Genomic DNA, 72,089 nt, shown 5'->3' on the forward strand with positions numbered 1-72,089 from the left:
TGTCTTCTTCAGCTAATTGTTTAGCCTAGTTTGTAAATGGCTTTAAGCTGTATCACTGCCATCTATCTAATGGGCACAATAAATGAATGATAAGATTTGGTTTGGTTTAAGACTCTAGCACTGCAGGTGGCGGTAAATCACCGATATTAGCTTGACACTTTTTTCGAAGCATCAAACTGTCAAATGGAGAGAGCCTCAATGGCGTTGCCCATGTTGTCAGATGCCATAATGGCACAGATACAAAGCTGAGATCTCTATACATCTCTATTCCTGTACCAAGATTACTGCGGTCTATAAATGACAGTTCGAGTCCCAGGCAATGTCCAGAAGTCAAACGGAAATAACAGCACTGTTACAGCAGTCATTTAGCAGACACTCTTATCCAGATCGACTTACAGTCACCGCTTTAATAGGAAAGTATGAAGTTGACGTGAAAAGTATTTACATTGTAGCATGAGGTTAGGGCGGGAAGTGTGACATGTTCAACTGCGGTACGGGGGTGTACCTAACTGTTATGAGGGGGTGTGCCTAACTGTTATGAGGGGGTGTGTCTAACTGTTATGAGGGGGTGTGCCTAGCTGTTATGAGGGGGTGTGCCTAGCTGTTATGAGGGGGTGTGTCTAGCTGTTATGAGGGGGTGTGTCTAGCTGTTATGAGGGGGTGTGTCTAGCTGTTATGAGGGGTGGTGTCTAGCAGTTATGAGGGGGTGTGCCTAGCTGTTATGGGGGGTGTGCCTAGCTGTTATGAGGGGTGTGTCTAGCTGTTATGAGGGGTGTGTCTAGCTGTTATGAGGGGGTGTGTCTAGCTGTTATGAGGGGGTGTGCCTAGCTGTTATGATGGGGTGTGTCTAGCTGTTATGAGGGGGTGTGCCTAGCTGTTATGGGGGGGTGTGCCTAGCTGTTATGAGGGGGTGTGTCTAGCTGTTATGAGGGGGTGTGTCTAGCTGTTATGAGGGGGTGTGTCTAGCTGTTATGAGGGGGTGTGCCTAGCTGTTATGATGGGGTGTGTCTAGCTGTTATGATGGGGTGTGTCTAGCTGTCTCAGGCTGCAGTACAGACAAGACCTTACTCAGTATTGCCTGGATCTCGTCTGCAGGCAGGGCAGGCTTGGGTTGGCCCCTCTTGTTGTTGACGATGCCGGAGATGGAGTGAGAGGCCAGGCAGTCCCTCTCATAGAGGCCCCGGAGCAGGTCATTGGTCAGCTTCTGGGCAGTGGTCCCCGTGTTACAGCGGTCAAGCAGCTCCGCAGTGATGAACTGGAGGGCATAAGCCATTAGGTTGCGTCTTTAACATTGTCGTGGCCCATCCCATTTTAGAGATACAGTGGGGTCTGCAATCATTGCACCCTTGATGAGCATAAAAGACAGTATAAATAATACAGATACTGAGCTGTACTGTATGCATTTTTTAAAAATGGAAATGATATTATTTTATACTAATACAACTGCTCAGAGAAAGAGATAGGGGTCAAAAGGATTTTGCTTCCACTGTTCCCGGGGCCCTTGTTATGGTCAACGGCATCGTGAGCTTTACCCGATACCAGGACATTTTAGCCCAAAACCTCGTTGCCTCTGCCAGGAGGCTGACACTTGGCCTGAAGTGGATCTTCCAGCAAGACAATAACCCCAAGCACTAATCAAAAATCCACAAATAAATGATTAATTGATCACATTTTGCAATGGCCATCTCAGTCTCCGGACTTGAACCTCGTTTGAAAACCTGTGGTTTGAAGGATATTAAGAATCTGGAAAGATTCTGTATGGGGGAATGGTCTAAGATCCCTCCCAACGTGTTCTCCAATCTCATAACACATTTTAGAAAAAGGCTCAGTGTCATTATCCTCACAAGGGGGGGATATGCAAGAGCAAGAGCATTGAAAACAGGGGGTGCCAATCATTTTGACACCTATATTTTATTTTATTTCTTGGTAAACAAAATCTCTTTCTCTGAGCAATTGTATTAGTATAAAATAATGACCTTTCCCATTTTTTTTTTGCATACAACACAGCTCAGTATTTGTATAATTTATTTTATACAGTCTTTTTTGCTCATCTTTATCAAGGGTGCCGATCATTATGGACCCCACTGTATACTGACATTCTGCTATAAGACCAAGACCAAAGCCCTATTCAGTTAACTTCAAAGAAAACATATCATTTTGCATATTGCATGACATCAAAAGTGACTTCTAGTACAGCTTTGAACCTCTCCCAAAAACCTTTGCTATATATTTTTGATGTCAAAGACACTTAAAAGTGGTTCATCACCTCCTGATAGAGAGGTGGTCCGCTGATCTGGGAACCCCCCTCGTGAGACCCTGGAGGTTGTCCATTCTGGTGGGGGTGGAGGGGCTCTAGTTTGGCCGCCCAGCACCCGTTCAGCACCCCTGGAGAGGCCAGCAGGGCCGATGTTGTCATGGCACCACTCCTCACCAGGATCTCGGGCATGCTGGGAGATGTAGTTCTCCGGTCCGTGCTGCTCGACCACACCTCCGTCCTCTCGATCAGGGCCTCCAGGTTACGTGCCAACTTTCCACACGCTAGCATACGATAGATTGTATGGCAGTCAATAGCATGAATCCCACAAAAATTCAAGAGATTAAAGCATCCTGGGTTGCTCTTAGGCACAGATGTAGGAACAGCATACCCTCCCTGACTCCTGACCTTAATCATTAGCAGGGGAAATTAAAAACTGAACTTAGATCAGTGTCTAGGGGCAACTTCCTCCTTATTCTCCTGCCTGGCCCTCACCTGTGAGGCATCTGATTTGCTCCCTCAGGTTGTCCATCTCTCGCTGCATGCTCAGCACCATGGCAACCAGGTCAGCCTTTGAACGTGACTGTAGGCCTCCAAGACCCTTTAGAGACATTAAGAAGTCAAAAAGTCATACATAGAAAGTCTAAACCACATGCATGCACTCACACACACCCACACCCACACAGCCATCAGCCAGTGTACCTCTGACATGAAGTCACCCTCCTCGATGCGTTCCACACTGGGGTTGTCTGACACTGGTATCTGTTTTGAGATAAGAAATCAGTCATATACGTTGTCTCACTTGTGTGTAATTGTCACAGTTTAAAAAAAATTATATTATGTACAATCAGCTATGGTCTGCTATGGTGAAAAATCATAGCCAGGTTGAAACAACAGAAAATCCCTGTGATGATGATACCATATTCTTCTTCATAAATGATTTTGTCTTGACAAAAAGTAAATAAAGTTTCATTGTCAAGCTATGATTCAGCATCCTTCCTTTATTTAGGAGTAGCAACAACATGTTACTTGTTGCTGTCTTGGCTTGTCGTTCTTTTCACCACTTCCCCTTGCCAAAGGTTTGTGCTCTCCTCCTCCTCTCCGTCATTGAGATCAATGGCTGCCCTCACCATGCCCCTCTCACAATAAGCGCCATTAGAACAAAACACAGCTGAGAGGTGAATGCTCTCTGTGTCACTACTACTACAGCCTTGTGGTTCCAAGTTGTAACCCCTTAAGTGAGGAGGTGGGGTGCTATTACTAACGTACAAATAGGATTTATGTCGGTCGGTCAACATGCTCATATGATGCCACCACAATGAGCAGACGCGTGCCAACCCCGAAAGATAATAGAGAAAACTTTGTCGCAAAAAAAATATGATATGATAATTGTCGACCCAAACCCTCGTTTTCAACTTCTGGAGAGCGATGTTGCATGGTGGATTCTCTTCTACGTTCTCATTCACCGGGTGTGTGTGCTTTCTTCTCTTCTGCAGTCTGTGCTGTAATAGACAGTCCGGGTAGGGTAATTAGCGACATAAATCGTGAGCGACAAATACTCGCCCCTCACGGAATGGGCAGTTATCGTTACTGTATGAAGACCAGACTACAAATAACCGTTAAACGTTTACGTACACATAGAGGCTGGCTGTGCGATGTCGTGTTGCCAAAGTCTTCGTATTTGGGGTCTTCCTCCTCCTCTTCTTCATATTCGAGGTCGAAAATGCGCTTTGCTATTGTTTTCCTTCTCATCTTTCTCCCATTATCCTTTCCCCCCACTGAAACACTGGCTGCTTCTTGAACATGCTGGTCAATACACTGTGCTCGGCTCCCCGACTTTCGCGTCAATGCTGGGTAGGCACCCGCATCAGCCGTGGTGCGGGGAACAATATTTGTTACGGTTGTCCTACTTTGTGTACTTATTGCATCTCAGTTAGTAGAACTGTGTTCAACACACTTGATTTAAAGCTGTTTTTCGGTGAAATGTACCGTGGCATGACATGGCAAGATTGGACAAAGCCTGCTCAAGATGAAAGCAGCAGTTATAGCTTTGGGCATGATCATGACTTTCAAGTACATTTATTGTTTAATTATTTCACAATTATTTGAATGGGAGGGTTTATTCGAAGGGATAAAGTACACTATGTGAATTTCAATTGCATTACTAGGGTACTAGGGGGTAACTACCCCCCCCCCCAGGGTCTTTTCTGAAAGGGGTCTTTTAATTTTTTTTTAAATAAACAGTTACCCCAGTAGAAGATTTATGGGATAGGGTTTCACGCAAGTGTGTTACAATTATTTAGTAAGTAATACTTAAAAGCTAAGTCTACTTGTCTTATTTTAATTATTTAAATAAAATATGGGGGGAAATGTTGTTGCACATGTCCCAATTAATATACGCACTATGAGCACATTAATTTAGTTTGTTATTTCTTTGTTGTTCCTTTTCAATACAATCCATTATGTACAATTGCACAAAATAAGATTTGAATATTGCAATATGTTTTATCGCAGCTGTCTTTAAAATGACATTCAGGAGCAAAAGGTTTTCAATAGTTGTTTTTAATTCATAAACAAAAATGAATTGGAATATTGGAATGGAACATATCTAATAACATTAAATAACATTAGAATATAAGCATTAATAAGAATAACTCATAACTTAACTGATTAATTCAGTCTAATATTGATGTGGCAACTCTCTTATGCTCTGCTATTGCTCAATTCTAATTTGTACATAGGTCACAAATAAAGCTATCCCCAGTCAAATCTGAGCACAACTCATGAGCCCACCTCCTACACTGCTCACATCTAATTCAGTCCCCACCTGTGACTGAAAACAGGGGGTGAGATGCCAATTGAAAGCTCTCTCTTAAAAACGTAGCTAGCTATTTAGCTATATGACATAAAATGCTGTGTAAAATAGCTAAAAGGCTATAAAGTAACATCAACTGTAAAGCTATCAGTCACTAGTGGAAATGCTTACAACTGCAATTAAGTCACGTTATCTTTTTTAATGTATTTTACCTCAGATGATCTAGTAGTAAGGTCGCTAGTTAGCACTAGCTAGCAGCTCATGCTAACTAACTATTTACTGCTTGTGAAATTGCCAGCTAGCAAGTTAGCATAAACTAATACTAACCAGGGGAGCAATACACTCATCCAACATATTACTTCTTTACTCAAGTACCAGTCAAAATTTGGACCTACTCATTCAAGGGTTTTTCTTTATCTTTACTATTTTCTACATTGTAGAATAATAGTGAAGACATCAAAAACTATGAAATAATTAATGGAATCATATAGTAAACAAAAAAGTGTTAAACAAATCAAAATATATTTTATATCTGAGATTCTTCAAAGTAGCCTTTGCGAACACTTGGCATTCTCTCAACCAGCTTCATGAGGTAGTCACTTGGATTGCACATCTTAACAGGTGTGCCTTGTTAAGTTCATTTGTGGAATTTTTTTCCTTCTTAATGCGTTTCAGCCAATCAGTTGTGTTGTGACAAGGTAGGGTTGGTATACAGAAGATAGCCCTATTTGGTAAAATACCAAGTCCATGTTATGGCAAGAACAGCTCAAATAACCAAAGAGAAACGACAGTCCATCATTACTTTAAGTCAAACTGGAAAATCTCATGAACTTTGGGTCTTCCGTTCCTGTGGCGGTCCTCATGAGAGCCAGTTTCATCATAGCGCTTGATGGTTTTTGTGACTGCACTTGAAGAAACCTTCAGAGTTACCTCTGCTGCAGAGGATAAGTTCATTAGTTACCAGCCTCAGACATTTCAGCACAAATAAATGCTTCACAGAGTTCAAGTCAAAGACACACCCCTCACACAGAGGAGACTGTGTCAATCGGGCCTTCGTGGTCGAATTGCCGCAAAGAAACCACTACCAAAGGACACCAATAAGAAGAAGAGACTTGTTTGGGCCAAAGAAACATGAGCAATGGATATTAGACTGGTGGAAATCTGTCCTGTGAAATTTGTGGATCCAACCGCATTGTCTTTGTGAGATGCAGAGTAGGTGAACAGATGATCTCTGCATGTGTAGTTCGCACCATGAAGCATGGAGGAGGAGGTGTGGGGGTGCTTTGCTGATGACACTGTCATTGATTTATTTAGAATTCAAGGCACACTTAACCAGCATGGCTACCAAAGCATTCTGCAGTGATACACCATCCCATTTGGTTTGCGCTTAGTGGGACAATAATTTGTTTTTCAACAGAACAATGACCCAAAACACACATCCAGGCTGTATGTGGGCTATTTGACCAAGAAGGAGAGTGATGGGGTGCTGCCTCAGATTACCTGGCCTCCACAATCACCCAACCTCAACCCAATTGAGATGGTTTGGGATGAATTGGACCACAGAGTGAAGGAAAAGCAACCAACAAATGCTCAGCATATGTGGAAACTCCTTCAAGACTGTTGGAAAAGCATTCCTCATGAAGCTGTTTGAGAGAATGCCAAGAGTGTGCAAATCTGTCATCAAGGCAAAAGGTGGCTTCCTTGAAGAATCTAAAATATAAACTATATTTGGATTTGTTTAAGACTTTTTTGGTTACTACAGTTGAAGTCAGAAGCTTACATACACTTAGGTTGGAGTCATTAAAACTCGTTTTCAACCACTCAACAAATTTCTTGTTAACAAACTATAGTTTTGGCAAGTTGGTTAGGACATCTACTTTGTGCATGAAACAAGTAATTTTTCCAACAATTGTTTATAGACAGATTATTTCACATATAATTCACTGTGTCACAATTGCAGCGGGTCAGAAGTTTAAACACACTACGTTGACTGTGCCTTTAAACAGCTTGGAAAATTCCAGAAAATTATGTCATGGCTTTAGAAGCTTCTGATAATTTTAGTCAATTGGAGGTGTACCTGTGGATGTATTTCAAGGCCTACCTTCAAACTCAGTGCCTCTTTGTTTGACATGGGAAAATTAAAAGAAATCAGCCAAGACCTCAGAAAAAAAAATCATAGACCTCCACATGTCTGGTTCATCATTGGGAGCAATTTCCAAACACCTGAAGGTAGCACGTTCATCTGTACAAACAGTAGTACGGAAGTATAAACACCATGGGATCTCGCAGTTGTCATACCACTCAGGAAGGAGACGCGTTCTGTCTCCTAGAGATTAACATACTTTGGTGCGAAAAGTGCAAATCAATACCAGAACAACAGCAAAGGACCTTGTGAAGATGCTGGAGGAAACAGGTACAAAAGTACCTATATCCACAGTAAAACGAGTCCTATATCGACATAACCTGAAAAGCCACTCAGCAAGGAAGAAGCTACGGCTCCAAAACCACCATAAAAAAGCCAGACTATGGTTTGCAACTGCACATAGGGACAAAGATCATACTTTTTGGAGAAATGTCCTCTGGTCTGATGAAACAAAAATATAACTGTTTGGCCATTATGACCATCGCTATGTTTGGAGGAAAAAGGGGGAGGCTTGCAAGCCAAAGAACACCATCCCAACTGTGACGCACAGGGGTGGCAACATCATGTTGTGGGGGTGCTTTGCTGCAGGAGGGACTGGTGAACTTCACAAACTAGCTGGCATCATGAGGCAGGAAAATTACGTGGATATATTGAAGCAACATCTCAAGACATCAGACAGGAAGTTAAAGCTTGGTCGCAAATGGGTCTTCCAAATGTCTTAAGGACAACAAAGTCAAGGTATTGGAATGGCCATCACAAAGCCCTGACCTCAATCCTATAGAACATTTGTGGGCAGAACTGAAAACTTGAGAGGCCTACAAACCTGACTCATTTACACCAGTTCTGTCAGGAGGAATGGGACAGAATTCACCCAACTTATTGTGGGAAGCTTGTGGAAGGCTACCCGAAATGTTTGACCCAAGTTAAACAATTTAAAGGCAGTGCTACCAAATCCTAATTGGGTGTATGTAAATTTCTGACCCACTGGGAATGTGATGAAATAAATAAAAGCACAAATAAATAGTTCTCTCTACTGTTATTCTGACATTTCACATTCTTAAAATAAAGTGGTGATCCTAACTGATCTATAACAGGGAATTTATACTAGGATTAAATGTCAGGAATTGAGTTTAAATGTATTTGGCTAAGGTGTATGTAAACTTCCGACTTCAACTGTACATGATTCCATGTGTTGTTTCATAGTTTGATGTCTTCACTATTATTCTACAATTTAGAAAATAGTAAAAATAAAGAAAAACCCTTGAATGAGTAGGTGTATCTCAACTTTTGACTGGTACTGTATATAGATAGATCTAACTTCATCTACAATTTTTACCACATTTGTTGAATTGGAAACAGATCACTATCAGTGGTTCCTCTTCTTAACAAACAAAACACAACGGCACCACAATACTCTGCATCAGAGTTCCCTAATTCGTGATGTGTAGCCAATTCCTGGGTTGTATAACTTGTGACCAGATGCATGTTGTGTGGTTTATCAAGATCGTATCGTGGTGCCAATGTGTTTTCTAGACACTGGGCAAAAACGGGTTGAATCAACATTGTTTCCATGTAATTTCAACAAAGAAATTCAATGTGATGATGTTGAATCAATGTGGAAAACGGACTGGATTTGCAAAATGTCATCAACGTTAAAGAATTGTGTCTTTTTTTCACCCAACGTTTAACCTAAATCCAATGACTTGGTGACATTTTTAAAATTTGATTTCACGTTGAATTCACGTTAGTTGACAAGCCAACTGAATGTACATCCAAAACTAGACGTTGAAATGATGTTTGTGCCCAGTGTGTAGTGACTCCTAATAACCACTGAAGTAAACAATATGACCCACAACTTGTCGCCTGATGTGCATTATGAATCAATAGCCTTTTCATTCATGCCCATTTCATTCCTGATATCCTGATAGTTCCCTTTGTGTCCTTCTAATAAAATGTTTGTAGAACATTGTGACCTAAAATGCCAGGATTTATATAAAGTGTGGCATTGAACTATGACATGAATATTGAATAAGTATATCCAAGAAGTGCACATTTTGACTCTAGCTAGACATAAAGGATTTACATAAATGTAACAGCCCCTTTCCCGTATAGCAATTGTGTCTCACATAGCACAGAGCGGCTCCCCCTGGGAATAACCTATTGATCCACCCACTGCATATGTTTCACACTTAAGTGGGTCTGACACAGGAAAAGCAGGAATATTGATAACACATCGGCATCTACTGTTCTCTCTGAGAAAGATTAGTCTGCAGAGCACCAGCAAGCCATCGAATCTATACTTTGCCTTCTGTCTTTGATGAGAGAGAGAGAGAGAGAGAGAGAGAGAGAGAGAGAGAGAGAGAGCACAAAACACACCAACCCAACCACAGTTATAGCTTGTTTGCTTCACCTCCCTTCTTCCCATGCAATCACACTTATTTTTTAGAAGCCTTTCTCCACCAAGCCAGGTGACTGGCCCCTGCTCAGGGCCCTGACTGCCCCACTCAGGGGTGTCCCTATTGACAGCTGAAGAGCCAAACACAGATTACAGCGATATTAGAGGGGCCAAAGTAGGGGTTCAAAGGAAAAAGTCATGTTTATCAGGCGGCAATAAGGTTACACATTGAACCTTTCCTCCGGAGTGAAATTGAAACTGTGGCCCCATGCCCCTAGAGATAATTGAAAAACGAAGGCTCCATCCAACAGAAGCAGGACTTTTTCCCTCCCTCCCCGGCCTGGCCCACGTTACAGATTGATAGAATGAATGGGGCCATAAAGAGAGAGGCTGGACTTTGGCATTGAGTGGGTTTTGATTGACCAGACGGGGGCGTCAGGGTTGAACTTTGACTCCTTACCCCAGCAGCCCTGGAGGGCTGTAAATTATTTTTGTGCTGATGGCCGAGATAGACACACACAAGCACATTTATACAAACACACACACACACACATATACAAACACATATTCACATGGTATCAGTGACCACTGTTGAGGCCTAGACACTCACACACACACACACACAAGCACACATACAGTGCATTCGGAAAGTATTCAGACCCCTTGACTTTTTCCACATTTTATTAAGTTACAGCCTTATTCTAAAATTGATTCAATTGTTTTTTCCCTCATCAATCTACATACAATACCCCATAATGACAAAGCAAAAACTGGCTTTAAATTTTATTTGCAAATGTATCAAAAATAAAAAACTGAAATATCACATTTATATAGGTATTCAGTCTCTTTACTCAGTACTTTGAAGAAGCACCTTTGGCAACGATAACTGCCTCAAGTCTTCTTATGTATGGCGCTACAAGCTTGGCACACCTGTATTTGGGGAGTTTCTCCCATTCTTCTCTGAAGATCCTCTCAAGCTCTATCAGGTTGGATGGGGAGCGTCGCTGCACAGCTATTTTCAGGTCTCTCCAGAGATGCTCGATCGGGTTGAAGACCGGGCTCTGGCTGGGCCACTCAAGGACATTCAGAGACTTGCCCCAAAGCCACTCCTGCATTGTCTTGGCTGTGTGCTAATGGTCGTTGTCCTGTTGGAAGGTGAACCTTCGCCCCAGTCTGAGGTCCTGGACGCTCTGGAGCAGGTTTTCATCAAGGATCTCGCCGTACTTCCCTCCGTTCATCTTTCCCTCAATCCTGACTAGTCTCCCAGTCCCTGCCTCTGAAAAACATTCCCACAGCATGATGCTGCTACCACCATGCTTCACCGTAGGGATGGTGACAGGTTTCTTCCAGACTTGACGCTTGGCATTTAGGCCAAAGAGTTCAATCTTGGTTTCATCAGACTAGAGAATCTTGGTTCTCATGGTCTGAGAGTCCTTTAGGTGCCTTTTGGCAAACTCCAAGCAGGCTGTTATGTGCCTTTAACTGAGGAGTGGCTTCCATCTAGCCACTTTACCATAAATGCCTGATTGGTGGAGGGCTGCAGAGTCCTTCTGGAAGGTTCTCCCATCGCCACAGAGGAACTCAGGAGCTCTGTGAGAGTGACAATTGGGTTCTTGGTCACCTCCTTGACCAAGGCCCTTCTCCCCCGATTGCTCAGTTTGGCCGGGCGGCCAGCTCTAGGAAGAGTCTTGGTTGGTCCAAACTTCTTCCATTTAAGAATGATAGAGGGACCTTCAATTCTGCAGACATTTGTTAGTATCATTCCCCAGATCTGTGCCTCGACATCCTCCTGTCTCAGAGCTATAGGGCCAATTCCTTCGACCTCGTGGCTTGGTTTTTGCTCTGACATGCACTGTTAACTGTGGGACCTTATATAGACAAGTGTTTGCCTTTCCAAATTACCTCCAATCAATTGAGTTTACCACAGGTGGACTCCAATCAAGTTGTAGATACATCTCAAGGACGGTTATTAAGGGAAACAGGATTCACCTAGGCTCAATATCGAGTCTCATGGCAAATATCTATGTAAATTAGGTGTTACTGTTTTTTATATGTAATACATTTGCTAAAATTTCTAAAAACCTGTTTTTGCATTGTCATTATGGTGTATTGTGTGTAGATTGAAGAGGACATTTTTTCATTTAAGACATTTTAGAATCAGGCTGTAACGTAAACAAAATGTGGGAAAATGCACTGTACATTACACATGAATGTAAAAATTGATGCTTATAGACATAACACAATCCAACATCGATGTATCTAATCATTTTCTACTCTCTTTCTTTTATTTATATGTCGTGTATGATTGTGAATCAAAGAAATATGAGTCTATTTGTTTCATTCTGCTGGGCATATGTGTCTGTGATCGTAGTCTATGTCTGTGTGTGTGCCTGGCTGCCTGTGCTTCTCTGAGTGTAGCATGAGTGAGTTTGTGGCTAACCTGCTGTGCTTCAAGTCCACAAGCCTAGCGTTGATGGACAGGTTGAAAGTCAATGTTCAGAGAACGTTCCACACTCTGTCTCTCAGATCAGACCCCCCCCCCCACCGTGCCGATTCTTCCTCTCCGCTGACACCGTTTTGTTCGCCCCTCATGAATATGCGGCGGCTGATTTGAGGGGATGATAATGTTTTCTGGGAGAAGCATGCCCTGGCCATAACTAAGACTGACACAGGCATGGCCAGGCTTGTGAACAGTGAGCGTCTCTTCCTGAGATAGTAGAGGGAAAGGCCTCAGACATGAGAAACCGTATGGAGAGCAGAAGTTCCAGCTGCTCAGCAACCCTTATAAAGATTAACGCTTTATATTTCTCCAATGGGACTAATGCTGTTTGAAAAATATGGAGGTAGATTGGTTGAAAATGTAGGGATGTGGTTTGGATGTAATTGTAATAGAGGTGGTTTGGTTGTAAATGTATGGAGGTAGTTTGTTTGAAAATGTAGGGATGTGGTTTGGTTGGAAATGTATGGAGGTAGTTTGGTTGAAAATATAGGGATGTGGTTTGGTTGGCCAATGTGCACTATTGTGATAGTTGTGAGCATGGTCATCTAAAAATACTATATGGCAATGTATGGCCTTGGTATAAATCTGAAGAGAATTTAAATTAATCTGCTGAATTGATTGATACTGAGACTGGATTGACCCCAAACGTCCCAGATACAGTACATGACTACAAATGTCATAGAGAAGTTAGCCATTTTGTCTTCAGGTGTCTGACTAGCAGTATAGTTTTGGGTGCTTTAGTTGTCTAGATGCCATTCACCCTGCCAAAACCCTGTCAGCCAGCCTGTCATGTTATATGTCAGCCATCTTAGTCTCTGAGTCAGCCATCTTAGTCTCTGTGTCAGCCATCTTAGTCTCTGTGTCAGCCATCTTAGTCTCTGAGTCAGCCATCTTAGTCTCTGTGTCAGCCATCTTAGTCTCTGTGTCAGCCATCTTAGTCTCTGTGTCAGCCATCTTAGTCTCTGTGGCAGCTATCTTAGTCTCTGTGTCAGCCATCTTAGTCTCTGTGTCAGCCATCTTAGTCTCTGTGTCTGCCATCTTAGTCTCTGTGTCAGCCATCTTAGTCTCCGTGTCAGCCATCTTAGTCTCTGTGTCAGCCATCTTAGCAGATTCCTTTTTTCCTCTCCCCTCAGTGAAGTCACCAATGGGAGTTTCACCCCTGTTATATCATTTGGCGCAGGTCACTGCAGAATCCGGACAGCGGGCTTTTTGCATGTGCTATAATTCACAGTGTGACTTTGATGATAATAGCACTAATAGTGGTGTGACACTGACGGATGGGGCAGAGCGGCTTTAGAGGTCTACAGACTGACCCCTGGTCCAATCAGAGCACTTCCAGGTTAAAAGGCTTCTACTGCCCACAAAAGGCCTTCCTCACTGTGAATGAATGAAAGAGAGAGAGAGAGAGAGCGGGGGGGGGGGGGGGGCTGGTAGGTTCAATCAAGATCCCTTAGTCAGGACTATAGACAATAGACACACACACCAATTCCTTCAAACACCATCCATCCAAACATAAATTATTTTCCTATTCAGCGGATTCCAACCCACCACCATAGCTAACGAAAACGCAAAGGCAAAAACATTCCCTAGGCCCGAACCAAACCACACGTCAAAATCCCTGAGAAAAAAAGATTGTTTTGTTTACCGCTTGCCAAAGCGGTGGTCTACGACACCCGGCTTTTGGTTGGTTCCTCTCTTGATCAGAGAGGGCGCCTCTTCTGGAGCTCTGGTGGGAAAGTTGTGCCGGCCAACCAGGGCCATGTGTTTGACATTAAGCCCAATCAGGCTGGGTCTCGTTTCTGGTGAGTGCCGAGAGATTGAGAGGCAGGCAGATCCAGCGGGTGATAGATGGCTGGGCCTACTTTCCAGTGGGCGGATGGAAATCAAACATCACGACAGAACCATGGGAGCTGTTTGCTTTATTTGCCAGGCCCGTCAAGACCCGGAGATTTATTGCAAGCGCACGCGGGGTCCTGATTAGCAGAAACACGACTCTGCGTCGAGAGAGAAGAAAGACCCGCGGTGGGATGCGTGACCTGTGTCAGTCGTAGAGGTGTATTTTTATTCCTGTATGACATAAACAAGCGTTCCAACCAATGGAGGTTGGATCCTTTACAACGCGTAATGGTTTCATAAGTGGAGAGCTGACGTGGGGGTGAGGGAAGACTAGAGACAGCGCCAGCCTCAAACTGCTGGGTGCAATTTGCATCATTTTGATCATAAATCTCTCTCAGCCCTCCGCCAGTATGGCCACAGACACTGATACTAACGCCTGCTTGCACTTAGACTCAGGCACACACTCTCGGAGGTCCATTGACTTGAGATGTGCCAGTAAGTCGAGCTTTCAATCAAATCTTCCACTGACATCAGCATAGGCTACATAGTATGCACCGATGCCAATAGATTCACTTGACAGTTTGGGCTACTCCGTGACAATCAAGTCAGTCGCTTCATGGCGCGCGTTTACTACCATGAGCACGTCTGACATATGTCAGGAGTTTGCTCCTCCTCGACTCTCACTCAGCCTCACACACTCCTTCATGTAACTGCCTGCCTGTGCTCTCCTCCATGGTTCTCCTCAGAGTTCTCAATGTGTCGACCTGCACTCTAGGGCCTCCTGTCCCATCCCGTCCTGCTCATTGATTCTCATCCCTCATACCTTGTAGCTTCTTGCACATTGGATCCATTCTAATATCATCACAGGAGCCTGCTTCGCGATTAGTTCAATTAGAACCCCCGCCCCCTGCTCCCCTAACGCCCATTAAACACCGGACCGCCCCCTGCTCCCCCAACGCCCATTAAACACCGGACCGCCCCCTGCTCCCCTAACGCCCATTAAACACCGGACCGCCCCCTGCTCCCCCAACGCCCATTAAACACCGGACCGCCCCCTGCTCCCCCAACGCCCATTAAACACCGGACCGTCCTCTGCTCCCCCAACGCCCATTCAACACCGGACCGGCCCCTGCTCCGCCAACACCCATTAAACACCGGACCGGCCCCTGCTCCCCCAACACCCATTAAACACCGGACCGCCCCCTGCTCCGCCAACACCCATTAAACACCGGACCGGCCCCTGCTCCCCAACGCCCATTAAACACCGGGCCGCTCCTGCTCCCCCAACGCCCATTAAACACCGGACCGCCCCCTGCTCCCCCAACGCCCATTAAACACCGGACCGTCCTCTGCTCCCCCAACGCCCATTAAACACCGGGCCGCTCCTGCTCCCCCAACACCCATTAAACACCGGACCGTCCTCTGCTCCTCTGCCACTCCGACCCTCTTCCATTGATCCCCGTCCAGCCTTTCGGATCAGCCTTAATCACCGACCGCTGTCCCCTCGAGCATAAACAGCCACGCTAGACCGCGCCGTGTCAAAACCCTACGGGGGTGGCGGGATTTATCGGATCCTTAAAGGTAGGAGTTTGCACAGGGGAAGTAGAGGTGGCCAGCCGAGTCTGCAACATGGCGGGCGCCCGTCTGAGCTGCCTAGCGTGTCATAGTACAGCCCCAGAGGCCCCGGGACGAAGCGTGGATGGCGGATTGATTTAGTGTCACAGCAGGTCTCGCCCCCTTCATGTGCCTTAATTAAGTGATCCGCGGAGCGTGACAGGTTGACGTTATTGAGGAGCACCCCGCTCACTCGCCCGTCTTTTTCGTTATCCACCAGTGCATTGGTGTCCCCCATTCGTGCAGCATGTGAGCCAATTGAAATATTTCGTATTAAATTCTATCTGTTGTCCTTCAAGTGATTTTCAAATCCTCATGCTACCATATCAAGCTCTATTTTTGTATATATTTGTCTTATATTTAAGTGAACAGTTTAGATAGTCAGTTAGAAGAAAAGGGAAATCAAGAAAGAAAACAGATGAACTCGTCAAAGTCTCAGAGTGGGGAGACCTTTACTGTCTGTGGTGGCTGATTCCTGGTAAATCCTAGCCACTCATGGCGTCTGATTTCCTAGAAGAACAGAGCAGTTCCACCCAGGGTGAATCAGCTGATTCACCAGTTAGCAGAAATAGACAAAGCACACATAGTTGAAAGTGTGTCATCCATTTTTTTATTTTTACACTGAGCATTACCGCACCCTCCGTGCAAAGCCGAGGTAGTTTACGGGCTTGAGCAAAACATGCTCTTTGATGTTAACTCTATCTGGTACGATTGTCCACAGAATGCGTAGAAATATATCTTACTCTGCCTTTACACAGTCTGATAAAGAAGAGGCTATATGTCAAGCACAGTACATGAGAATGAACATCCTTGGGGCTGCTTTGTGTATGTCCAACTTTCTAAGGATCTCTGCGTGTCTGAATGTGGTGTGTCCTGTAATTGCCACAGTGTCTGCTTGTGAACTCTTCTCAAACACTTACAGAGACCATTGTCTTTACAATTTGCAGGACCAATCAAGCATTTGATAACAGTGTCATGCGAAATATTTATGCTTCTCCAGACCAGTGGTTAGTAAACTTACTCTAAGTTCACTATACTCCCAGGGGTGCATCATGGGCCTCTATGTGGCCCTGCAACAATATCCAAAGTTATGTAACAGCTTGAACTACTGTAACCTCTGAATGGCGACTTCTTCATTCAGCAGGTGTGTTTTTAATTTTTTTTTAATTTAACCTTTATTTAACTAGGCAAGTCAGTTAACAAATTCTTATTTTCAATGACGGCCTAGGAACAGTGGGTTAACTGCGTTGTTCAGGGGCAGAACGGCAGATATTTTTACCTTGTCAGCTCGGGGATTCAATCTTGCAACCTTTCGGTTACTAGTCCAACCCTCTAACCACTCGGCTACCTGGGAGTGGAACCTGGGCGCTGTGTTAAACCTCTCTCGCTATCACTTTTGGTTTCCCTCTCAAACCCTTTTCTCCGTCGCTAACATCCCTCTCCCCCCTCTCTCTCTTTCTCTTGCCAAGGCCTGCCACCAATTACGTGTGTGTCTGATAGTCACACCCACCGTCTGACATCACAACACTCAGACAGCCCTCCACCAATTTCTCCGCCCTATTTCGCAAGGAGAGAGAGCGAGAGACAGACAGACAGACAGAGACAAAGACAGAAAAATGTGTTTGTTTGCGCCTGTGTGAGCATTCTGACAAGCCTTTGTCGACTCTGTCGGCCTTTGTAAATCTGACCAGTGATGGGGTACTGAGGCGACATCAGTCTCCCACACAACCGCCCTAACTGCCATGCTTTGTCAATCATAGCCAGCCACAGCCAAGCAAGAAGCCTTCACTTCTCAGTCACCACCACTATTTGGTCCAGCTAAATAACTGCAGTTGAAGGCAAGTGATGGCCATTGAAAGCATTTGACAGCGGCAGCGTTTGAAAGTTTGAATAAGCTTTGGTCCCCATCTGACCCGATCAGACTCGACCCGTGGGTGTCAAACTCCAAAGTAACGTCATGGCAACGTTTTCAGAACGCTGCATTCCACGTATGCCTTCCTATTGAGTTTTATCATGGAGTATAGGATGGGGGGGTTGGTGAGAGAGTGCTTGTTTACATAACACACCATGACATTTTGATAAAACTCTGGAAATTGATCTGGATTTTAATCGTACTGGAAAGAACTTATAAATATACGATAGCTCTGTAAACCTCTACCATGTATGTTTACCTTGTATGTTTACCTCGTGTTTCACACACTGTGTGGCTGTTTATGTTTTTAATCATCCTCCTTTGTCTTCAGACTGTCTCAGGTTTGAAGCAAATGTCTTTGTTTTGGGAAGATTCTTCTGGAATGACTGTGACCACATTTGCTATTGAAGACAGGTTTGTTATGTCTGTGTTCATACTTTTGGACTGAACGCTCTGAAGATGCATTCGCAGCCAAGGTGGATACCGTCTTTGTATCTCATGATAAAGATATGAGCCCACGTTGGTTCCTCTTAGTGCCGTTTGTATGTAACACACATCACCAGTTTTATTTTACGTTCAGATTGAGTGAGAGATGTGCCGGCAAGAGACTATAAAGTCCATGGAGAATAAGAGCACCTCCTGCCAGCTGCCCACTGCACTGAGGGTAGGAAACATTGTCACCACCGATAAAACTACAATAATCGACAATTTCAAGAAGCATTTTTCTACGGCTGGCCATGCTTTCCATCTGGCTACCCCTACCCCGGCCAACATCTCAGCACCCCTTGCAGCAACTTGCCCCCCCCCCCACTTCTCCTTCACCCAAATCCAGACAGCTGATGTCCTGAAAGAGCTGCAAAATCTGGATCCCTACAAATCAGCTGGGCTCAACAATCTGGACCCTCTCTTTCTAAAATGATCTGCCCGAAATTGTTGCAACCCCTATTACTAGTCTATTCAACCTCTCTTTCGTATCGTCTGAGATCCCCATAGATTGGAAAGCTGCTGCTGTCATCCCCCTCTTCAAAGGGGGAGACACTCTAGACCCAAACTGTTATAGACCTATATCCATCCTGCCCTGCCTTTCTAAAATCTTCGAAAGCCAAGTTAACAAACAGATCACCGACCATTTCGAATCCCACCGTATCTTCTCCACTATGCAATCTGGTTTTTATGAGCTGGTCATGGGTGCACCTCAGCCACACTCAAGTTCTTAAACGATATCATGACCGCCATCGTTAAAAGACAGTATTGTGCAGCCGCCTTCATCGCCTAGGCTTTCGACTCTGTCAATCACTGCATTCTTCTCAGCAGACACAATAGCCTTGGCTTCTCAAATGACTGCCTCACCTGGTTCGCCAACTACTTCTCAGATAGAGTTCATTGTGTCAAATCTGAGGGCCTGTTGTCTGTACCTCTGGCAGTCTCTATGCGGGTGCCACAGGGTTCAATTCTCGGGCCGACTCTTTTCTCTGTATATATCAATGATGTCTCTCTTGCTGCGGGTGATTCTCTGATCCACCTCTACGCAGACGACACCATTCTGTATACATCTGGCCCTTCTTTGGACACTGTGCTAACAAACCTCCAAACAAGTTTCAATGCCATACAACACTCCTTCCAAAGCCTCCAACTGCTTTTAAATGCAAGTAAAACTATGTGCATGCTCTTCAACCGATTGCTGCCCGTACGTACCCTCCCGCCCAACTAGTATCACTACTCTGGAAGGTTCTGATTTAGAATATGTGGACAACTACAAATACCTAGGTGTCTGGTTAGACTATAAACTCTCCTTCCAGACTCACATCAAGCATCTCCAATCCAAATTGACTTTGGCGATGTAATTTACAAAATAGCCTCCAGCACTCTACTCATCAAATTGGATGTAGTCTATCACAGTGTCATCCGTTTTGTCACTAAAGCCCCATATAGCACCCACCACTGCGACCTGTATGCTCTCGTTGGCTGGCCCTCGCTACATATTCGTCGCCAAACCCACTGGCTCCAGGTCACCTATAAGTCTATGCTAGGTAACGCCCCGCTTTATCTCAGCTCACTGGTCACCATAACAACACCCACCCGTAGCACGCGCTCCAGCAGGTATATTTCACTGGTCACCCCCAAAGCCAACACTTCCTTTGGCCGCCTTTCCTTCCAGTTCGTTGCTGCCAATGATTGGAACGAATTGCAAAAATCACTGAAGCTGGAGTCTTATATCTCCCGCTCTAACTTTAAGCATCAGCTGTCAGAACAGCTTACCGATCACTGTACCTGTAAATAGCACACCTAACTACCTCATCCCCATATTGTTACTTATCCTCTAGCTCTTTTGCACCCCAGTATCTCTATTCTCTACTTGCACATAATCATCTGCACATCTGTCATTCCAGTGGTAATGCTAAATTGTAATTATTTCACCTCCATGGCCTATTTATCACCTTACCTCCCTACTCTTCTACATTTGCACACAATGTACACAGATTCTTCTATTGTGTTATTGACTACACGTTTGTTAATGTGTAACTCTGTGTTGTTGTTTTTGTCGCACTGCTTTGTTTTGTCTTGGCAGTGTCGCAGTTGTAAATGAGAACTTGTTCTCAACTGGCCTACTTGATGAAATATATATATATTTTTAAAGACTGAGGAGTGATTTTAGTGTGCTTGGCTTTACTAAAGACCATTGTACTCTACTGCCATCTACTGGCCAAAAGGAAGTACCACTTGCATGCCCATCATGTTTATGTAGCATGTCTATACACTGAGTATACAAATATCAGGAACATCTCAATATTGAGTGGCCTGTCATGGAAGATCAGGTGTTCTTAATGTTTGGTATACTCGGTGTATAGGGAAAACAGCTCTGGTGTTCTATGAGATACTAGAAACAATTACTGTTCCCCAAAATCAAATAATTATGAATAAGCCTTTAAATATGTAAGTGTAATACATTTGACTAATTGATTAGGGGTTACTTAGTTATAAACAAACAAATGATCGCGTACCAAACACATATTTCATCGTTGTCAAACATGTGTGTTAGAGTGTATGCATTGAAGGAATAAAAACTCCGTAATTGGCCCCTCAATATTTTGCATGAAATGGACCTTGATGTGAACTATTGTAAACATAAACCGTTGATAGGCAAAACAATTGCAATGTCCAGATTTGGGGAAATATAGGCCTTTTTTAAAATTTCAATAGACTATCAAATGTAAACTGATGCCTACATGTTTATTTTTCAGATAGCTTACCATATACATTGCATAATTTGAATTCATTTGAAACGGAATTCAAAGTTTACGTGTAAAGTGTAGCCCTAAAGCAAGGCTATAGGCTATGTTTTATGTTTTATTTAAAAATATATATATATATATATATATATATATATATATATAATGAAGCACATCAAATTATGATGACATAGCCTAAATATAGAGGCCTATTGGACGCTCTGGGCCTTTTAGTGACAGCGTGTGGTGTTTTGGAGACCGAGTGTCCAGGTCCAATATTGGGAAAATGGCCTACAAACTTCGGCCTAATATGGCATTGAGAATCCCATTTTCAAAACAAGGTAGTCTAGGTTAGCCTACTTCAGCCTTTATTTTCCAACATAAGGCTCGAATTTACTTTCGCTTGATTGACTTCCTGTTAATTATGTTTTTTTTTGTTGGTGAAACCTCTCAGTCCCGCCGGTCACCTCATATTTTCAGAAACCTGTCGCTTGTTTACCTTTCAAGACGATAAATCGTTTTATTTTTTTCTAATTTGGCTCCATTTTACGAAGACTGTGCGTCCGCGGTCTGAGATTGTATGCGGGTTTATTTGTTTAAGAATGGGCCATCATTTATATCCCGCGCGCTCTGTTTGGGCAGATGGTGGGCTTTGGTACGCCAAACGGGGCTACGTGTTTATTTGAAATGGAGCATGTGGCACGCTAGGGTGCAAAACGGCCCCAAGGAGCATGTGGTCCTCCGTCGCTGATTGAGAGACGAGAGTTTGGCAGCCTGACTCGGTTTTTGACGAGATGCAGGAGACAGGACTGGTGTTCTGTTGAAACAGACTCGCCTGTTTCCACGGGGCCGGGCGCCGGGCACAGAGACTGACTGGCCTCGAGTGCGGGCTGTTGGCTGTCCGTATTCTTTATGGCGTCGTTCGCAACCCCGTGTGGATGTGATAATGAATTTTATATGTCCAGCTGGAACTTCATAGAAATATAATTACATTTCAAGATTACATTAAATATGACATTTCACAGGCTAAAGCGTTGGACAGTGGGAAAAAAATATTGGAGAGTTTAAAATGTGCTAATTGCAGGACATCTTGTGCTTCCATAGCGCAGGTAAAAATATGAAAATAAACTTTCGTGTTGAACCAATTCAATCTTTGCAAGATAATTCGATTGGGAAGGGGGTTATTGATTGTTCAATAAAAACAAATGCAGTCCTTAAAACATAATAGATACAGGGCGTACTACCAGTCAAATTATAGTTCCAAAATGATGATGGTCTATACTCCACAGACAGTCATCAATAGACCTACAGGGTAGAAGGGCTCACATTAAAGTTCACGGCAATAAGGCAGAGGCATTTGACAGCTATAGCCGAGAAAATAAAATGGAGTTCATGAAAATGTTACAATCTTATATAAATTGTAATTCCATAAGAGGTTTAAGCTCTCATAGGCCAGTTAATCAGTAAAGCACTTTCCATTTGTATTCTTGATTTATACTGTTATAGACAACACATAACATGATGTTAGACTGCAAAACAGGATACAACCTATAAGTCATCCCACAGTCTTATTTAAAGAGAAACAAACAAAAAAATAGCATGTCTTCCTTTGATCACAGTTGATGATTGACAGTGTACCCCCCTATTCCACCCCACCGTCTCCATCCAGCTCAGCCCACTTTTACATCATCACTGGGATACCCAATCAGCTGGAGACCAATTTGTCAATGTCAGGTCACACACCAATCAGCGAAAGATATGGTAATACATTCGAGCCAATAAGAGTCAGCCTTTGTGCTCCATGGCTATATATATATATATATATATATATTGGACCTGGGCTGCATCTGTCACATAGACAGTTGGGAGCCAGCTGGATCATCGTATGGAACTAAATGAAACTGAGCAGAACAAACCTTGAGGCTGATGTTTTAGGCGTATTGATGGAGACCAGGCACAGAGTTGATCGAGCTCGATTACTTTTGTATTGGGATGTAGGCCTATCTTTGAGGAACAGAAAGGCCGAAAGAAAGGATATACACACCTATGTGTGTGGGTGTCCTTTCTGAATGAGATTTCCGTCAATACCAACTACTTAAGTATCCTACGTTAAGAACATCAAAAACGTTAATAACACGTTAGTAACATTACACAACACAACAGTCTGAAAATACATTGATAGAGTGGACAAGGGTTGGATTTACAGAATGACATAACCACATTCTAGGTCTGTCTGTAACACTGTCCAGTGTTGTCTTAGCTAAGTGCACCCTAGATAATCCAATGACCCCGTTTTTGGGGAGAATCTGACCCAACGGCCCGACCTCAGTCCATGTGTCTCAGCAATCTCAGCCCCAAATACCCATTCTACTCCTGGACCCTCCTCCTGAACCCCTCCCATTACCCAGAGCACCATGGCCCCATCGTGGCCAATGCACTGCCTCTGCCTGGCTTGTAGATATCATCCCATCACTCTGTCAGAGCTGTGCAACATAATTCACCCTGTTTGACTTGGCTCTCTCACAAAGGGGGGCTGAATGTGTGTAAGTGTGCTCTTCCCACTTGTGCTCAGAGCCTCGGACCTCTGCGTCACACCTGCTTTGGTGGAGGCCAGACCATGGGGCTGCAGAGCCAGTGTGTGTGTGCGCGTGTCTATTGTTCATAGTCCCCCCCCCCCTCTCTCTCTCTCTCTCTCCTCCCTCGCTCCCTCTCAATTTCCCACCCTGTGTATTTTCTCTCTCATTCCATTTCTCTATTTTTCTTTCGAACTCACTCGCTCATATTTGTAGGCTATCCCTGTGTGAAAGCCCTTTGTCAAACTCCCACTCCCACTTAGGCTGTGTCGGTGGGCGTCACAGGGATGGGGGCTAGGGAGGTTGTTGCCAGAGAGCCCTCCTCATTCATCCTCTCACCAGTCACTGGCAGCTGTTTGAGGGCACATTTTGACTGATGATATGGACACTTCTCTGAACTCAAGGTGCTAAAAGATCATACAACCTAAATAATATTTTTTTTAGGTATTTATGGGAAAGGGTGGTGTGAAAGGCATTTTTTTTTATTTTCTCTCTCTCTCTATATGTACAGTACCACGTATATATATGATGGAACCACGTATATATATATATACGTATATATATTTTCATATTTTACTTTTCTCTGATTAGCTCTGTGGCTGAAACCAATATGAATTCATCATTTTACTTGGTAAGCCTATTTGCTAGGCCAAGGCCTATAGGTCTATCAAGCTATAAATAAAAATAAACGTTTCATATCTGACGTGTGTTAAAGTGTCTGTTTTAATTGAATTATGGGGCATTTGCTAGCCTACAGATGCTATTTTTATTCTTCGTCTCCTCGTGAATTTGAACTACGGCTGACCTTTCAGCATTCTCTTCTGCCTCCGTCCGATATGAGATGATGGAACCACGTGTTTGTGTGCGTTTCATTTCCCCATACAGTTCAGACAGTGGCGGGACGTGAACACATTTGAGAAAACGTCTGGAAAACAGATGTTCGTAGGCAACAGAAAAAATATGCTCATAAAAAGGCCAGCTGGGTTGCTTTTGAGTTTGCCGTGACAGATGGAGATGTATCTGATATCTATTAGCACTCATGCCTCGCTTCTAAAAGGCCAAAATGGATGTTGCGAGTTTCCTGAGGATGTGGCACACATGCGTCGCTCGCTCACAGTCAACTGGTGCGTTGATGACGATGGCTGGTTCTGAGTGCAGCTAAGGAGAAGAGAGGATGTTGTGACTGACCCTTTCGCTCAGGAAATGTATCATCCCACGTAATTAACCGATTAATGACATGTAAATGCCACAGACTGGAATATATTCTGAGATTCATCTGACAGCATCGAGGAGTTTACCACACCAGTCACCGGCTCCATTAATAAGTGCATATACGCCGTCATCCCCACAGTGACTTTACGAAAATACCCCAACCAGAAGCTATGGATTACAGGCAACATCTACACTGAGCGAAAGGATAGAGCTGCCGCTTTCACGGAGAGGGATACTATTCCAGACGCTTATAAGAAATCCAGCTATGACCTCCTGAGCGAGCCATCAAACAGGCAAAGCATCAATACAGGAATAAGATCGAATCCCGCTATGCCGACCTCTGACGCTCAACAAATGTGGTAGGTCTGGCAAACTATCACGGATTACAAAGAGAAACGCAGCCGCAAGATTCCCAGCAAGGCTGCTGGGCTAGACAGAATACCAGGACGCATACTCAGAGCATGCGCTGACCAGCTGGCAAAGTGTCTTCATTGACATTTTCAGTCTATCCCTGACCCGGTCTGTAATACCAACTGGTTTCAAGCAGACCACCATAGTCCCCGTGCCCAAGAATGCCAAGCTAACCTGCCTAAATGACTACCGCCCAGTTACACTCACATCTATAGCCATTAATTGCTTTGAAGGCTTGTCACTGCTTACATCACCCTGGACCCACTCCAAAATCGCATACCACCTCAACAGATCCACAGGTGACCAGCCTTTCAAAGCATTTCATGGCTATAGATGCGAGTGCTACGGGTCGATAGTCATTTAGGCAGGTTAGTTCCCTCCAAGCTCATCACCAAGCTCAGGACTCTGGGACCTAACATTGTTCACTTCCTGACGGGCCGCCCCCAGACGGTGAGGGCAGGCAACAACACATCCGCCACGCTGACCTTCAACATGGGGCCCCTCGGGGGTGTGCGCTGCTTAGTCCCCTCCTGTACTCCCTCCTGTACTCCCTGTTCAGCCAGTTTGCTGACGACACGACGGTGGTAGGACTGATCACCAACGGCGATGAGGCAGAGCTTCAAGGTCCTTGGCGTCCACATCACTGAGGAATTAACGTGGTGCACACACACCCAAGCAGTCGTGAAGAGGGCACAACAGTATCTCCTCTCCCCACTCTGAAAAGATTTGGCGTGGGCCCTTAGATCCTCAAAATGTTTTACAGCTGCACCCTTAAGAGTCTTGGCTGGCTGCATCGCCGCTTGGTACGGCTACTGCAAAGCACCCGACCGCAAGGCTCTGCAAAGGCTGGCGAGTACGGCTTAGCACATCACTGTGGCCGAGCTCCCTGCCATCCAGGACCTCTATACCAGGCGGTCAAAGACTCCAGCCATCCAAGCCATAGACTGTTCTCTCTGCTACCGCACAGCAAGCAATACCAGTGCACCGAGTCTGGAACCAACAGGACCCTGAACAGCTTCTACCTCCAAGACATAAGACTACTAAACAAAATGCTAAATAGCTCTTCAAATGGCCAACCGGACTACCTGCATTGTCCCTTTTGTTGCACCAACTCTCTTGGACTGACTCTACGCACACACACGGGACTCTGCCCACACATAGTTACACTGACACCCCAACACACACACAACATACGCACACATGCATACTGACGACACACACACGGGACTCTGCCCACACATAGTTACACTGACACCCCAACACACACACAACATACGCACACATGCATACTGACGACACACACACGGGACTCTGCCCACACATAGTTACACTGACACCCCAACACACACACAACATACGCACACATGCATACTGACGACACACACACGGGACTCTGCCCACACATAGTTACACTGACACCCCAACACACACACAACATACGCACACATGCATACTGACGACACACACACGGGACTCTACCCACACATAGTTACACTGACACCCCAACACACACACAACATACGCACACATGCATACTGACGACACACACACGGGACTCTGCCCACACATAGTTACACTGACACCCCAACACACACACAACATACGCACACATGCATACTGATGACACACACATGGGACTCTACCCACACATAGTTTCACTGACACCACAACACACACACAACATATGCACACATGCATACTGACGACACACACACGCTGCTGGTGCTGTCTATTATCTGTCCTGTTGCCGAGTCACTTCACTCCTACCTATATGTACAGTACATAGTTACCTCAATTACCTGTTACCCCTACACATCGGTTCTGTACTGGTACTCCCTGTATATGCCATGTGATTTGGACTCTTTAAAATGATTTGTTACTCACTGTGTATTTATTCCCCGTGTCAATATTTGTGTTTTATTTTCTAATCTTTATCTTAAATTGTTTTGCAAAAGGACCTGTAGGTAAGCACTTCACCGTTAGTCTACACCTGTTGTTTACTAAGCATGTGACAAATAACATTTGATTTGATTCAAAATAAAAGCTTTGGCTAAGGCACAGAGGGAAAGTGAACTATGCTATAAAAATGACGTTTCAATCGTTGTAGATAAATACAGATTACAATAAACCTAGTATTGGATTATAAAAGGTTCTGAAATAACCTAGGCCTATATGGTTTTTCAATTATTATTAGCCTGTGATTATGGAACTTGTAATAAGCCTAATGGTAATGTACAAAACGTGATAGGCTATTTAAGTATAGGCCTACATTACTACAAGGCACTAGTACTAGGCGATCCATGATGAGATTGAGATATTCTGGTAATATTCCCAACTATTTGATTGGGCTGGGTTATGAGATTGAATGTCATGGTAGTTTGTCAATCCCAATATTATGTGAATGATATCCCTATCAGTGACTTTTCGGTGGGGAGAGGGAATTACTCCACATGAAATGCTGCAAGGCGGTGATACGCCACTAGATGGCAGCAATGCCAAGGTTGGGGAAATTAATCCTTGGTGGGCAGTGTACGCAGACAGGTCTTATCATCAGGCCGATTATAATTATGAGCTGGCAATTTCGTTCGTTCAATAAAGATTAATTCGTTTTTGGTGTCGTTAAAACTAATGAATGGACCACTGTAGCCTAACACAATTTATAGCTTACAGACCCTGTGAATTGAACATTTTGCATTTGTCTTCACTATTACACATTTATATTCATATAGATACATTTGAAAACGCCAGAATGACAAGCGTTTTGAAGCGTATGTAGCCTATAATACCATTTTTATTTATTTATAATGCAATTGTGCATATTATTTTCAAACGAAAATAGACTAAACACGAATGGCAGTAAAATTGCATATAACATCGTAAACTAAAGATTTAGAGAGTTAATTCGATTTTTAGATGTTTAGGCTAAATAAATATAATGTAATCTGTTTCCTTTTCCTCCATCCTTATATGAAAGTAGCAGGTGCGCCTTGTACATTTGGACCAAGTGTTCATTTTAAAAGACCTATATGCCCTCTTGCCATGAAATTCGTTAAACATTATCATTTCAGAATCGAAATCATTCTTAAAACCTATAATAAATGTTTTCCAATTATATAATAGCGAACCAGTTCTACAAATTCTTAAATCTAAAGCATCGCAATGTAATCTAAAATAGGCCTACAAGCAGCTTTGCTTGCTATTCAATGTCTTTACATGTACTATAATATTCACCACAGACACATCATTGTCTGTGCTAAATTTGCCTAATTACAGCCTACATTGAACAATTAAAACGATATTTAGCACAGAATTATACGGAACACAGAAAGCTCCACCCTGCGCCAGACACATCCAATCACATTTTTTTATTTAACATCTGAAACGCTTCATTGGCTCTTGATATGAAGGCGGGGATTTTGACGTCAGACCCTGACGTCCAATCAAAACAGACACATCCCATGTCTCATGAATATTAACAAGTAAGATTTCATTTCAAAAGACACTGGGCTACAGCCTTCACTACTCACAGGAAGCCTTTTCGAGGAAACAAGAAAAAAATTGTGTCAAATTAGATATGATAAATATGGAACAAGAGACATTTTGACAACACAAAATACAAAAAATAGTTTAATTAGCTTGACAACAGGCAGACTCAAATTAGAAAACAGACGGCAGTATAAATCAACAAAACTAACAATTATTAGCCTATCTTCCTATTTGGCGTTAAAATTAGGAAATATTCAAATACTTATGCCAACTTCGTTTTATTATGAACACGCAATCATTCTATAATGAACATGGTGTAACCTGACTTTCAACCAGAACCTGAACTACTGTAACATTACACAGGCTATTGCCCTTTTTCTGTTAAACTTATAAAGCTTTAAAATGTAGTATATCAAAATGTCATGTTTAAAGTTCTCTGTCACATAACTTCATAATCATTGAAGCCTAAGCGACAGTTCCCCTTGTTGTGTAGGCCTGAGCACATTAAAACAAAATTCAGTTCTCTTGGTTTGGTTAAAACGTTCTTTACAGAGCATTTTGTGTGGGTTAAGGGAAATTAACAAAATCATACGCTATAATCTAGCATAATTCTTCAGATTTTTATTGCAAATCAAATAAATTAAAACAGATTATTTCCAAAATAATAATGACAAATATCATCTTGCCTTCATAGGAAAAACGCTGTATTTGCCACTAATTACTATAAATATAGCCTATTTAAGCATAAAACGCTAAATACACCCTTTAATATTTACACATATATTTGTACTGTCCATTACTGTAAAACATTTGACCTTTGGACAGGCAGTGTAGATCATTTGAGTATTGACCACTTTATTTGTTCTTTGGCAGACTGCATTATCTGGAGGAAAAAAAAACAGAAAACACCTTTTCAGATTGAGTGTGGAGAAACGACATTATCGCAGATCAATAATAGTAGCCTATTATAGTATACTGTAGTAGTGTTATATTTATTGTTAATTGTGACACAAGTCAACCAGTAGGTGTCACTATTGTATGCATGTGAATTTCAATGGAACTCCTCAAACGTTCATATTTTACATGAGCCCCATAAGCTTCGTAAGTGTAACATCAAACTTTGTAAGTGTATTTTGTGTAGTAGACACAAAACAAAGTGAGTCGGCTTCTCTGAGCAGACTTAAAATTAATTTTCATCTAGCTTAGAAACACAATTCAATTCTATTCAATATTGGTAACGACCTGATGCAAGTGTGCCTCTGATATATAATCGTCACTCTCCCTGCTAAAATGAAATTCCACAAGAAAAACAGCATTTTGGGGGGGGGCTGTCGAAACAGAGACGCATAGCGTAAAACTATACACCAGGGGGCGCAAGGAACCCAGGTAAAAGGATGAACTTGTGTCTAGTGTGTAGTGTCTACATCTAGTAGTTTCAGTTCAGTGTTTTGGGTTTATTGTCTAGGTCTAGTTTTTTTATTTTAATATAGGCACCATGACAATTCCATGTCTCTTAGAGGCTTTTCAAGGTATTGTTGTTTGAAGTTTGGTTCCAACTTGGGAGAGAAAATGCCACAAGGCAAATAGTTAATTAATAGCTTTGGATATGAACCCTTCCTTGCAAGCAGGGTCTGATTCAGGAGTACAGGGCAGTCTGAAAGTCACACAGAGATGACCAGTATAGAACAGTCATGTCCATTCTATATACTTCATATCTATCTATCCCTCGCTCTGGATAAGAGCGTCTGCTAAATGACTTAAATGTAATGTAAATGTGGGTGGCAGGTAGCCTAGTGGTTAGAGCGTTGGGCCAGTAACTAAAAGGTTGCTCGATCGAATCCCCGAGCTGACAATGTAAAAATCTGTCATTCTGCCCCTGAACAAGGCAGTTAACCCACTGTTCCTAGGCCGTCATTGTAAATAAGAATTTGTTCTTACCTGACTTGCCTAGTCAAATAAAGGTTACATTTAAAAATATATATATATTATTATATCTGCAAGCCCCAGGAGACTCAAAATGTCCCACGTCGGAGGGTGAGGAGTGAGAGGACTTACATTGGAGGTCATAGCCAATTTGTCCGTAATGTGCTGTGAGGGTTAAACCAAAGGGTTAGGAGAAGAAGGAAAGAGGAAGTAACAGGCAGAACATTGCATGACGGTAAGAGCAATGAAGCAGCCATGCTGATCATGCAATGTGAGCCATTTCATCATTGACTATGCAGGTGTGAGCATGGCATCACATTCAGATGCAGGTTAGTACATGCTGGCAAAAAGCTGGCAATTCTCCTAAATGATATTGAAAGCATTCTGTGTGAATGCAGTGTGTTTGGCACACATAAAGAATACACGAGTCAAATGGATGAACCTATGACTGAATGCAGTGACTTCAGTCAAATGGAAATCCTATTGTAGTATTGACGGCATGTCAACACTGGACCCGATCATTTAAATCAACCAGGTATTATGAGTAGTAATATTTGATCATTTTAAAATTTAACAACACTGGGAGACAATTATCCATATATTGATAATTGTGGCTGTGGCTTTATTCTACAGAGCATGTAGTGTAGAAATGATGAAAATGGGTAACTGGAAAGATTATAATCAGGGTCGGGCTCAATTCCATTGAAATTCCAGTCAATTCAGAAAGTAAACCAAATTCCATTTCAAAGCATTGAAGATAATTGGAATGACAATTTGTGTACCTCCTGAATTGACTAGAATTCAAAACGGAACTGACCCCAACCCTGATAAGAATCATGCTATAGTTTATATGCAATTAATATACTGTATATGACAGTAGAACAGAAGGTTATGTCATCAGGTGTGAGCGGAAATTAAATGGCTAAAGTTCTATCAACAGAAAAGATTGTCGTACTATACATGCAGGGTGACATTGCTTGGCGTGTGGGTGCGTGTGTATGACCTCACCTGAGCCACGCTCTGCTCTGACAGTGGGTTCTCATCCGCCTGGAATAGATACCGTAAAAGAAAGAGGGGACATGACGTCATAGCAAATCAAGCACACACACCATTAGGGGCTGTGTGTGTAAAGAGTCAAACACATAAAGCAAGCAACAACCGTGTAAGATAACAGAATGCCCTAAAAGAAGGAATTTGATGCCTTGCACTGCGAATGTAAATTCACTCCGACATTGGTAAATATGTCAGTGACCACCACAATCCAATTAAAATGGCTGCCTCACACAAGGCATGCATTGTGCAAGGGAGTACAACAAAGGGCCCTGCTGCTCTTAGCGTACCAACACCTATGGCATTTCCTAGAACCCCATATGGACTCCTTGAAACACACTGGGCAACCTGAGGCTAACCACTGACAAACCACAGCAAGACACAGACTTAGTGGACAGTTGTTCCAACGTTGTGAGGTGGTTATCTGGAGGTTATCAGAACCTAAAGTGATATGCTCTCTCACCATGCAGTTACCTGCGCTGGATCTCCCTCACCCGCTATCCCTCACCCGCTATCCCTCACCCGTCATCTCTGGTGGTAGGGGCAGTCTGTTGCTATGCACACTGGCTTCTGTCCGTCTGTCCATCAATGTTACCAACAATGTAATCAAAGAGGCCTAAGCCGTAGGCTTGCTCTGAACCATCCAGCTGACAATGTGAGGGTGGGATCAGGGGAGAGGACACATGAGAGGAAGATGGACTTGGTGTTGAGGGGATGGTGGGGGGGCTGAAGACTGTCATTTGGTGTTGTGACATCAAATAAGTTAATAAATTTTCCTCAAACATACAGGTTGTCAGATTCAACAACAATCCACGAGACACAATCCCCACGTCTGTTGGTCTGAAAATAGAAATCACCATTTCCTATAGTCATCTGTGTCTTCAAGTATTGTCCCCATATCAGAATCCATGTATTAATCCATACAGTAGACACAGTCAATGACTGTAGATGTCTTACCCTGTAATTGACCTTCTGGATGACCTGTTGGGGGTCGCTTTCCAAGATCACCCTGGTAACACAACGGTAAGGTCAGTCATTAAGAGAACACAAGATAGTGTACCAGTAACTCCCAACTCCATCCCTTGAATGATACCTCAAATCAAAGTGTATTGGTCGCATACACAGTATAGCAGATGTTATAGCGGGTGCAGTGTTACTAGCTCCAAACAATGCAGTAAAATGTCAAACAAGGACACAAATAAAATCAGATTTTTTTTGCCAAAACAAGAAATCAAGAACGAATCCAATTATCAACCCAATCTATACGTTACCCCCCGTCAATAATTTCGTCCACTACTAAGAAGACTCCGTCCATGTTGTCCAATAGACACCTTCTCTCCACATTTTTCCTGTGAGTAAGAAAACTTCATTGACTGACTTGAATTGTGGTTAGTATGTCTGAGCCAATAGGGCTGAAACCTGTGATAGGATCTCATATTATTGCCTTATGAGCCCTACATTTCTGGCCCACAAGACCTTAGGCTATTCTGTACATTTCAAACACTGACTTAAATGAACTTCCTGTAGCACCAGTTGTCATGGTTTGAAATGATACCGAACAGTTGGCATTTGAAAAAAAAAAAATAGAGGAGAAAACTGCATGAAAAGGAGTGGAGAGAGGAAGCAAATAGATTCATTCACTCCCTCTCCCTCCCTGCGTTGCTACTGCATTGGTTTCTATGGTAACGGCACCAGCCCCTGTCAAGCTGTTCCCCTTCACTGAGAGGCCAAGGGTGTGTCACTGTCATCCCGTTATATATATAACCCAAAATAAACAATCACTAACTTAGTGCGGCCTTCAACTGACACGGTTCCCCATATTTTGAAGGCACGAAGGAAACAATGACACCAGAGTCAAATTAGCAATGAACTTTTCTCATTTTGTTGACCTGCGCCTATATTTGGGCGGCAGGTAGCCTAGTGGCTAGAGCAGTAACCGAAAGGTTGCTAGATCGAATCCCCGAGCTGACAAGGTAAGAATCTGTCATTCTGCCCCCGAACAAGGCAGTTAACCTACTGTTCCTAGGTCGTCATTGTAAATAAGAATTTGTTCTTAACTGAGTTGCCTAGTTAAATATATATATATATTTTTTTAAATATTTACGAGATATTCTCTAATAATTAACAAAACTATTTTGAATAATCGTTTCTTGCATTTCTGTTGACTTGGTTACATTTTTCTCCTACAAATCGTTAGCCCCCTAAAGGTGACCGACTTCCTCACATTTAAAAAAAGGGAGGTTACTTCAACATAGACAACACTTACCTTAGGATTTGACCGAGGGACTCCAACAGACAGTTCAGTACAGCCATGAGCATGAGCTATAGGAAGAGAGAGCAGGGCAGTGGGTGAGGGGAGGATGAAAGGAAAACAAGAGGATTGAGAAGTATAGATGGAAGCCAGGCGAAGTAAACAGAGAAAAGGTTGTGGGAAAGGGACAGAGAGAGTGAAAAGTCAGGTGTGGTTTAATCACAATGCCTGTAGAATATAAATGCCAATTTGCCATAAAAGGACTGGTCCTTCCTTAGCAATGTACATAGCAACAAGAAGTGCTGAAGAAAATCTAATTATCAGTCATTTATTCTCATGGGCATTTGCAATATATAGGGTCTCCAATTATGACGTCATGCCGACAACTGACCAATTTTTTTTTTTACATACAATAATTGATCTTTCATCTCTCTGTGTTTCATAATTTTCCTTACATTCAGCCTCTTTTGCAAATTGATCCCACAGGAGAAAGCACCCGAGCGAGCGAAACAGCGTCTCTCTACGTGTAGGCCATCTATCTGATACTGTCTGGTCCAAACGAGTACGACATTGTTGCCGCCCGTAGCATTGAACACAAGCGAAGCCAACAAGCAATTGGCATCCCTAGATTAAAAAGAAGTATTACAAAATTTGCCAATCAGCGTTGAGCTAAAACTGAGCGAGCTCAACTATGAATGATCCTGGCGCACCAAAAAAAAGTGTCAAGGTGAAGCCAGTTTTTTTTTATCACTCCTATCAAATCGCATTAAAAGCATATGTCATTGACAGAAACATCTCATTGTTTTGTTGTCTTCCGGTGGTTAGCTGGCTAGCTCAAATTGGCACACTCCTAAATTAGCCGTGGATGGAAATAGGGATTTGGACTTGTGGTTGTAATTGATTTTCTGTACTGACCCTGGAGATTCTGATCCAACCATTAATTTATACATGGTTGTGCCCTTAGCCTGAGAGGATGCAAGTTCAAAATACGCTACAGGTCAAAAGTTTTAGAACACCTACTCATTCAAAGATTTTTCTTTATTTTTTACATTATAGAAAAATAGTGAAGACATCAAAACTATGAAATAACACATGGAATCATGTAGTAACCCAAAATGTTATATTTGAGATTCTTAAAATAGCCCCCCTTTGCCTTGATGACTGCTTTGCACACTCTTGGCATTCTCTTAACCAGCTTCATGAGGTAGTCACCTGGAATGCATTTCAATTAACAGGTGTGCCTTCTTAAAACTTAATTTGTGGAATTTATTTCCTTAATGCCTTTGAGCCAATCAGTTGTGTTGTGACAAGGTAGGGGGGTATACAGAATATGGTATTTTACCAAATAGGACTAAGTCCATATTATGGCAAGAACCGCTCAAATAAGCAAAGAGAAACAGTCCATAATTACTTTAAAACATGAAGGTCAGTCAATAAGGACAATTTCAAGAACATTTAAAGTTTTTTCAAGTGCAGTCGCAAAAACCATCAAGCGCTATGATGAAACCGGCTCTTATGAGGACCGCCACAGGAATGGAAGACCCAGAGTTACCTCTGCTGCATAGGATAAGTTCAGAGCTACCAGCCTCAGAAATTGCAGCCCAAATAAATGCTTCACAGAATTCAAGTAACAGACACGTCTCAACATCAACTGTTCAGAGGAGACTGTAAATCTGGCCTTCGTGGTCAAATGTCTGCAAAGAAACCACTACTAAAGGACACCAATAATAAGAAGAGACTTGTTTGGGCCAAGAATCACAAGCAATGGACATTAGAACACTGGAAATGTGTCCTTTGGTCTGGAGTACAAATTGGAGATTTTTGGTTCCAACCGCCATTTCTTTGTGAGACGCGGTGTGGCTTAACAGATGACCTCAGCATGTGTATTTCCCACCGTAAAGCATGGAGGATGAGGTGTAATGGTGTGGGGGTGCTTTGCTGGTGACACTGTCTGGGATTCATTTAGAATTCAAGGTGCACTTAACCAGCATGGCTACCACAGCATTCTGCAGCAATAAGCCATCCCAACTGGTTTGGTCTTAGTAGGACTATCATTTGTTTTTCAACAGGACAATGACCCAAAAACACCTCCAGGCTGTGTAAAGGCAATTTTACCAAGAAGGAGAGCGATGGAGTGCTGCATCAGATGACCTGGCCTCCACAATCCCCCGACCTCAACCAAATTGAGATGGTTTGGGATGAGGTGGACCGCAGAGTGTAGGAAAAGCAGCCAACAACCACTTAGAATATGTGGGGACTCCTTCAAGACTGTCGGAAAAGCATTCCAGGTGAAGCTGGTTGAGAGAATGGCAAGAGTGGGCAAAGCTGTCATCAAGGCAAAGGGTGGCTATTTGAAAAATATCAAATATATTTGGATTAGTTTAACACTTTTTTGGTTACTACACGATTCCATATGTGTTGTTTCATAGTTTTGATGTCTTCACTATTAAAATAGTCAAAATAAAGAAAAACCCTTGAATGAGTAGGTGTTCTAAAAACTTTTGACCGGTAGTGTATAGCTAGATGTAGAAAGCTCATGTTAACTTGCTAACGTTGCCAATGAAAGGAAGTTAGGCTAGCTAGCAATCATTTTAGCCAGGTAGTCTGGGACAACAAAAAATTAAAAGCGTGTACTGTATGACAGAGCGATTGACCATTTCGTCAACGTGAGAGAGGAGGATTGGTATTGGCGTTTCACTACAAGTAGGGTGAGTCAACATGATTTCCTACTTGCACGAATGCGTATGCACGCACACACAGAAATCAGATCCATGGACAGGCACATCACATTTAGCTTACGTTGACTGGATGAAATTGTTTTTGGTATCTTTTTAGTTGTCACTATACTAGACTAATCAGAGGAGATTTGATGATGATGAAATGTTGAAGTTGAAATGGTGCTGGACTAGTGAAAGCAGAGCTTTGTGGACTTCACGGGACAGAGGTTGCTCTCCGGTTGTGTGATAAAACAAAAAGGTGTGGTTGAATTTATTCTGCCACTGTGTCTTCTTATATCATGGTCACAAGGCATATTAATTAACAGGTTAAAGACGAAACAACACAATTTTCACAACACGTAGGCTGTAATTTGGGGGGGGGGCTTGGCTTCCCCAGTGATTTCACCCATGCACCGCTACTACAAATTACATGTTGCTTTCTGAGATCCGAATTCTAAATTCATAAGGGAGCGCTTAACTCAGACTGTGTGAATTATGCATTGATGCCAATGGAATATTTGTGCAAAAAGGATCCGGGCCATAATGTATAGTCTTTGAAGCACCAGTCTAGCCTTGTACTCCCTCTGCATCACATTACCTACCTCATTCTCCTGTGCACTGCCCACCACGTAGAAGAATAGGTCGATGCTGCACTTATACACGATCGTCATCCCCTCCACGAAGGCAATCTCATCTGCTTGGGGGGGGGGGGGGGGGGATCAAGCCACCAAGTAAACATTAAAGCACATTCACACCTTATTCACATTTACGGAGAATACCGAAGTGAGGGGTTTTATGGTCGTCTTCCAATTTAAAATGTGAGTTTTGTCATATAAAATGCTCAACTCCTATGTGTGTGGGGAAGAAGGGATGGAGAGGAAGGAGGGATATAGAGATAGAGATTGGGCATCCTCCTTAGGGGCAGGTGGACCCGGGGTGTCGGATGACTGCTGTGAATTTCATTGGAACAAAAGAGTGCGAGAGCTGTCTGCCGCTGAACTGGTTCCCTCCCGTTTTGTTCGATGTAACGTGAGCTTGGGAGGACTGAAGAACCCAGAGGAACCAATACCGTTTCTCGTGTTTAGATAAACTGACCCATGAGGGTTGAGCCGCAGGCTAATGCTATACAGCTAACACGGTCTCTTGTTTTTCTATGGTGGAGGACACACAAAAGGTGTGTGAACAACGGGTCCTAACTAAATCATTACTTACAGTTGTCTACTAACGTGAAGCCAAAGAAGACTGGTACACATATGCATTGATTTACATTATGATCCTGTTGATACTGATTTCCCTGACGGTGCACATCTTCTCAACTCTCTCGCCACATTGTTAGAATGTTATTTTTTATTTTTATTTTTTTTAAACCTTACTGGTTCATTAAAACTATAACATGGAATAGACTATCAGAACTCAAGCTCAACCATCTACTCCAATAGTCTCCTGGGTAATTTTTTTGTATGGGGTAAAACTTACTGTCAGCTTTGTGTGTCTTGTTGAAAACGTTCTTTTCAAAGTTCTTCTGCTCCTTCATGGAGGGGTAGAGCTCTGTGTCGTAGTACTAAAAACACACCAGAAGTCAGACATTAGCCGCATTAGTTATGATGAATACACCTCATTTGGGGAAGTTCTCACAATGTCTCGACTCCACAACAATAGCCAACGTGGGTCGCCATTGGGCAACTGTTATTAAGCATACCTTTGATAGAAGTCTATTGCCATCGTTGTCCAGAATGAAGACCGCTTTCACGGTGTACAGCGAGGGTTCCTGAAAGACACACGTTGACTAGAATAAAAGGACAATTTGCATTTCCCATAGGACCGAGGGGTACTGAACACATTCCTAAACGGTAATTAATAGAGCACTGATGATGAAGACGACATTGGTGATGGTAATAGAATCTAGTCGTGTTCTTCAAAAACATGAGGGATACGACAATGTCAGAAAGAGGCGTGAGCGTAGATGTCGATGGTCCCCAGATCCTTCAGTTCTTTCCATCCCACGGTGGTTTGGTTGAACCCGGGCCAAAGTTCTGTTATGCACTGACTACCACAGACTCAGAGCCTAAGTGTATCACAGAACTTGGGCCAGGAACATCACATTCGGGACTTTAGACCTCGAATTGAGATGAACTGGAGGAAAGTGCAAACCAGTCATCCAGATGTCTGTGTCAAATTAGAAACAGTCCACAGTGGAACTAATTCGTTGAAAAGTTCAATGAGGTGCAGGTGTCAGGTCAACAGTCCCAAGGTCCTTTGTGCAACATTATCTTGTGAATTAAGCACAGTGAATATCAATATCAAGAGTGCATAACTTATGAAGTCCACATCCAGACACTGTACTGTGCAGCCAAAATGACTGCCTACTAACAGAAAACACTGGGCAATACATCAGATACAATTATATCAGTAAAAAAAGTGTATATATATAGATATATATATAGAGAGAGATATTTTGAGGCCGAGGGTCAAGTACAGCAGGTTGGATAATCAACGAAAAGTAATTGCGGCCTTGTCCAGCGCTGCTTGTTTTATTCTAAGTTTCAATTACAGTAGAAAATACTAACACAAAAACAATTTATGCAACGATCATCTGTCTAGAGTTTAGTTCAAAAGTGGAAAATTATTCTAAGCATATTTAGTTGAACAACCCACCTGTGGAATCAAGTTTTTGGTAAACGTAAAATGCTGCGAGACGCAGCTCCTCCGGTTGAAACCAAATATCGTAGACGTGGCACACAATATATCCAGTGTTCACCCTTCAATGCTTTGGGCAGGCTGATGTCAGTTATAATAAAAGTATAACGGATAGCCGACAACTCATGTCATTCATTTAAGTGTAAATCATAAATTAGGTTATAATCTCAGATATGCGACATGGGGTAGCTTTTTAGACAGTATGCCCCTCTCTCTGGGCTAATTTGTCAACTGTTCGAGTTTGTACAACAGCAATTGCCCATTGACGAGGAAAAGTGCAACACATGTTGCTGCTGGTTGTGGAATCTCACTACACTACACTCAAATAGCGCATAGACTACATGCAGATTACAACGACAGTCGTGCAGAATACAGTACCTCCTAATGTCTGCTATCGTACCTGAAAATATTAGATCCAGCCAGTCAGAGACCTAAAAAAAAATCACTTCTTAGGCTGGGCATGATGCAAAAATACTGAATACAACATTTTACGCAGCAAAGGGCTATAATGAATGCTATTCAAGAAACTGGCCTAATCATGCATTTGCAAGGTAATACTTGTTTAGAAAATATATAAAAATCTCCATATCCCTACCGATTGCTTACCAAAGACGCGATCTCCATAGTGGTTCTCTGGTGTTGACGTGGACAGGTTTGAGCTGTCATTCTAGTAGACCTCACAAAATCCTCTGACTCATGGGTGGGCGGATCCTCCGCTGGCCTAGAGGAGGCTCCGCGAAACCAAGCCCCTCATTCGGCCATGTTGGCTCCCACAAATCCGTGAATTATGTTAGGTCCTTGTTCTGTAGGAACCACAATGGCGTCAGTTTCTTACAGTGGTGTTTTTACGCGTTACTCCAAAATGAACACCGATACGGTTTTGATGGCCACCTACTTCATATGGCCAAGTAGTGAATTATGGGACATTATGCATATACATCCTATCAGTAGTATCTTTAATCTCATGTGTATAGAATATGTCAAAAATCAACTACTCTTGTTACAAGTGATAGCCTACTTTATTTAAAAAATATATGTTGATTCAAACCATGTTGCGAGGCTCGTCTGGATTAGCCAGCGTGGATGTCTTTCTGTTCTAGTTCATTCTAGCACGGCAGATGGCAGCAATGCACATAGGGATGGACTGACAGCCAGACAGTAGGATATTCTACTTTGGAGCCTGTGTGTGTGTTCAATTGATTTGGCAGGGTTGATATAGATGGGCGGTATAGCCTATAGGGGGGTATGGTTTTTTGACGCCGCGTAGTTATAGAAAAGAGAAATGGTAGGCTTCACGTCATGTAGGGAGGGGACAGCGAGCTGCTCGGTGAACTGAGCAGGCTTTAAAATTCTCCACTCTCTGATTTAGAGTCAGAATACAAAATCTTCAAAAAGGATTGGGCTTGCTGCGTTTCCACTGATGTGCCCATTCGTTTTGACAACTCCTGTCTCCATAGTCCGGTAAGAGAGTCAAACCAGGAAACTAACATTACCTACACTTGTTTGTGTTATTTGGCAGTTATGTGGGCCTAATATGGGTGTTATTACTGTACGCAAATGTGTAAACAGGCTGTACACATTGTATACCTTAAATTGAGATGAAGTGGAGTTTACGGGACAGTTAAAAACAGTTCTACATGGGATATTCAGTTGCTCGACCCACTTATATTTGCCAATAAAAGTGGAACATTTCTGAAGAATGGGGGTGGACAATTAATGTCAACGGTTTTTAGATCCTTGACGTCCATACATAATTCCAGATATTTTCAAATTAACTTCTAATGATTTCGCGGGTTCCTTCAGTGCCATTTGATCAAAAAGCCCACAGGTTAAATTCTCAACGTTCTCCCTGTCAGACAGGTTCAAATTCAGTAATTGAATCCATTTTTGGTTGAACGGGCTCCTCACATGACATGATGTTTCATGCAGGAACAACTGCAATAGACATGCCTATTGAAAACATTACGTAATACATTACAAACAGTAGTTTACAGTTACCGAAGTAATTGCGTTGTCAAGTTATTCATTGACCCATTGATTGGCAGAATATGCTTGTTATTTCCCGGGTAACAGTGTGATGACATAATGTGGTGTAACCTTCACCACTGTCTGTCTAGTACCCGCCCTGGCGCTAACTACTGTACCAAACAACTTCTAGAACGAACTGAAGGAAGTGGAAGTGAAGTCACTGGTATTTGTTGGTAATAAGAACACTCCCCTGTTTGTTATCTTTAGGAATCATTTTTTAAATTCGCTTTGGGTCATACTCTTTATGTATGCAATTATCGTATATAGGGCACACTTAAGCCTTTTGGGGCCCCGAAGCAAGATTTGGTTGGGTGCCCCCCCACCTCTGGCCCACTTGACGGTGGAGAGACATTTATTTGTAAATTATCTCCCGCAACTCTACACATTTTGCCATGGGGCATAGGAAAAAAATCTGTTTTATAGCTAATTTCCTGCAATTCTACACATTTTGCCATGTGGTGGAGAGAAATGTCTGCAGTTTTAAAACACATTCATGCAATTCTACAAATTTTGTAACGACTTAGTCATTCTCACTCAGATATTATATTAATATGCCTAACAAAATCATTGGGGGCCCCATGGAGGTCAGGGCCCACGTGCTCAGTCAGTATTCAGCCATGATCACTACAAGTTTAGATAGTCTAGGAAGCTAACAACTAATCTAAAAAACATGTTCTTTTTGGGTTATGGGACCACTAGCGGCCGTAGGCCCTAAGCGACCCTGATCTTATAGCATGGTGTTGAATTCAGCAGTCTTTTCCTCTGCTGTTTCATCAATTACATTGGATTCACTACTTTTTATTTTATGAATGGTCTTTTCAATGTCATATTCTTTTGAAATAACTAACCAATTAATTGTATTATCTAACTTTATTCTTTCAGGTTGTGTTTGTCCGTATAGGATTTAACGATATTTGGAAGAGTGAAGAGGAGAGGACACTTTTTTTTTATCTCACCATAGTGTCCATTTTGGTGTATCCAAAATAGCTTTATTTTGCCTCTTTATTACATTGACTTGAAGCTATAGATAACCCATCAACAGACAATAAGTCTTCTGAGGCTTGCACTTGGCATTTTTCCACCCACCACGTCTCCATTCCCTTTCCCTCGTGTCTTGCACTCGCCCTGTAAAACTCTGAAGACAAGACATGATGTGCCTGAAGAAATATTTCACAGAGGGCTTGATCCAAGTAGCCATCCTGCTCAGCCTGGTTGGCGTCAGAGTAGATGTGGGGCCTTACTTGCCCGCCTCGCACGAGATGATCCTGGGCCCCACCTCTACCCTCACCCAGACCCAGTTCCACAACCAGCTGGACGGCCAGGACCTCCCCCCCAAGAGTGTAGACCTGGATGGCTTCTTCACAGCCCGGAGGCTTCTGGGCTGGGTCCGCGCCCTGGACCGCCTCCGGGTGCCCAGCTCGGAGCTAGAAACCTGGCTGGTGCGGCGCGAACCTGATGCCCTGGTGGTGGGGGCTCCTGGCCAGCCAGCCCCCCTGGAGGGAGGTGCAGGTGGGTTGGAGGTTCATGCGGGTGACCAGGTGGGGTCGGTCATGAGGTCAAGCGTGGTGGCGGGGTCGGATTACGGGCCAATCGGAGAGGACAATCTGGACACCATGGTGGCCCTTCTAAGAAGAAGCCATGAGGAGGAGGATAAGGATGAGGATCTCTCTGAAGAGGTAAATTATGGTGAACTCTTCTACACTCTATGTTAGTCATACCAGTGGCAGCATAGAGTGGTGTTCAAGAGAATTGGCTGTGTCAGAGCTTATTCAATGTTCAAATACAATGCAGTGCCTTAGACAAATGGATACACAATAGTGAACTACATCTGCCACTGGAGAAGTGGGTTCAATTAGCCAACAATCAAACTGTTGATTTACAGTAGGCAAGTGATACACCGGTCATATATCATTAGGGATCAAGGGCAGGATTTACCGGAGGCTGAGATCACTATAAAAGGAGGCTTAACTGGGAGAGAAGAACACCCTTGTATGAAAACAGCCTTTCAGTAAACACAGTGGGGATTCCCACCCTCCTCGGATTCAAGCAAGCGAAAGCTTCCTGGTTGTATTTGCTGTATCATGCTGTTCATTTCAAACCTGCATAACTAAGAGATTGCGATGCACACAAGGCAAGATATTTACTATTTAGAACTCCCTTAATTTACAGCATCTAAGATTGCAAGTCAAGAATGAAGTGTCGGTTACTTTTCAGAATAAGTGACTAATCCTCAAGGCCTGCAGACTGTACGATTTTAGCCGTCTTACGCCACAATTTTGCCGTCTCAGACAAGATGTCCACGTCGTGCTTAGGTCGTCAACGATTGCCAGACGTCTTGGCTTATTCAGTGTGACTAACATAACTTAGCAGGCGTAAAATACATGCCTGAAATTAGATCCCCTACATACTGGTCATGACGAGAAGGGGGGGGGGGGGTGTTGGGGGAGGTTCCCTTTTGCACTATTATAATCTAATCTTATAATAATCGATTATAACTATGTAATAATCGTAAAAGACTGAATCTGACGTACAGGGTGGGAGGCCTTAAAGTGAAACATTTTTCCTGTTATAATGTTTGTTTTATTATAGTAAAAGGGTTCCCGGGGATTGTATATTTGGCATGGTGTCTGGTGGTCTGACGTCTTCAGGTTTCAATAGCAGAAGTATCATGACCAATATGACGAGGCAAACCACTTAGGTCATTAGTAGTCAATATTTACTCTCTGAGGACTTGCTAAACTTGAAAACACGACATAAATCACTTTAAAAGACAGGAAAAATATCAAGTCTTGTTTTATCCAGTCTATTTTTTGTTAAGTGTGGATATCCAACTGTTTTGCAACAGTTACATTTGAGTAATTGTAAGAAATTACAATTAACCCATGTCACAACCCTGTCATTATATTTTAGCATGTGCTCACTTTTGTTCAAGCCTGTGTTTTGGCACCCGAAACACTCATTGAGCAACAGTGTTGGGCATTGAATGACAGAATCACGGGGAGTTAGTGCAGCAGCATGCCAAAAGCTTGGCTGGACATCCCCTTGTTTTTCCAACAGCTGAGGGAGAGCTGCTTGTTGATGTTCCACTGCGAGGGGCGCGCTGGCCGGGCCCAGGCGACTCTGTGTCAGGGGGAAAGTAGGCCAGAGAGGGGTGTGTGACTGGAAATATGTCCCACTTTAGCCACTGGCTGTTCAGTGTTGCCCCATACATACAGCTTTCCATACCCATCGAAGCCCAGCAGATTTGGTGTAGGGATAAACTGTCAAAGTACACACATTCCGTGTAGGCTAATTGTATTTGTACACCAATCATATTTAGAAGTGAAATCACAATAATCCTTGATTTTACTGAGGAAATAAATGTATCTGAAGATACCTGAAATATTACAGTTAAAACATGTATTTATTTATTTACTCTTCACAGAGAGACAGCTTTTACACAGGGGACAGCAGGGGACAGCTTTTACACAGGGGACAGCTTTTACAGAGGGGGCAGATTTTACACAGGGGACAGCTTTTACACAGGGGACAGCTTTTACTGCTAAAACCTAGACCTTGAAGGGAAATTCCAAAATCACTTTCATTTAGCACTGAGGTACAATATTAGACACTTTGGGAGTGTAGGGAGTTTTCAGTCACTTAAGGGTCTAAATATATATCTGCTTGGCAACATGCCCGAGTACGCACCCTACCTACACGGGACTTGTTTTGGATTGGGGAAAGTATGGGGGTTGTTTTGCTTTAGTCCTCTGCGTGTCATTGCCATCTCCTGGCTTCTGGTCTTTTTGGTTATTTGACTGTGTACCCAGTCTCAACCACGATGACTGCAGACATCCACAGACACCGGAGGCTTTAGTTTTAGCCTCCCAAATCAGAAGCCACTCTCAGGGCAGTGAAAGTGGTTCAGACTGGACATGTAGCCCTGTTGGCTATTTCTGGACAGGAGGGCATGCTTTTTGGCATTGCTAACTGGTACTCAGTTTAAAATGTACATGCCTCATGTCCCCCCCCCTCCCCCCCATGGATAGTCCTGTTGACAAATATTTTGTAACATAGTTAAAAATATATATTCTTGAGGCTCTTACTACCATAGATGGTTATGCTTTCTGGGTCATCCAAGATTCCAGTAAGTGATATTGAACTGAGCATCTGAGACCAAGTTAGGTGCTGCAATCGTGATGTAACGATTCAGACATACTGATACTCTTAGTTCCTTCCAAGGATCTAAGTGTCCCTGATAACGATCTTCACCCAGACTAACTCATCAGTGAAGCAGCAACTGCACCGAGAGAGCTGGTCTGTATTTCTCAACCCCAGCAGGTTCATATTATGGCAGCAATGTGTGGTACTGTCTGGGTCTGGGGCATGTCACCACATCTCCCCCTCTTATAGGTGTTGCTATATTTACAGGGCTAGGCTGGACATGTTTAACGTGGCAGACATCACCAGTCCTATAGTATTAAGTGAGAGGAGAAAAGTCAACAAAGCTTCCTCTGGGATAGTGCTCTGTGAACCCAGAGAGGGGCCAAGGACCTCTCCTAAGGCCATGTGCGATAATTTGTCTTAACTTCCCAGACTTGTTCTATTACAACTAATCTCTGCTCTATTACCTTGACTTGCTCAATGAAACACAAATGCTGCCTAGCTCATTTGTCTGAGCATCTCAGGGCAGTAATAATGTGACGTGTCAATATTGTGGAAGGTGGCAAACTGACAACATTAGTATGGACCTGCCGGCTCTGCTGTAAACCACAGATGTTGGTCTTGGAAACTTGGACTCGGAGCTCAGAAAGCTTTGTAGTTATGCTACAATCAGAACATTGCCCCCGTGACCACTGCTTGTTTGTTTTGTAACACGAGGTGGCATCATTCTTAGCACACAGTTAAACCTTTGATTTCGCAACGCTTGTTTACCAACTTAGGCTAGTAGTATATTACCTCTTCAGAGAGGCACATGTATATGTATAGCCCTATACCACATAGCCCCATGGACCCCGTCCACTGCCCAAATCTGTCCAGAGCTGCTGCCTTTGGCCTCACACCCCCCCTTACCTAACACTTCTCATGTTGTGCTTATGCTTGAGGAAAACATGCTGTGCAATTCCTTCCAGTCACATTCAGGTACACATTGACCCAAACCCATAAGAGTGATGCCAGAGTAGCAGGACCACAGGCCTCAGGGAATGGTCAGAGGCAGGGATTGGAACCGGTTCAGGGAACAGAAAACCAGAGGAAAACATTTTGAGGAAGGGAAACAGAACCTGGAACCAAAGTGATCTCTATTCTTCCAGAACAGAACTGTTATTTTCTAACCTTGAGAACCGGTTATAAATGTTATTTTCATGTTACCAAAATATTCCTAATGTGTAGTGTATAATTTAGTTTCCAACCCCTGGTCAGACGTCAAACATGTTGTCAAATACGGTTCAAGGGGTCACAATATCATGTTCCAAACAGTCAAAGTGTCAAAGTCAAGGAGAGGCCAAAGACGGTTAGTTAGTCAGTTTCACCCAGGTCGCTGTACTGTAAGGTAGAATCGGGGCATCACCCCGCACTCCAGTAGTCCCTTTTCAGTGGAGGGCGAGAGGATCAGCTACAGATTTAGAACTGGTTTAGGGACATGACTGGAGCAGTTGGTATCACTAAGCTCCAACTTAAGGAAAAGGTTAAGTCTATTCATAGCCATCTCACTGTTTGTATGCAATGTCTACTAATGTATGGGCCTTCATGGAAAAAATAAACAATAGTAGATAAAACGCAAAGTGGCTCCGATCCCCTCTTTTTGTCCCCGGCATGTGTCCCATCTAAAAATGGTACAGCGATATCTTCAATCAAACATACAAGGATACATAGGGCATTGTATGGATGATTGAATGTCATAGTTATTATGCTTAATAAGGAGGTGCAGATAACATTGCTACGCCTAACATTTCAATTATTATTGTGTGTTCACAGGATACCGATACACTTTGGCAGGATCACTCTGATCGTGGACGCCATCAGGGGCCTGAGGGGGGAGAGGAGGAGCTGCTGGTGGGGGACACCTGGAGAGAAATCTGGAGGGATGGTGGACCCTCTTACGACCGTGCGAATAGAGAACTTGCACAGGATTTATCTGATCAGGTGGGACTCAGTCTTGAGGCTTACAGTGGCAAGAAAAAGTATGTGAACCCTTTGGAATTACCTGGATGTCTGCATAAATTGGTCATCAAATTTGATCTGATCTTCATCGAAGTCACAACAATCGACAAACAGTGTACTTAAACGAATAACACACAAATTACTGTATTTTTCTTGTCTATATTGAATACATCATTTAAACATTCACAGGTTGGAAAAAGTATGTGAACCCCTAGGCTAATGACTTCTCCCAAAGCTAATTGGAGTCAGGAGTCAGCTAACCTAGAGTCTAATCAATGAGACGAGATTGGAGAGGTTGGTTAGAGCAGCCTTTCCCTATAAAAAAAACTCAAAAAAAGTGTGTGGCCATCCTGCAAAGATGACAGCAATAGCACAGCGCAGAATGCTCAATGAGGTTATGAAGAATCCCCGTGGCAGCTAAAGACTTACAGAAATCTCTGGAAAAATGCTAACATCCCTGTTGACAAGTCTACGATACGTAAAACACTAAACTAGAATGGTGTTCATGGGAGGACATCTGCTGTCCAAAAAAACATTGCTGCACGTCTGAAGTTTGCAAAAGTCCACCTGGATGTTCCACAGCGCTACTGGCTAAATATTCTGTGGACAGATGAAACTGCAGTTGAGTTGTTTGGAAGGAACACACAACACTATGTGTGGAGAAAAAAGGCACAGCACACCAACATCAAAACCTCATCCTAACTGTTAAGCATGGTGGAGGGAGCATCATGGTTTGGGGCTGCTTTGCTGCCTCAGGGCCTGGACAGCTTGCTATCAGACAGAGATATTAAGATATTTTGCAGGAGAATGTAAGGCTATTTGTCCACCAATTGAAGCTCAACAGAAGTTGGGTGATGCAACAGGACATCGCCCCAAAACACATAAGTAAATCAACAAGAGAATGGCTTCAACAGAAGAAAATACACCTTCTGGAGTGGCCCAGTCAGAGTTCTGACCTCAACCCGATTGAGATGCTGTGACATGACCTCAAGGGAGCAGTTCACACCAGACATCCCAAGAATATTGCTGAACAGAAAAAGTTTTGTAAAGAGGAATGGTCCAAAATTCCTCCTGACCGTTGTGCAGGTCTGATCCGCAACTACAGAAAACATTTGGTTGAGGTTATTGCTGCTAAAGGAGGGTCAACCAGTTAAATCCAAAAGTTCACATACTTTTTCCCACCCTGCACTGTGAATGTTTCCAGTGTGTTAAATAAAGACATGAAAACATATAATTGTGTTGTTGTTATTAGTTTAAGCAGACTGTGTTTGTCTATTGTTGTGACCTAGATGAAGATCAGATCAAATTTTATGACCAATTTATGCAGAAATCCAGGTATTTCACAAACTTTGTCTTGCCACTATAAATGTCCATATGCCATATATACCTGTACACTTGGACATCCTGGTTCAATTATGTTATAAACGCACATGCTGAAATGTTAGACATGGCAAGACTGGCATTCAAGATGGAATAGGAGCCGCTTTCCCCAAACACTGGAAACTTTCTGCCTCAGCTCACAGACTGATTGAGAGGCCCTGACAGGTGCACTTTGGGAAAGCGTAACACTCCGGTTGCTTGAAACAAAATATGGGTTTTCTATCCTGGCTGTGCGTCATGAAGCAGGATAGGGTGTTTGGGGTAAATGAGGTGGAGATCGGAAACAGTCTTCCCAAGTGTGTAAAATAAGAACATAACCCAGAAACCTTCCCTTTTATAGGGCAGTTTCTAACCCCAATCTCTTGCACTCCTACGGGTTAGAAGAGACCTGCAACCCTTGCTAATTCGCTCTACCTAAATATGGGAACAGGGGCAGCCACATATCATTACAAAGGCATTTGCATGCCTCAGTGGTGTATAGCTGGAGCATGAGATTACTGTGTTCCTCCTTAGGTCAAGCAGAGTGAAATGAAATTGACATTCGATACCACACTACAAAATGATTCAGATAAAGCCACGCTGTTCTGTTTAGTTTACCCTCTTGCCATAACATGTTCTATAAAAGCCTAAATCATCTCCACCATCTGTGTCAGTTCAGCCCGGAAGAAAATGAACCATTGTCACCATCCAGAACATCCAGGTAGCTCTCTGCTCACTCCTGTTCTCTTCTCCATCAGTTTGCCAGCTTGGAAGCTCAGTCCTCAATGTCTTTCCAAGAATGTCTACGGCTCTTGGAAGACACCTTCCCCTTTGGAGAGGAGACAGAGGTACAGTACAGTTGTTTTATTTGATGGTACTAGGGCAAGAGATGACCATTGATAGGTTTGTTGACCATTGGATGACCATTGGGATGTTTCTGTTTTTAGCCGTCAGACCCAGTTGGCGTAGATCTGAGGGAAACCAGCGGAGAGGACCCAACCCCTGACCGAGAGCTTCTTCTGTCCCCCCTGTCGTCCCACGGGGATCCCTCCCTGGACTTGGAGCAGCAGTGGCATGATATTCTTGCCATCATGGAGCCAGAAGTAAGTCATAAGTGGTTTCTGATTTTATCCCCCTCATAATTTATTTAAAATGTTGAAAAGTGTATAAACTTTGAAATACCCTGGCCCTGAAAGTAATTCAAAAGAAAATCTAATCTAACTTCTTGCACTATTTTGGAAGGATATGGACCTTGGCACAGATGTAATGCAATCTGGATCTATTCAGAGTTCCAACTTGATGGACCCCGTTCACCAGGATGTCAGCCTTCAGCAGGCAATCCTGCCCAGAAGCAGCCAGGATAGTTACCCCTTCAACCCCAGCTTTGGGAGCAGTGTTCCCCTGGAGGCCCCACTCCAGCTAGCCCTGCTGAGTCCGTCCTCCAGCGTACCGAACTTTGACCTTAACTTGACCTTTGGCCCATCTGACCTGACAGATAGCGCCCTTCCTTTGGCACTCAATGGCACAGTTGGCAACCCCATGCCTTCCATTCAGTCAAGTCTCTTTCTGGAGGAACCAGTCCTGCCTAGCCCACTCGGCTCCCTCTTGGATGATGCCTTGCTGGATGAGCTTAGCTTCCAGGACCTGGCTCTGGAGGAAGGCTTCAACCCAACACAGGCCTCCCAACTTGAGGAGGAGCTAGACTCTGACTCTGGACTTTCTCTGACCTTCAGCCACAGCCCTGCATCCCCTAGCGGCTCAGAGGCATCCTATTCCTCTTCTTCGTCCTCTTCATCGTCTGACTCTTCTGTGTTTTCTGAAGAAGGGGCTGTGGGCTACAGCTCTGACATGGAGGTTATTGTGGAGCGAGAGGAGGGTGCTGTGGGAGGCTACTCCCCAGAAGTCAGCAAGATGTACAGCACAAACTACCAGAAGCCTGGGCGTTTCAACAACCTCCCTTGGCTGGAACAAGTGGGCCACGACCATACCTACAACCAGCCTAGGGCCACCTCTCCCAGGCAGGGAAAATCCCTCAAGCTTCCAAAGTCGCGTTACAGCAAACCCTATGAGCATGACATTTCCGATAAGCTTTGGGGCCGTGATGAGCGCCGGGCTCGCACCATGAAGATCCCCTTCTCCAACGATCTCATTGTCAACCTGCCCGTGGAAGAGTTCAACGAACTTCTGACCATGCATCGCCTCAGTGAGGCCCAGCTCAAACTGATCCGAGACATTCGCAGGCGGGGCAAAAACAAGATGGCCGCTCAGAACTGCCGCCGGCGCAAGCTTGATGTCCTGTTTGGGCTCGAAGAGGGGGTAGAAGGATTATGCCGCCACAAGGCCCGCCTGTTGAAGGAAAAGGCAGAGAACCTTCGCTCCGTCCGGGAAATGAAGCAGCGGCTCAGTGCTCTGTACCAGGAGGTTTTTTCCCGTCTGCGGGATGAGCAAGGAAGACCCTTGCCTGCCACTGACTACAGCCTCCAATTTGGCAATGATGGACAGGTCCTGCTTGCTACACGGAACGGTTCAGCCAGTGAGCAAAACTGCAAGCCCCACAAGAAACAGAAGGATGGAAAAAAGTGAAAAAACGAGTTGGGTGTGTAGTTTGGAGTCGATTGACAAGGGGATGGCTGTAAAGTTTCAAGAATTTCTCACAATAAGAGGGACCTGAAAAGGCAAAGATGCAAGAGGATGCTCTTCCTAAGTCGGTTAATATGCACTGATGCGTTTATTTTCTGGAAAGGACATGTAGCACAAATATGATCATGCAAGAATCTTGTGAGGGTCATGGAAAAACAAAGGGAAAACCTGTCTCAGGAGCAGAATAACTGTTGGGAGGACCCTGTCAGCTTTCCAAAGAAATACAGTACATAAAACACTAAAAGGTGACAAGGAAGAAGGGCTAGCCTAAGGCCTTCAGCCAAAAGACAAGACCGGGCCCTTAGCGCAATGCGGGCACATTGCTGTTCCGGTTTTCCAGTGCCTATATGTTGAGAGGTTGGGCCTAGGTTCCTTGAAGTCATCACTCACAGGGCAGTTTATTAGGTATACATCTAGTACCGGCTCAGACCCCCCTTTGTCTCCAGAACAACACAAACTCTTCTGGGCATGGATTCTACAAGATGTCGGAAACTTTTGTTGCTCAATTGGTATCAAGGGGACCTAACGTGTGCCAGGAAAAACATTCCCCACACCAGTACAGCACCTACACCAGCCTGTACCAGGCAGGATGGTTCCATGAATTCATGCTGCTTATGCCAAGTCCTGACTCTGACATGAGCATGACGCAACAGGAACTGGGATTCGGCAGACAGTGGTGGTGATGGTGATAACATGCCCACTGGAGTCACTTGTTTTTAGCTAATATGTGTGGAACCCGGGGCAAAAGCCCATCCGTGACAAGGATCAACGAGTTGTGCGTTCCGAGATGCCGTTCTGCACACCACTGTTGTACTACGGCGTGATTTGTCTGTTTGTGGCCCAACTGTTAGCTTGCATGATTCTTGCAATTCTCCTTTGACCTCTCTCATGAACAAGCTGTTGTTGCCCACAGGACTGCCGCTGACTGGATGTTTTTTATTTATTTGTCGCACGCTTCTCGGTAAACCCTAGACACCGTTGTGTGGGAGAAGCTCAGGAGGGTGGACGTTTGAGATACTGGATCCGGCGAGCCTAGCACCGACGATCATACCACGCTCAAAGTCACTTAGGGCACTCATTGCCCATTCTAATGTCCAATCAAATAGTAAACGAATGCCTCGGCCACAAGACTCACTGTCTGTAGGGAGTGATCCATTTTAATGAACGGGGTTGTGTACGTAAAGAAATTGACCGGTGAGTGTATACCCAAGTAAAAAGGGTAAGACAGGGGAGCCTGGTTGAGAACAAAAGGGAACCAAAAAAGTTTGCTCCTGTCTAAAGCCTACCGAACACAAGTTGCCATTAACTAGTAGTGAAGGAGTAGGATAGTGCCTTTAGTAAAGCCTTAGTTACCCACACAGCTATCTGTGGTTCTCAGGGGATGTGACTGCATGATATGGTACAATGATATTCAGGAAATAGACTAGTTTAAAGTACCTGGAAATAGTATCTACTCAGGCCCAGGGCCAACAATATTGTGTTAGTGATATGGTTGTGGACTTTTATTTGTAACAAGTTGAAATTGGAATGCCTTTATCACCAGTATCCTATTGGAATACAACTGTTAAAGCTGCATAAAATATCACAGCATTTTCAAAAACATTTTTAAAAAGTTTGAAATGTATTAAATGCCACTACAAGTACTGTGATTGTGTCCTCACACTACTGTTAAAAGCTTTGTCAAGCACTTTACAAGTGTCCAATATCAGCAAAAGAAAAGTATTTAACAAAAACACTGAATTGGAGGTGCTTTATTGTATTATTGGTTTCAAAAGAACATGATTTTGTTTTAGGAGGTGTCCTCACCCCATTTCTGTTTCATACTTTTGAATACTTGCTGGCAACCAAGGGATGTTACTTTTGGGTGGATAAAACATCAACCTACATCTCTTTTTGATCCCTTATTCCTTGACGATTTAGTGATATTACAAAGAATTCTAATACGTAGTAAAAAATTACAAGTTAACTTGCTTCCACAAATAATATGAAACACCATCGTTAACAAAAAAAGATTTATTGTCCAAAAACATTTAAACAAGTGAAAGTAACCACTGCAAAATGGTGACTGATTGGAAAGCAAGAAACATGCAACAAGAGATGCATCTTCAGTAGACACAAGAAAGAGCCAGAGACAAAATAACTAAAAGCTTACATATGAGCCGCTTGACTAGGATATACTGTATATATACATACATATATGTGTATACATATATATATATACACACACACACATATATATATATACACACACATATATATATATACACACACATATATATATACATACATACATACATATATAGAAATCTTCCGGTCTGGTATATTAGAAAAGATATGCAGCCTTCTTAAATGTGTCATGTTAAAATGAGCAGTAAAATACCAATGAAAAATCAATCCAAGGCAACAGGCTCTATACCAGGGCTGTAAAACCCCTGGTAACGGTGGTTGTCTTCAGTACCTAAACATTTCAATGTTAGTCACCATTAAATCGGTTAAATCGATTAACAATTTTTCATACAAGCTATTGTTAGCCATGATGAATTAATTCAATTCATTACTTTAACAATGAAGGATTCAAAAGATGCCAGAAGAGGGATATTCAGACGCAATAGAGCAGTGAACAATTCTTCAATTAATCGAGAAGTAGCAAAGCCCCACAAACCAAACTTGAATATAACCCAACCCACCTCTGTGAGGGTGTCAGATCTTTAATTGGCAGCTCATTTTAATATAACAGATCCAGACACACCGAGAATTAACATCAGCGCTCAAAGGTAAAGTCTGAAAGTAGAATTAGCTTGGAGAGGTCGTCTTGATCTGGTCTTGCGATTTCAGTTTGTCAGTTGTGTTAGATGAATAAATTGCTAGATTGATCTATATTCCATGGCTGCCAACACCTTGGATAGATTTACTTTACAGACCACCATAAAACCGTTGTATTTACTTTGAATCACAATATAGACTACCTAAGGATCCCTCATCTGCATTTAAAACAGGGATTTAGTAAAACAGAAGTGCACGTGCATAGACAAGGGAATTCTCCTGTTCCTGGAGAGCTACTGTCATGTACAGTTGAAGTCGGAAGTTTACATACACCTTAGCCAAATACATTTCAACTCCGTTTTTCACAATTCCTGACATGTAATCCCAGTAAAAATGTCCTGCCTTAGTTTGGTTAGGATCACCACCTTATTTTAAGAATGTGAAATGTCATAATAATAGTAGAAAGAATGATTTATTTCAGCTTTTATTAATTTCATCGCATTCCCAGTGGGTCAGAAGTTTACATACACTCAATTAGTATTTGGTATCATTGCCTTTAAATTATTTAACTTGGGTCAAACGTTTCGGGCAGGCTTCCCACAATAAGTTAGCTGCATTTTGCCCTATTCCTCCTGACAGCTGGTGTAACTGAGTCAGGTTTGTAGGCCTCCTTGCTCGCACACACTTTTTCAGTTCTGCCCACACATTTTCCATAGGATTGAGGTCAGGGCTTTGTGATGGCCACTCCAATACCTTGACTTGTTGTCCTTAAGCCATTTTGCCACAACTTTGGAAATATGCTTGGGGTCATTGTCCATTTGGAAGACCAAGCTTTAACTTCCTGAGATGTTGCTTCAATATATCCACATCATTTTCCTTCCTCATGATGCCATCTATTTTGTGAAGTGCACCAGTCCCTCCTGCAGCAAAGCACCCCCACAACATGATGCTGCCACCACCGTGCTTCACGGTTGGGATGGTGTTCTTTGGCTTCCAAGCCTCCCCCTTATTCCTCCTAACATAACGATGGTCATTATGGCCAAACAGTTCTATTTTTGTTTCATCAGACCAGAGGACATTTCTCCAAAAAGTACGATCTTTGTCCCCATGTGCAGTTGCAAACCGTAGTCTGGCTTTTTTTTATGGCAGTTTTGGAGCAGTGGCTTCTTCCTTGCTGAGCGGCCTTTCATGTTATGTCGAAATAAGACTTGTTTTACTGTGGACACATACTTTTGTACCCGTTTCCTGCAGCATCTTTACAAGGTCCTTTGCTGTTGTTCTGGGATTGATTTTCACTTTTCGCACCAAAGTACGTTCATCTCTAGGAGACAGAACACATCTCCTTCCTGAGCGGTATGACGGCTGCGTGGTCCCATGGTGTTTATACTTGCATACTATTGTTTGTACAGATGAACGTGGTACATTCAGGCGTTTGGAAATTGTTCCCAAGGATGAACCAGACTTGTGGAGGTCTACAATTTTTTTTCTGAGGTCTTGGCTGATTTCTTTTGATTTTCCCATGACGTTAAGCAAGGAGTCACTGAGTTTGAAGGTAGGCCTTGAACTACATCCACAGGTACACCTCCAATTGACTCAAATTATGTCAATTAGCCTATCAGAAGCTTCTAAAGTCACTACATAATCTTCTGGAATTTTCCAAGCTGTTTAAAGGCACAGTCAATTTAGTATATGTAAACTTCTGTCCCACTGGAATTGTGATACAGTGAATTATAAGTGAAATAAATCTGTCTGTAAACAGTTGTTGGAATAATTACTTGTGTGATGCACAAAGTATGTGTCCTAACCAACTTGCTAAAACTATAGTTTGATAACAAGAAATTTGTGGAGTGGTTGAAGAAAATAGTTTTAATGACTCCAACATAAGTGTATGTAAACTTCCGACTTCAACTGTAGGTTTTCATCAACTCCCGTTTTAATTGACCTGATTCAACTTATCAACCAGCTAATTATTAGAATCAGGTGCGCTAGATTAGGGTTCGAGCAAAAACCTAAAGGATGGTAGCTCTTCAGGAACAGGGTTGGAGAGCCCAGGCATAGACACTACATTTTCCTCTGTGTATACATACCTCTTGGGATAGATTTGGTTGCATTGCAATGAAAATAAAAATGACATTTGTTTTGTCCATCCCTCATCTTCGCAACCACATTAAAACCATGGGTCTTGACTGAGCCGAACCCTTCCCACCACCTTAATCCAAATCCACGTATTTCCAGTGCAGTTTGACAACAATACCAAACCTCCTAAAAGCCCCAATCACCTCAAGGAAGCCTGTGAATGGTGAGCATGTACTGCACGTGGGAATAGCTCGACAAGAAATAAGGACAGAATATGTGGGTGTTATAGTAAATAAAGCTTTCCACCAAAGATTCATCTGTGTGAAAGCCTATCTTTCGCATCTTCATCTCTAGCTTCTTACTTGGTGCCTCTTTTCTGAGGGTGTGTTATCTGGCAGGAAAGTAGATCACACCAATCAATTATTTTTAACATTTACATTTAAGTCATTTAGCAGACGCTCTTATCCAGAGCGACTTACAAATTAACCATGGGTACGAAACCACAAACAACTCAGGTTACATAGGTCATACTGGTGCTCCACAACAAAGTTAGTAGCTCCATACCAGGGTTTCTGTTAGCCGGTAATAAGACGTTTTTTGTCAGATTTTTTTTTTAAAGTGAAAAGCCGATAAATAAAATTGCCGCTAGCCAATTGTCTGTGAGGAAGAAGGAAAAACATCCCATTGCAAAATAATGCTCTTTAGCTTATTCATTGATGGAAATACCAGTCGATGCAAATACATTTGACCGGTCAAGCTGATCTGTCTATAGGTTAATTTGCATAATTAAATTGCTGCATGGGTATTTCTGTTAGTCTTTATGCATCTTATTTATCACAAGCACACAGCATACAGATGCAGAGGCTAATTTGAGTGGGGAAAAAAAATTGGTCAGACAACGGAGGAGCTGCTGGTAAAGCGTCTCAAACCGCCTGTTTGTTGCTGCTGGAGTGAAACGTGCTTTTATAAAAATAAAAAAAAAAAAATTGGGGGGGGTTGTATCATTTACACAACATGCCTACCACTTCAAAGATGCAAAATATTTTTTTTGTGAAACAAACAAGAAATAAGACCAAAAACTGAACTTGAGCGTGCATAACTATTCAAAGTCAATACTTTGTAGAGCCACCGTTTGAAGCAATTACAGCTGCAAGTCTCTTGGGGTATGTCTCTATTAGCTTGCCACTGAGCTTTTTGCCCATTCTTCAAGGCAAAACTGCTCTAGCTTAATTGGATTGAGGTCTGGGCTTTAACTAGGCCATTCCAAGACATTTAGATGTTTCTCCTTAATCCACTTGAGTGTTGCTTTAGCAGTATGCTTAGGGTCATTGTCCTGCTGGAAGGTGAACCTCCGTCCCAGTCTCAAATCTCTGGAAGACAAACAGGTTTCCCTCAATAATTTCCCTGTATTAAGCGCCATCCATCATTCCTTCAATTCTGAACAGTTTCCGAGTCCCTGCCGTTGAAAAACATCCCCACAGCATGTTGCTGCCACCACCATGCTTCACTGTGGAGATGGTCTTCTCGGGGTGATGAGAGGTGTTGAGTTTGCGCCAGACATAGCATTTTTCCTTGATGGCCAAAAGCTCATCTGAACAGAGTACCTTCTTCCGTATGTTTGGGGACTCTCCCACATGCCTTTTGGCGAACAACAAACGTTTGCTTATTTTTCTTTAAGCAATGGATTTTTTCTGGCCACTCTTCCGCAAAACCCAGCTCTGTGGAGTGCACGGCTTAAAGTGGTCCTATGGACAGATACTCCAATCTCCGCTGTGGAGCTTGGCGCCTTTGGTCTCTTTGTTCCCTCGGATTAATGCCCTCCTTGCCTGGTCCGTGAGTTTTGGTAGGTGGCCCTCTCTTGGCAGGTTTGTTGTGGTGCCATATTCTTTCCATTTTTAATAATGGATTTAATGGTGCTCTGTGGGATGTGTTTTATAACCCGACCCTGATCTGTACTTCTCCACATTTGTCCCGGACCTGTTTGGGGAGCGCCTTGGTGTTCATGGTGCCGCTTGCTTGGTGGTGCTCCTTGCTTAGTGGTGTTGCAGACTCTGGGGCCTTTCAGAACAGGTGTATATATACACACACAGATCATGTGACACTTAAATAAAGTCCACTTGTGTGCAATCTAAGTAATTATGTGACTTCTGAAGGTAATTGGTTGCACCAGATCTTATTTAGGGGCTTCATAGCAAAGGGGGTGAATACATATGCACACACAACCTTTCAGCTTTTTGTTGTTGTTGAAACAAGTCATTTTTTTCATTTCACTTCACAAATTTGGACTATTTTGTGTATGTCCATTACATGAAATCCAAATAAAAATACATTTTAATTACAGATTGTAATGCAACAAAATAGGAAAAAAACGGCAAGGGGGATTAGTACTTTTGCAAGGCACTGTATGTGAAGAAATAATAGTTTAATCAACATTTTAAGCCAAATGTTCTGATCGGTTGCATCAACTTCATTGCTTGAAGGTTATTTTTATAAAAAAATGTTATGTAGCCTAAGCCTACTGGTTGTATGCATTTGGGATCTGTTGTCCCAGAGTCTGTCTGGAGTAGGCCATTTCTTTCTCGCACAGAACGACAAGCTGACCAATATATAGGTCAAATGTTCTACTATGGGGAATAGTATATTGACATAGGCTAGAGATTTTTGCTGTTCGTTACTCATCTTGTTGGCTGAGGAAAAGTAAATGTGGACAGTTATTCTAACCTCTTCAAAGTGCGCATCGGAATTCGGTAAGGACGCACGCTGTTGCGTCCTCGATTTGCACGTTCTTTTAAAATGAATTACCATCATCTAAAATGTGAGCTGTCATTCTGAGCACCGTGGCTGTACGCCCTAATCAGGTCACGCACACAATGCATATGGGTCGGGAAAATGTCTCAAATGTCTGGCCAATTAAAATGCTGCCAGTCAAATGTTCAGCACCACGTTTTCCAAATGGAAGCCCTGCTCCATACCATTGTTCACAACTCTATACACCTATGTGTAACACTTAAAGACCAGAATCTAGGTTAACTCTAGTCTGAACATCCCAAAAAATCTCAAATAAAATCCTTCTTAGATCGCTCTCATAACCAATTAAAACTAACCAAATATAACCACGACTATTTACACATTATATGATAATGATATGGCAAGGGAAGGCAGGTGCCAACACTTAAAACAGGTTTCTTAAAAGTAGAAAGACAAACAAAAAGCACTGCGAGTTGCTCAATGAGGGATGTGTAGGTACAAGATAATGTTCTGACAAGAAATCAACTTCAACATTTCACGCAAAAAAAATGGAAATTAAGATTGGCTATTTCAATTGAATTAGCTGAGAACTTTAGCTGGGTCGTGTTTTGGAATCTGACCATTCCATTTTGTAAACTCAGCTGCTGTAGTGATACCTCGCTAACTCAAAAGTGTATCTTGACAAAAGCTTTTCAGAGGCGAAACTACAGTATGAGGAGCTGGTGATTTTGAAGCAAATTCAGTGCTCAGGGACTGAAAACTACTTATCCCATGATTTTAGCTGATGAGACCCAAAAGTGAGGCCTGATAAAGTGATCTTGAGACTTAGGAGTTGTATTTACCCATGCCCCCCCCAACCCACCTCCTTGCCAAGTCTTATCATCCCTACCCATCTGTCAACCTCTGTTTTAGTTGTAACAGTCCGGGTTTGCAGAAAGGTTTTGAAACAAATCAGCTTCTCTATCCGACACCCTCCACTGTAAACCCTACCCTCTGTACCCCCTTCCCGTTCATCCTGGACCTGTGGCTAGTTCTTATCATCCTTCTTCTCTTCCTCCTCGGTGGGGTAGGAGTGCCATGTCAGACGCTCCTCATAGAAGGAGATGACCACCTGTGGACATTTAATGTTGGCCTCCTTGGCCGGCACCAGGTCAGCCTCATCACTGTTCTTCCTGTGGAGACAGAAATTAAGGGTGAAGCCACTTCAATCAGTTATGTCCCACTTTTTTGGAGGGGACAACTAGTATTTTCCACTCTCCCAGTACCGTACAGCAAAAGTGTCAAAATCCCAATGCAGCCCAGAACTCACCATTTCATGAGGAACATCAGCTCTCCACTGGAGTCCGTGGCTCCAATGATCCGTTCGGGGTCAAGACCACGAGCAAAGCCTCTGGGCTTCTCTGCCTGAAAGAGTGATGGATAAGGAGAGAAGGTTCAGTACAGGGCCACATTCACGGTCTATAGTATCAGGCATGTTCTTTAATATTGACACCAAGTACAGGCTCTCACCTCATCTTTCCTCTTCTTGGGCCTGCCTTCTTCAACCCCTGCCTCCGTGTCAGACTCGCCAGCTTTCCTCTTGCCACCAGACTCTTTCTTGCAACTTTCTTTTTTGTTATGATGATTCTGCATGTACTCCGCAATCAGGTCAGGGCAATCCAGGTTGTCCTGCGGTTCCCATGTATTGTCCTCACTGTGGTAAACAAATACAGGTTAAAAAGGCTACAACAGCTTGCATTTCCAAACTAAGACACTACCTGTAAAAGGACCATTTATACCTGGGCTCCAACCATCAGATGATTCGGTTCCAAACCCCCCCCAGAACCAACTGATCGAAGGTTCCCCAGGCCAGGGACCAACTAACAATTGAGATCATTCCAACGTGGTCGTAATAGCACATGGCGGAGGGGGAAAGGTGCAGGGCCCGATGTGGCAGGACTACCACCGCAACACTGGAAGATGAAGTAGCAAAACAGACGGATGCCAAATATACAGCAGCCGAAGACCAAGCAAGTCCCATCTCTGTGTCACCATGGACCAGAAAAAGATGGAAATGTTTGCAATGGCTACTGACTCTTTGTAGAAAGACGAGAGCAACAACAAACAAACAAAGGAAAGAAGAAGAAAGAACTTGACCCAAGGTCAAGTTTTGTGATTTCACTCAATGGTTCAAATAATCCTAGAATTAGGTTATCAGGCCTTGGCAGACGTTTTATTTTTATTTAACTAGGTAAGTCCGTTAAGAATGAATTATTATTTACAATGACGGCCAAACCCTAAACCGGACGACGCTGGGCCAATTGTGCGCAGCCCTATGGGACTCCCAATCACGGCCAGTTGTGATACCGCCTGGAATCGAACCAGGGTCTGTAGGAATGCCTTTAGCACTGAGATGCAGTGCCTTAGACCACTGTGCCACTCGGGAGACCATGGATGCAGTGCCAAGCCCAAAGAGTAGGGCCCTATAAAATCTGCGATATGGAGAATCCAGACATTAAAATGGAATATTCAAACATGTATTGAACTTAGGACATCAACTAAATGTAATCTATCATTTAGAAAATGTATTTTTCCCAAGGTTATAATAAGAAATGAACTAAAAGCACAAGGGATTCATATTTTTCTTTAACTTTGAAGGGGCCCCTGTGTGTGCACGAGTTTGTCTGCCACATAGCCATTAGCGATGATGATAACTACAAGGCTTTCCCAAAAACCTTCTCAATTAAATGTTTACTACAAAGTAGTCTATGTCTACCTGGCAGAAGTATTATTTGCATCAATCCAGTGGTGATTTGTTTAACTAATCTAAAATCATGTGTGCTACAGGTCTCTTGCTGGTGCCAGGCTGCACACTTGAATATAAAAAAGGGTATCTACACCCAAAAATGTATATTTTTCCCAGACCTCAAAAGTGGTCTGCTGGTGTGGTTTAAGCACTGTTGTGGACTTGCAACATCCCATTTGGTTCTATAATAAAAATGGGGGGGAAAACAAACTGAATTAGGCAACAAAAAAATTAATGATTTTATATGGCCCAAAAGGAGCAAACGCAAACTTGTGTAGGGAGCTGGAATTGGGTGATGTACCCCAGTTCCATAATCTTTCCCGGTTGTATCTTAAGCAATTCCGTACACTAGTGGAGTTGGTGGCCCCTCTAAATCAGGAATCAAGACACCAATTTCAAGGACAGCATTTCTGCGATTCCTGACAACTGGTGAGCAATAGCTAACCTAATTTTTCAATGTTTGTAGTTGGTATTAGATGGTCATCATGACAATGAGACAACCATGAAGACAAGTAAGGGGAGACCCCCATGAAATGGACAAAAATGAATGGCAGCTTACTGGCATTGGGCGAACAATATACACAATCGCAAATACCACAAATAAATGGCAGATCATCAAAAACATTGCAAGTGGAACATGGCAAATGCCAAGTGTGATACTCCAAAAATCCCAAAGGTGGCGAGTGAGCGCTAAATGGTCACAAAGTCAGGTCTCAAGGGTGACATTTTCAAAATCACAAAATAAATTCACACTTTTAAAACATCATACATTATACATATGTAGTAACTTTCTGGATATATTGTCTTATTTTATTGAGTTGTTCCATAAGGCCCATGTTTTGTCAATTTGCCATATATGATCATAGGAAGTCGGATTCCGAACCCAAATTTAGTGAACCTGGGGCGGCAGCGTAGCCTAGTGGTTAGAGCGTTGGACTAGTAACCGGAAGGTTGCAAGTTCAAACCCCCGAGCTGACAAGGTACAAATCTGTCGTTCTGCCCCTGAACAGGCAGTTAACCCACTGTTCCTAGGCCGTCATTGAAAATAAGAATTTGTTCTTAACTGACTTGCCTAGTTAAATAAAGGTAAAAAAAAAAAATGGCATACATACTGAACAAATGATAGATCACTAATGTTAAGCCCTGAATCAACCTAGAAGATCTATTTGTCATGTTTGATCATAGGAAGTAAGAATTTCTCGTTGACGTTGATTCATTTCAAAACAGGAAGTCCTTATGGATATGCAATGGACACTGTCAACTTGCAGAAGAGCATGTTCACACTGACAATATAGCATGTGTAATGGACACTGTCCAATCACTCGTTGGTGTTGATTTCAGCTGTCCATTTGGTGATATTAAATCCCTTATTTGTACATTTCCAACTGTACCATCAAGAATTGGACATGCTGCAGAAATGCCAAATTGACTGGCTTGTTGAATTAGGGAAGGCCGAGCAGTGATAGTGGTTCCTCTCCATCGCTCGTTTGTGTTGATTTCTGCCTGTTCATTTGGTGATGGTAAACCCCTCAGTAAATCCCTCATTAAGATGGCGTAGCAGTCGGAAGTGTGTTTTGTCTTGTCCCATCATGTCCCGTTGTAAATATAGTTTCCTTGTATTATTTCATATATATTTTAATCTCACTTTCAATCAACAGACTGAGTATACTCACCTGCAACCCGCCTCACCCAATGTAGTATGGATCTGCTATTTTTATACTTTAGAACCGGAACCCCCATCAAAGGCTAGCCAGCTAACTAGCTACAAGCTACTGGTCAGTTAGCCACAGCTAGCGGTCTTCACCTTCAACGTCTAGGTCCCAAAGAAGCATCAGTTAGCCTTGAGCTAGCCTCTAGCTAGGCCCAGCTAGCCTCTAGCTAGGCCCATGGGGTGGGAAGTAGCCTAGTGGTTAGAGCGCTGGACTAGTAACCGAAAGGTTGCAAGATCGAATCCCCGGGCTGACAAGGTAAACATTTGTCGTTCTGCCCCTAAACAAGGCAGTGAACCCACTGTTCCTAGGCCGTCATTGAAAATAAGAATTTGTTCTTAACCGACTTGCCTAGTTAAATAAAAGTTGTTTTTTAATTTAAAAAAGAAATATCTCCCTGCTTGCCGAAGAGGTCCACCAGCTAATTCATAGGCTACAATACCTCTTTTGCCAATTGGCCTGAACCCTTTACTGCCGACACGGAGCTCCGCCGAACCATCACGACTGGTCTGCTGACGTAATCGTCCGAGGTGGTTTCAACAGGCTCTACCGTTGCGACATTGCCAAAGGCCCATCTGCTAGCCCCGGCCCGCTAGCTGTCTGAATCGCCATGTCTCAGGCTCGCCTAGCGTAGTAGCGACTAACTGAATCACCTATTGCTTCTCATTGGACCCTATGATCACTCGGTGACACATGCCTCGCCCGAATGTCAATATGCCTTGTCTATTCCTGTTTTGGTTAGTGATTATTGTCTTATTTCACTGTAGAGCACCCAGCCCTGCCCAATGCCTTAGATAGACTTTTTGTCCCACCCCCCCCACACATGCAGTGACCTCACCTGGCTTATCCGGTGCCTAAGTTTATTCAATGCCTAGGTTTAACTCCACTGTATTTACATCCTACCATACCCTTGTCTGTACATTAAATCTATTCTTCTGCACCCAGAAATCTGCTCATTTTACTCCCTGTTCCAAACGCACTAAACGACCAGTTCATATAGCCTTTAGCCGTACCCTTATCCTACTCCTCCTCTGGTAGTAGAGGTAGAGGTTAACCCAGGCCCTGCAGCCCCCAGCACCAGTCCCATTCCCCAGGCGCTCTCATTTGTTGACTTCTGTAATCGCAAAAGCCTTGGTTTCATGCATGTTAACATCAGAAGCATCCTCCCCATGTTTGTTTTATTCACTGCTTTAGCACACTCCGCCAACCCGGATGTCCTAGCTGTGTCTGAATCCTGGCTTAGGAAGGCCATAAAAAAATCCAGAAATGTCCATCCCCAACTACAATTTTCTCCAACAAGATAGAAATGCCAAAGGGGGCGGAGTTGCAATCTACTGCAGAGATAGCCTGCAGAGTTCTATCATACTATCCAGGTCTGTGCCCAAAGAATTCGAGCTTCTACTTTTAAAAATCCACCATTCCAGAAAGTAGTCTCCCACCGTTGCCGCTTGTTATAGACTCCTCTCAGCCCCAAGCTGTGCCCTGGACAGCATATGTGAATTGATTGCCCCCCATCTATCTTCAGAGTTCATGCCGTCAGGTGACCTAAACTGGGATATGCTTAACACCCCGGCCGTCCTACAACCTAAGCTAGATGCCCTCAATCTCACACAAATGATCAAGGAACCTACCAGGTACAACCCTAAATCCGTAACCATGGGCACCCACATAGATATCATCCTGCCCAACTTGCCCTCTAAATACATCTCTGCCGTCTTCAACCACGATCTCAGCAATCACTGCCTCATTGCCTGCATCCGTAATGGGTCTGCAGTCAAACGACCAACCCTCAGCACTGTCAAACACTCCCTAAAACACTTCAGCGAGAAGGCATTTCCAAATCGACCTGGCCTGGGTATCCTGGAAGGAAATTGACCTCATCCCGTCTGTAGAGGATGCCTGGTTGCTCTTCAAAAGTGCTTTCCTCACCATCTTAAATAAGCATGTAGAACAAAGAACAGATATAGCCCTTGGTTTAGCTGACTTGACAGCAATTGACCAGCACAAAAACATCCTGTTGCATTCTGCATTAGCATCGAATAGCCCCCGCGATATGCAACTTTTCAGGGAAGTCAGGAACCAATATACAGTCAGTTAGGAACGCTAAGGCTAGCCTTTTCAAACAGCAATTTGCATCCTGTTGCACTAATTCCAGAAGGTTTTGGAACACTGAAGTCCATGGAGAATAAGAGCACCTCCTCCCAGCTGCCCACTGCACTGAGGATAGGAGACACTGTCACCACCGATAAATCTACGATAATCGATCATTTCAATAAGCATTTTTCTGCGGCTGGCCATGCTTTCAGCCTGGCTACCATATCCCGGGCAACAGCTCTAAACCCCCCTGCAGCAACTTGTCCAAGCAGATGACACCATTCTGTATACATCTGGCCCTTCTTTGGACACTGTGCTAACAAACCTCCAAACGAGCTTCAATGCCATACAACACTCCTTCCGTGGCCTCCAGCTGTTTTTAAATGCTAGTGAAACTAAATGCATATACATACAACACACCACTGAGACCTGTATGCTCTCGTTGGCTGGCCCTCACTACATATTTGTCGCCAAACCCACTCCAGGCTCCAGGTCACCTATTAAGTCTCTGCTAGATAAAGCCTCGCCTTATCTCAACTCATGGGTCACCATAGCAACACCCACCCGTAACACACGCTCCAGCAGGTATATTTCACTGGTCATCCAAAGCCAACACTTGTTTTTGCCGCCTTTCCTTCCAGTTCTCTGCTGCCAATGACGAACGAATTGCAAAAATATCTCCCTCTAACTTTAAGCATCAGCTGTCAGAGCAGCTTACTGTACAGCGATCACTGTACCTGTACACAGCCAATCTGTAAATAGCACACCCAACTACCTCATCCCCATAATGTTATTTATCTTCTTGCTCTTTTGCACCCCAGGATCTCTGCTTGCACATCATCATCTGCACATATATCACGCCAGTGTTAATGCTAAATTGTAATTATTTTGCCTCTATGGCCTATTTGCATTTACATTTACATTTAAGTCATTTAGCAGACGCTCTTAACAAATTCGTTCACCTTAAGACATCCAGTGGAACAGCCACTTTACAATAGTGCATCTAAATCTTTTAAGGGGGGTGAGAAGGATTACTTTATCCTATCCTATTTACCCTATCCTAATTTGCCTTACCTCCCTAATCTTCTACATTTCAACACACTGTACATTGATTTTTCTATTGTGTTAATGACTGTACGTTTGTTTGTATAACTCTGTAGTTTTTTTGTCGCACTGCTTTGCTTTATATTGGCCAGGTTGCAGTCGTAAATGAGAACTTGTTCTCAACTGGCCTACCTGGCCTACCATTTGCAATATAAAATGTACAATACCAATATATTATACTGCCATCAGGTCAGCCATCAGTCAATAAGATATCATACGGACACCAAACTCACTTTGTCCAACTCTTTTAAAAGCCAACTATCATATATTTCAGAGTCGGCCCACAATTCACAGCGCCTCCTGTTAAAATATATATTTCTTGTAAACTTCAAAAACAGTTACATTCAAGCTGCAGGTGCAGTTCGGACATTATGTGTAGGCCATTATGTGTAGACCTTAATTAGTTCTGAAAATGCACTTTTTTCCGAGCATTGCTATGGGGTCCCTGAGTACTATCGGACAGAAACTGTAGGGTCCGTCTCCATGGGCCGAGGCAGTTCCAATGCGCCTAGTCTTGTGATTCTGGGACTTTTCTAAATGTCGTCACTTTCACAACGTTAAAAATGAATTGAAGTTAAGTTATTGCAAATGGAGGAGGCTGTTTCTCGGCTTGAGAACCTTCTAGAGCCACATAACTCACCGTGCTGGATTTTCTTGGCACACAGCCAAGACAACGCACGCATAGCTTCGGGGCAAGTCTCTGAATGTCCTTGAGTGGCCCAGCAAGAACTTGGACTTGAACTCAATTGAACATCTCTTGAGACCTGAAAATGGTGCATGAGGAGATGGCTCTCTCCTAAGGAATGGTGCTATTGTGTGTTCTCGCATTATTTGTAACTGATTTTGTACGTAATGTTTATGCAACTCTCTCTTATGACCAGAAAGAGCTTCTGGATATCAGGACAGCGATTACTCACCTTGTACTGGAAGAAGATTTTCTCTTTAACGAGTCGACACAAAGGACTTACTTCACCCACCCAACAAGGCCCTCATCCTAATCATTCGCAGGAGAAAGAGACGGAGATATCAGTGACGTAGGTCGGGGTGCCTTGTAAGGATATGACGGTGAGTGGGTAATCTGCCTTTACCATCAGTCCTATTAGCCAACGTTCAGTCATTGGATAATAAAATAGATTAACTACGATCACGTATACCCTACAAAGGAGACATTAAAAACTGCAACGTCCTAAGTTTCACTGAGTCGTGGCTGAACGACGACATAAATAACATACAGCGGGCGGGTTTTACGCTGCATCAGCAAGATAGAACAGCCGCCTCTGGTAAGGCAAGGGGTGGCAGTCTATGTATATTTTAAACAACAGCTGGTGCACGAAATCTAATAGTAAGGAAGTCCCGAGGTTTTGCTCGCCTGAGGTAGAGTATCTCATGAAAAGCTGTAGACCACACTATCTACCAAGAGAGCTCTCATCTATATTCTTCGTAGTTGTCTATTCACCACCACAAACCAATGCTGTGAGTAAGACCACACAATGAGCTGTATAAGGCCATAAGCAAACAGGAAAACGCTCACCCAGAAGGCGGCGCTCCTATTGGCCGGGGACATTAACGCAGGGAAACTTAAATCCGGTTTACCTCATTTCTACCAGCATGTTAAATGTGCAACCAGAGAGAAAACATTTCTAGACCACCTTTACTCCAAACACAGACGCATATAAAGCTCTCACTCGCCCTATATTTGTCAAATCTGACCACAATTCTACCATCCTGATTTCTGCTTTCAAAAACGAAAGCAGGAAGCTCCAGTCACTCAGTAAATTTTTAAAAAACGGGTCAGATCAAGCAGATGCTAAGCTACAGGACTGTTTTGCTTGTACAGACTGGAATATGTTTCCCGGGATTCTTCCTATTGCCATTAAGGACATCAGTCACTGGCTTCATCAATAAGCACATCGATGACGTCGTCCCCACAGTGACTGTACGTACATACCCCAACCAGAAGCCATGGATTACAGGCAACTGTTGTGGCAGAATCAAAATTCTTTAGGCAACATTGATAAGATGTTTTATCAATGTTCATATGTATGCTTATGTGGAAAAAATTACTTGAGGTCCAGAGAGGGGAGAGGTCAGGTTTGTCTGATATGTGAATGTGTCTAACTATTCCTAAACCATGTGAAGGGATGGTGTGATTAATGGGGAACCAGTTAGTTGGCTCCACAATGTCTGTGTGCCAGTCACTCCTCTCATTAGATTTTGTCCAGGAGGGGTTGTATTTTTGATGAGAGTATCTAGAATTGACAATTGATATATGCCATTGGATGAGGTAAGGTTTTGGTCCTAAGTGGTACCAAGAACGAGATAAGAACTTCGTTTAGGAGACCAAACTGAACAATAATTTATAGCTAATGCTATCTAGCTATGGGATACTCCTTTTTCAAGTAAAGGGTTCTTTGTGTAATGTTCCTAAGATCTATTATTTGTCATGTGAGTGGAGATGGGTGTGTCTTGGCTATAAATGATACTAAGAACTGTTTTGTAAGCACTCTCAGAGAATTCATTTATAGACACTGAATTGATCTGAGTCAAACAGGGCTATGGTAAAGCTCAAATAATTAAATATGGACTTTATAATATACTCTGACTTGTGTGTGGTTTGCTCTCTCATGATTTGTAATACAGGAAATTTCCACGACACAACATCCACACTAAGCTAAAGGGTAGAGCTGCCGCTTTCAAGGAGTGGGACTCGAACCTGGAAGCTTATAACAAATCCTGCTATGCCCTCAGACAAAACAATAAAACAGGCAAAAGCATCAATACAGAACTAAGACTGAATGGTACCACACCGGCTCCGACGCGTTCCGGATGTGGCAGGGCACGCAAACTATTACAGACTAAAAAAGGGAAGTACAGCCACAAGCAGCCCAGTGACACCAGCCGAGCTAAATTACTTCTATGCTCGCTTCAAGGCAAGCAACACTGAAACATGCATGAGAGCATCAGCTGTTCTGGACAACTGTGTGATAACACTCTCTGTAGCCGATGTGAGTAAGACCTTTAAACAGGTAAACATTCACAAGGCCGCAGGTCCTAACTGGTTACGGATATGTGTACGCCGAGCATGCACTGACCAACTTGCAAGTGTCTTCACTGACATTTTCAACCTGTCCCTGACCAAGTCTGTAAAATCAACATGTTTCAAGCAGACCACCATAGTCCCTGTGCCCAATAACACTAAGGGAACCTGCCTATATTACTACCGACCCGTAGCACTCACGTCTGTAGCCAGTGTGCTTGAAAGGCTTGTCATGGCTCACAACACCATTATCCCAGAAACCCTAGACCCACCCCAATTTGCATACCGCCACAACAGATCCACAGATGATGCAATCTCTATTGCTCTCCATACTGCCCTTACGCACCTGGACAAAAGGCATTCAACACCATAGTGCCCTCAAAGCTCATCATGAAGCTAAGGACCCTGGGACTAAACACCTCTCTCTGACATGGATCCTGGACTTCCTGACAGGCTGCCTCCAGGTGGTAAGGGTAGGTAACAACACATCCGCCACGCTGATCCTCAAGACAGGGGCCCATCAGTGGTGCGTGCTTAGTCCCCTCCTGTACTCCCTCTTCACTCATGACTGCACGGCCAGGCACGAATCCAACACCATCATTAAGTTTTCCGATGACACAACAGGCAACGATGAGACAGCCTATAGGGAGGTCAGGGACCTGGCCATGTGGTGCCAGGACAACATCCTCTCCCTCAATGTGATCAAGACAAAGGAGATGATTGTGTACTACTGGAAAAGGAGGACCGAGAATGTCCCCATTCTCATCGACGGGGCTGAAGTGGAGCAGGTTGAGAGCTTCACGTTCCTTGGTGTCCACATCACCAAACTATCATGGTTCAAACACACCAAGACAGTCGTGAAGAGGGCACAACAAAGCCTATTCCCCCTCAGGAGACTGAAGAGACTTGGCATGGCTCCTAAGATCCTCAAAAGGTTATACAGCTTCACCATCGAGAACATCCTGACTGGTATGAGAACTGCTAAGCCTCGACCGCAAGGTACTACAGAGGGTAGTGCAAACGGCCCAGTATACAAGTGGGGCCAATATTCCTGCCATCCAGAACCTCTATACCAGGCGGTGTCAGAGGAAGACCCTAAAAATTGTCAAAGACTCCAGCCACCCTAGTCATAGACTTCTATCTGCTACCACACAGCAAGCGGTACCGGAGCACCAAGTCTAGGTCCAAAAGGCTTAACAGCTTCTACCCCCAAGCCATAAGACTCCTGAACAGCTAATCAAATGGCTACCCAGACTATTTGCATTGCCACCCCCCTCATCTTTTACACTGCTGCTACTCTGTTAATTATCTATTCATAGTCATTTTAACTCTACCTACATGTACATATTACCTTAATTACCTCGACTAACCAGTACCCCCTATATATAGCCTCGCTACTGTTATTTTACCGCTGCTCTTTAATTATTTGTTATTTTTTTACTTAACACTTATTTTTCTGAAAACTACATCGTTGGTTAAGGGCTTGTATGTAAGCATTTCACTGTGTTGTATTCGGCGCATTTGACAAATAAATATTTGGTTTGAAATAGCTGTGCAGCAACGCTCCCCATCTAACCTGACAGAGCTTGAGAGGATCTGCAGAGAGGAATGGGAGAAACTCTCCAAATACAGGGGTGCCAAGCTTGTAGCGCCATACCCAAGAAGACTCGAGGCTGTAATCGCAGCCAAAGGCGCTTCAACAAAGTACAGATTAAAGCGTTTGAATACTTATGTAAATGTGATCAAATGTGCAAAATAAAAAAGCTATTTGTCATTATGAGGTATTATGTACAGATTGATGTGGGACATTTTTTTATTTATATCCATTTTAGAGTAAGGCTGTAACGTAACAAAATGTGGAAAAAGTCAAAGGGTCTGAATACTTTCCAAATGCACTGTACTTGCCAACCACTGGCAAGTGTTCCACACCACCACTTGTCACAAGCCAGAGACATCGGAGACCATTGTAGACCTTGCACAACATGCCCTGTGAGGAACATGGCGACCAATACGTCCGACCTGTTGCAGATGCGGAGGGCAGGTTTTTTTTACAACTCCTGTTGCATGGTAACAAGCCCCCGAGCTTCCCCAAGCGCCACTACCCCATAGGTACCAATAAAGAGATGCAAAATTACAATAGAAAATGTATACAGGATTGTATGTAATGTATGATAATTTCATTTCTGTGACTGTAGCATTACAAGCATCAAGTCTCAACTCACTCGGAGAAGCCTTTCCATTTGAGCAGAAACTCCACGCGTCCCTTTACCACCCGTCGGTCCAGTACCTTCTCCACCACATATTCCTCCTCCTCTTCCTCTACCACCTCCTCCACCTTCTTCTTGGTCTGTTTCTTCCCTGCTATTGCTGCCAACTTGACCTCTTCCTTGGGGGGCTCTGGTGAAGGGAAGGAGTGCAGAACAGTTTGGTTAGACTCCAAAGACTTTGTTCACAGCTATAAAGCCCCAATGATTATGGGCACACTTCACTATGGTCAGATTACACAGAAGCGATTCGTGACAAAACGTTGGATTCAAGTCCAAATCGAGTCTGTTGCACTTGATTTGCCAATCAAAATACAAAATT

General features: G+C 43.3%; 4 protein-coding genes across 10 annotated transcripts in view; 1 reads left to right on the forward strand and 3 right to left on the reverse strand.

The window, feature by feature from the left end:
* LOC115104051 (uncharacterized) overlaps positions 1-4,293 on the reverse strand; it is an 8,308-nt gene extending 4,015 nt beyond the window's left edge. The window contains exons 1-6 of one of the 2 annotated variants that reach the window (XM_029625211.2): positions 3,890-4,293; positions 3,658-3,756; positions 2,957-3,016; positions 2,750-2,855; positions 2,267-2,538; positions 1,069-1,255 (exon numbers count right to left, since the gene is read on the reverse strand). In XM_029625211.2, the coding sequence (XP_029481071.2) occupies positions 1,069-1,255; positions 2,267-2,538; positions 2,750-2,855; positions 2,957-3,016; positions 3,658-3,756; positions 3,890-4,006 (841 nt within the window). In that variant the 5' untranslated portion in view covers positions 4,007-4,293. The remainder of the gene's footprint in view (positions 1-1,068; positions 1,256-2,266; positions 2,539-2,749; positions 2,856-2,956; positions 3,017-3,657; positions 3,757-3,889) is intronic. The other variant, XM_029625212.2, reaches the window with a different exon arrangement.
* Positions 4,294-28,509: 24,216 nt separating this feature from the next.
* On the reverse strand, positions 28,510-39,732 carry LOC115104054 (coatomer subunit zeta-1-like). Of its 6 annotated transcripts, none has more exons than XM_029625217.2 (10): positions 39,626-39,732; positions 38,022-38,090; positions 37,799-37,883; positions 36,925-37,016; positions 33,621-33,676; positions 32,626-32,703; positions 32,312-32,363; positions 31,313-31,351; positions 30,437-30,469; positions 28,510-29,264 (listed from the first exon to the last, which is right to left on the reverse strand). In XM_029625217.2, the coding sequence occupies exons 1-10, from the start codon at positions 39,683-39,685 to the stop codon at positions 29,217-29,219; spliced, it is 612 nt and encodes a 203-aa protein (XP_029481077.1). In that variant the 5' UTR covers positions 39,686-39,732; the 3' UTR covers positions 28,510-29,216. The 6 variants fall into 6 exon arrangements, with proteins under 6 accessions (XP_029481077.1, XP_029481076.1, XP_029481079.1 ...); XM_029625216.2 differs by having other exon boundaries at positions 36,925-37,019; XM_029625219.2 differs by lacking the exon at positions 30,437-30,469.
* A 401-nt stretch (positions 39,733-40,133) lies between these two features.
* Positions 40,134-56,146, forward strand: LOC115104052 (endoplasmic reticulum membrane sensor NFE2L1-like). Its single transcript, XM_029625213.2, has 6 exons — positions 40,134-40,480; positions 41,930-42,723; positions 47,003-47,170; positions 49,306-49,395; positions 49,495-49,650; positions 49,790-56,146. Exons 2-6 carry the CDS (start codon positions 42,196-42,198, stop codon positions 51,128-51,130), a joined length of 2,283 nt encoding a protein of 760 aa, XP_029481073.1. The 5' UTR covers positions 40,134-40,480; positions 41,930-42,195; the 3' UTR covers positions 51,131-56,146.
* Positions 56,147-59,227: 3,081 nt separating this feature from the next.
* LOC115104053 (chromobox protein homolog 1-like) overlaps positions 59,228-72,089 on the reverse strand; it is a 19,262-nt gene continuing 6,400 nt past the window's right edge. The window contains exons 3-6 of the mRNA XM_029625215.2: positions 71,726-71,900; positions 60,284-60,467; positions 60,084-60,178; positions 59,228-59,946 (exon numbers count right to left, since the gene is read on the reverse strand). Coding sequence (XP_029481075.1) covers positions 59,802-59,946; positions 60,084-60,178; positions 60,284-60,467; positions 71,726-71,900 — 599 coding nt within the window. The 3' untranslated portion in view covers positions 59,228-59,801. The remainder of the gene's footprint in view (positions 59,947-60,083; positions 60,179-60,283; positions 60,468-71,725; positions 71,901-72,089) is intronic.

Source organism: Oncorhynchus nerka, linkage group LG21 (assembly GCF_034236695.1).
Source record: "Oncorhynchus nerka isolate Pitt River linkage group LG21, Oner_Uvic_2.0, whole genome shotgun sequence".
In the NCBI taxonomy this organism is placed as follows: domain Eukaryota; kingdom Metazoa; phylum Chordata; class Actinopteri; order Salmoniformes; family Salmonidae; genus Oncorhynchus; species Oncorhynchus nerka.

What these genes read in the sequence shown, in the direction of transcription:
- LOC115104054 (XM_029625216.2), bottom strand. Translation starts at nt 39,685, where the DNA reads ATGACAGCTCAAACCTGTCCACGTCAACACCAGAGAACCACTATGGAG. An exon ending in GCAATAGACTTCTATCAAAG is followed by an intron (nt 37,884 to 38,021) that starts GTATGCTTAATA and finishes GTGTGTTTTTAG; the next exon opens with TACTACGACACAGAGCTCTA. An exon ending in CAAGACACACAAAGCTGACA is followed by an intron (nt 37,020 to 37,798) that starts GTAAGTTTTACC and finishes CCCCCCCCCAAG; the next exon opens with CAGATGAGATTGCCTTCGTG.
- LOC115104052 (XM_029625213.2), top strand. Translation starts at nt 42,196, where the DNA reads ATGATGTGCCTGAAGAAATATTTCACAGAGGGCTTGATCCAAGTAGCC. An exon ending in ATGAGGATCTCTCTGAAGAG is followed by an intron (nt 42,724 to 47,002) that starts GTAAATTATGGT and finishes GTGTGTTCACAG; the next exon opens with GATACCGATACACTTTGGCA. An exon ending in CACAGGATTTATCTGATCAG is followed by an intron (nt 47,171 to 49,305) that starts GTGGGACTCAGT and finishes CTTCTCCATCAG; the next exon opens with TTTGCCAGCTTGGAAGCTCA.